Here is a 72,089-nt window from a genome sequence, read left to right on the forward strand (position 1 = left end):
GAGGATTGTTAGGTTTCGTGAATGGGAAATCGAAGAGGCATCTTTTGAATTGCATCTCTTCATCTCACCCTTTCATTGTCTATAAATTTAGAGGCTTAGCCTCATTTTTTATACATGAAAAATCTAAAAACTTCTCCCATCTTTTCTCCATTGTTGCATTATTTTTCTAAATAAACAAAGTGTCAAGTGTGATTTACTCTGTTTGTTGAGATCGCTGAAGTTCTAAAATTTCGATTGTCAGTATTACAGAATAGTTTTTCCGTTCTATTATGAGAGGAAGTAATCCATAACTTTGGGCAACAGTAAGGGAACTAAATTCTTAAGGACACACAAACAACTTGTGGACTCAAAAATTATTTTATGTTTTGTTTTATTGAACAAACATATCTTTACTTCTTTGATTTTCTGGTTTCTAGCACAGCGATAATACCACTAAATAGATCCTTAATTCTTGGATATTGAAAAGCATGCAGATCTTCTTTCCTTTGAAAGTGCACTACTTTTTTTTCTACTCCCTCCCTTTCAATTTATGTGAACCTATTTCTTTTTTAATTCGTGCCATAAATAATGACCTTTTTCCTTATTTGAAAATAATTTACTTTTATGTAATGATTTATAGCCACACAAAATATATGTGCCTCATTTCACACCACAAGTTCAAAAGCCTTCTTTCTTTTCTTAAACTACGTACATAGTCAAATGAGTTCACATAAATTGAAACGGTGGAAGTATTATTTTCCATCTTCCTTTGCTTCCTTTCACACGTCCAACTTTTTTCCTTGCTTGGAAATTCTTCTTGATTGGAGTCTTGAAATTGTTTCCTTATTCACACCTTGACCACCGTTATTTCAATGATTTCTTCCACTTCATATCAAATTCTTTGGCTGTACAGATTTAAGTTTTGCCCAAATCTTCAAAAAGATATATGTTGAATGTAGTCTCTTTGTTGATATATGCTCTTAGCTTGTACGTAACTATCCTTTTGCATTTTTGGTTTCCCGATTTATGCAGTACATCTGACTTGATTTATGAATTTTTATACATCTATTTCCTTGTGAGTAGAGATCCTCCAGTACGGTCTTCTTAATTTTGGACAAATCTTCTTTCCCTTATTGCCTTTGTATGTCTTCTTTCCTTTTTGTCTTTGCTCAATTACCAAACATGCATAGGAAAGTAAATATTTTTTGATTAAAACTTATTTTTGTTTGATATCATCAAAACAAGAGCTAAAGTTAACATAAAAATATGAGATATATAAAGAATTGAAAGTGAAAATAGAGTACTACTGTAATTGCAATTAAGATTATCAAAGAGGAAGACATACAGTGTCACTCTTTTGGGACTATAATTGAAGATTATAAGTATTTATTGGAAATTAACAAGGCCATTATCAAGCATATTTGGAGAGAAACGGACCAATATGCAGATTTTCTGGCAAATGAAGATCACAAACACAACAAAAATTGGATTATGGGAGATTGCGCTAAAAAGAATTAGATTTAAATCATGTGACTATAAGAAATCTTAAGAGTTTTATTTAATTATATTTTCAATGTACCAAAAAGTATATATAGAGAGAATATTCTCTAGAAGTTGATGACTACAAACTTTTTTTTTCCTACGTGAACTTCTAAATTCATAGAGATTCCAATTTGTTATACACCGACAGATGACACCGCAAGCAAAGACTCTTCGTATTGTTTCTTTTGTTTTAATTAATTTTGAGTCTTTTGAGAGTGGTGCCTTTAATATAAGCTTTATTTTAATTTGTATGATGCTCTTTACGTTTTAAAATAGTAAGTGATAGCATCTTAATTTATACAATTTTTAATCATTTAAACCCATTAAATTAATCAAAGTTTGAACTTGATATTAATATTCTCTCTATCAAATTACTTACTTTTCAACCACAACTTATTTTCTTTTTCAATCAATATAACATATAAGTTATGATTACATGCACCTTAAAATAGTGCAAAGAAAATAATATAAAATATACGTAGGACTACAATTTTCTTTTGAATGATATTAGCTATATATGTGAAGGACGAGCTATAGTCGCTACCACTTACTTGCATCAACGCCTTTTTAGCAAATACTCTCATAAATAACACGGCTTATTCTATTACGATTTAGAGTGTGTTTAGCTAAGAAACTGATTTATAAGCATCTTTTCGTGTTTGTTAAATAGTCAAAGTGCTTATAAGTCAAATATTTATAAGCTAAAATTAGTCATAAGTTGATCATCCACAATTTATTACTTTTCATCTTATAAATACTTTTAGTTTGATCAATGTTTTTACCAGTTTATCCTTAATAATAATTTTTAAGTCACAAAATATTTTTTCCAAAATAAATTTTCTAACTTTGTTTTCATTCCATATTCGTTGGTCATCATTTGCTTTACAAACAAACTTTTTAATTTATAATCTTTTCTAAAGTTTTTAAGGATATTGTAGTTATTAACAAAAGAACAGATTATTAACACTTTTCTACCAAACACATCAACTGTTTATTATCAGTTTCAGCATGTATATCCAAACACGTAAATGTTTATTTAAAAAATCAATTTCAACACTTAAAAATACTTTTCAACACTCAATATTATCAACTATTTACCATTAGCTAATCCAAACATGCTCTTGTTTTACAAAAAATATACGTCCGACCAAGAAAATTAAATATTGATTAAAATGAGTAAAGTGAAAAAGAAAAGAGAAATAGAGTTATTTAGGTACACATTTCTAAATTCTATATTTAACGGTGTGATTCATAAGTCAATAAAATGAATAAAAATCATTGAAAAAAAAATACTATATATCTTCCAACTTGGAAGATTCTCCCGTTTATATACATATTTTCCTCACAATATTTAAAATATCCAAATAAATTTACAGTTAAGTAAAATTTGTGATAGAAAATAGCTAGCATTTTTATTATCACTTGAGTTATACATATTATAGAAATTTACTTATAATTTTTTTGTATTAGTGACTCAATTATATAATTATTTTATAGACTTTCAATGCAATAGAATTAAAAGTCCTTTTTATAAAAGCAAGGAAAAAAAAAAAAACGGTCAAAGAAAAAAGATGCTGGTTGCTGGCATAACTGGAATTCAGATAACGGACCCTCTACTATCATAAATATGTCTTATTTATCCCGTTTAAGTTTTCTATCAAAAATATCCTACAGTTATACATTAGGTTCATATTTACCCCTTACACGTTAAAACGAGTTACATTTGCCCTTCGTTGTACTTTAAGATCATATTTATCACTCTACTCTTCAAAAAAGGGTTACATTTGCCATTCGTTATACTTTCTTGACATATTTATCCTTACAATTATACTTTAGGATAATATTTGCCCCTAACCCGTTAGATCGCCATGTCCCACCTTTGTTTTCCTACTTAGTCAAGATCAGTGGAGGACCCAGGATTTTTATCAAGCGGGTTCAAAATACGAAGAAGCAAATATATAAAGAGGTCAACAAAAAAATATATTAATAAAATATATTATTACAACTGTCCTCTACGAGTTTTCATTTCCTGAAACGTATTCATAATAGTCTCATCAGAAATGGTGTTAAATATTTTTCTTTCTACATAAGGTACCAAACAACCGCTCATGAATTCGTCATTCATTCGGTTTCGCAATTCACTCTTGATCAACTTCATCGCCGAAAAAGTTCTTTCAACGGTAGCAGTGGCAACAGGTAGAAGCAAAGCAAATTTCACAAGGCGAAACACAAATGGATAATTCAAATGCTTCTTTGTCTTAACTAGTGTTTCAGAAAGATCAACAAGTCCTTGTAGATTTGAGAACCTTTCATCAACATCACAAACATCAACAATATAAGTTTCAAGCTGATTCTTGAGTGTAACCGTTATATTCTCATCAAAATCATCAGGATATAATTCAGCCATCCTCAATATCTTGTTTATGTCAAAACTGGAAAATGAGTCAACTGGATTTAAGCAAGCTACTCCAATAAGCAAGTTCGTTGTCACCTCATTAAAACGAGCATTGAGTTCTTGAACTTGCCAATCAATAATCTTAAAAAATATATCAACACGATAGTGATGCAAAATAGTATAATCAACAACTTTACGTCGAGATCTTCCAGAGTTAACATAGAGGTCATCAAAGTTTGGTATCAAAATATTATACTTGACACAAAATGCAGATACCTTATCAATAAGTGAATCCCATTCTTCTTCTCTTAGCTTTTGCAACCGTCTCTTTGCCACTTCAACAAGTAGAATAGCATTTGCAATATCTTGCTCCGTTTTTTGTAAGGATGTATTAAGCTCATTTGTGATCCCCAAAACATCTCTCATTAGGTGCAACATGAAAGCAACCTCAAATGTTTGACAAGTGCTAAGATATCCCTTTGCCTTAGCTCTTTCTTCTAAAGTCCGGGCATCAACAACGATAGTATCAAGAACATCAATAATTGAGCCAAACATAGAAATAAAGTTCTTAAAAGATTTATAGTGCGAACCCCAACGAGTATCTGCAGCTCTAGCAAGACCAAGTTCTTGATTCAAACCCCTACCAGTTTCAAGTTCACCCATGTCTAATGCCTCTTGAACTTTTTCTGCTTGAGATTCTAGAAGATCATCCATACGTTTAAAAGAACCTCCCACTATATTCAATACATTAGAAACCAACAATACAAGTTCTCCCACTTCAAGACACTTTTTGGATACCGCAACAAGAGTCAATTGAAGTTGGTGTGCAAAACAATGAATGGAATAAGCAGATTTACTTTCTTGTTGAATCAAAGTTTTGAGGCCAGGCAAATCCCCTTGCATGTTGCTTGCTCCATCATAGCATTGTCCACGCACATAAGATAAACTCAAAGAGTGTTGAGCAAGGTAATCAACAATTGGTTTGTTCTACTAATTGGTTCAAATTTTCTTCCACGGGAGTAACAATTAAAGAGGATGAACTTGATTGCGGCAACTTGGAAGATACCGGAGGATAAAATCTCTTCATTGTAGCATAAACTGGATTACCAAATTAGAATTCGAATTAGAAGAATAATTTAATTAAACTTAAATTTAAACTAACATTTATTCATTCTTCACCAATAATTTAATTTTCTTTTATTTTACATATCATTATATTATAAAACAGTTAGATGAGATTTTAATCATCATTAAATAGCTTTGGACCACAACTTTGAAAGTTCAAAATGTCTTTACAAGAGTTATTGTTTTCATCATAATTTTTCTTGAACCAACAAAGAGAACAAATAGAATAATCAGCAATGTAAATTCTAGTGATGGGCAAGTATTTTAAAGTAGATTATTTATATCATGGAATAATTGAGTTAATTAAAAGGAATACCTATATAATGCAATTAGTCAAACACATATACATAATACACTCATACACTTAGAAAATAAAATTAATCTGAATCCAATGTGTTATAGTCAATTAGTCATCCCTAAATCACTTAATGATAATTGATAAGATAGACCTAATTTATATGTACAAGAAAAAAAAATTAGAAATAAGAGAAACCTGATGGTGATAGTTGATGGTGAGAGAGTGAGAGGCTAATGGCAGGAGACCCTTGAAATTGAACTAAAAGATTCAGTAGAGAGAGAGAGAGAAAGGGGAGAGAGAGAGAGAACATCTGCATTTTTATGAAATATGTAGAGAAATAGAGAAGGGTTTCGAAATTGGGCCTGTTAGTTTGGGAATGGGAAGGGTTTCGAAATTGGGCCTGTTAGTTTGGGAATGGGTTGGGTCACGTCGTATTTAAATAGGAAATACGTATTAAAACAAAATAATTTTGACTGGTTTCAAACTCAAGACCTTGGGGAAAATTTGAACCCACTTTGCCATCAGGCTATTCATCATCAATATTTTAAGCGGGGTCAAAATAATTTTTATACATAAAACGTTCTTAGAAATATAAAATATACTTATATATACATTGTTATTTTTCGACGAAGCGGGTTCATTTGAACCCTCTTGACCCTACGTGGGTCCGCCCCTGGCGCCTATGCAGATTTCTTTTTCTTCCAATTTAAATATGGTCACCTATTTAAGATAATTTAATCCGCCCACCCAATTTAAATAAGACTTCATTAACTCCATTATTGTGCAGCTTCTCGTAATTTACTTTGGTTACTGCAATAATTGTGAGATGTATTAGATTAGTGATTTTGAGTTCAAAGTTATTATTTGCCAATATGTTGCCGCTGCTATAACCATTGTATTTCGCATAATCTTTGTAAATGCCGTATCAGAAAATTACTTTTCGTGGATCAATAATGGTCAATTGACCCAGTTTAGACTTTACAGAGTTGTATCTCTACAAACACTTCAAAATATCATTGAGTGATTCATTTCTCTTAACTCCCAAGTATTAAAGGGAAACAAATTAACATAGACAAAGGTGAAATAATTAAATAAATCAATTAGAGATAACACTATAGTTTCGTTCACTCACTGTCCAAAATTTTCTCCCTCTCCAAAAAATATGGAGCTGACCCGAAGAATAGAGATGGACGAGTAGGAGGGGATTGGGAATTATGATTTCTATTTATTTTAGTTAGTGTGCCTTATTTAAATTGGGTGGACAGATTAAATTATCTTAAATAGGTGACCATATTTAAATTGAAAGAAAAAGAAATTCACATAAGCGTTATGTAAGAAAACAAAGGTGAGACATGACGATCTAAAAGATGAGGGGCAAATATTATCCTAAAGTATAATTGTAAGGATAAATATATTAGGAAAATATAACGAAGGCCAAATGTAACCCTTTTTGAAGAGTAAATGATAAATATGATCCTAAAGTATAACGAAAAGTAAATGTAACCCGTTTTAACGTGTAAGGGGTAAATATGAACCTAATATATAACTGTAAATAAGGCTTATTTATGATAGTAGATACCGCAAATAAAAATGGCTTATTTATCCGATTGGAATTTGCATGCATTGGAAAAGGCCAAACAAATAAGAATGATAAAAAAGAAAGCAATACGACCGTACCCCGAGAGGTTAGTGAGTGGACTACCTGTGATACAAGAACTAAAGAGCAAAGAACGACGACGACGACGAAGAAGAAGAAGAAGAAAAGGAAGAAAAAATGCCAAGGAGTCGATTTTCAGGATCATTAGCTTCTCCAAAGGTGGATTTGGTTATTGATATGGGCAACCCACTTCTCAACCAATCTGTTGATGCTTTCTTGAAGATCGGCACTGTAATTTTCTCCTCTTATATATATATATATATATATATATATCTGTTCTTAATTTTTTTTTTTGGCTTCTTTTTTTGGATTTTGTGAACTTGGGTTGTTGATTTTTACCGTTTCTTTTACTTGTTTTAGGTTGCTGTCGCCAAAACAGCTGCTGAAGAAACTTATCACATCGTCAAAAAAGGTTACTTTTAAGTTCGATTGTAGTTTTTCTTTTTAAATTCCAATTTTGTAACACCCAAATGAAAATTACTGGCTTTTATATGCTAAAATTAATTACAATAGCAGGGGATAAAGAATCTTTATTTAATCAAATGGAAGAAACTAGACTGCTATTTATTTATTTATTTATTTTTCTTTTTAAAATAATATCAATGCATTTCATCTTTAATCAATATTATGTGATTGAAGTGATTAGATTTCTCTATGTTACATTGACTTGTTAGAGGTGGTGCATATACTATTAAAAAAAAGTTACTGATTTCATAGACTGATTTAGAATTTAAACTTGAGTAATTCAACCTTCAAGTTTTTTAGCAGAACTCAGTGTACTTTTGAAATTATGGGTTCAAAAATTGGTATTTAATAAAAATTTTGTACTTTTTCACATATATATATATGTTTGTTCCAAGTCAAAAATACTGGGTTAAATTGAACCCAGTAGACAAATGCTCCATTTGCCTCTGCTGTTTTTCCCTAGTTCTTTCTTCTTTGTCATTTTGAGTGTATTTTTGACTAATTTAGATGAAGTTCCCACTCTCATATTACACTAGCTATAATGGTAGGTCAAGACAAATGAAGGATCTATGACATAGCTGATGTCTGATATCATTTCTGAAAGTAATAGTGGTAAACTTAAATTCTTTTACTGTTTTGGTCCACTAACCACAATAAGCGTCACTACTATTAACAAATGAGGTAAAATCCGATTTGTTTTTTTTTTTCCTGTTTTGCTTCCTTGATGCTTTTATGTGTGACATGTAATGTGAGGATTTCCAGATAAGAATGAATTAGCAATTGTACTTAATCTGAGGTTATGATAAAGTGTAAATTCCTGAGTTCTTTAAGTTACTAGATTTTATATATAAAAATATCCAGACTATTCAGCTTACTATTGTGCAATCAACATGGTTTTTGCAGGCAGTGTTTCAAAACACAACTTTGAGCATTCGGTGAGCATGCCTTTTACATATATATATATATATATATATATATATATATCATTTTATTAATTTGTGTGAAAATTCTAGTTCTATATTTAAAATTTGGATTAACAATGTGATCCTCTCTTCTAGATTTGCTTGGCACCTATGACTGAAAAAAAGTGTCAGTTGAAAAAAACATACTAATGAATAGTGTCTGAAGACTTTACGTTTATGGATTAAGAAGCCTTTCAGAAAGATGTCAGTTTTCTTTTGGTGCGTGAAAATACCAGTGAGTAAAATATCTGAAAAGAATTAACCAAGAACTTGAAGCAATGAGTGTTAGTTTAGCGCTCAAATATCATCGTATGCAGAGTAAGCAAAAGCAGTAGCCAAGACTTGTACCAACTAGAATGTTGCAAACCATAGGCCTAGCTTAGTAAAATCAAATGTCCTGTTTATCTCAAAGGCAGCCTACCAAACCTGAAAATGTGCTTTAGTAAAATTTCATGGTAAGAGCAGCATTACTCTAACGCTCAGCTCAAAAAAATGTTTCAATTATATCACCACAGAAATTAAGTCGCTATTCTCAAGGATTTAATTATGTTGACTGGAAAAACAGATTGATCGATATGCTTATTGTGTTTTAACTGAAATATCTTTGATTGCAGTTGAAGAAAATGTGTAAAGAAGGTGCTTATTGGGGTGAGTAATCTGCACCAAGTTCCACCCGTATATAATTCAAAATGGACGGTTAGAAAAGAGTTTCTTAGTTTCCCAATTTCTTGAAATCTTCGAGTGGATTATCTAACAATTCTTGTCTCTTTATTCAGGGACTGTTGCTGGGGTATATGCTGGAATGGAGTATGGAGCGGAGAGGATCCGTGGAACCAGAGATTGGGTAATTTGTATTGCATTTATATGAATCTGCCCAATCAATTGAATTTGAGGGCATGTACCATGTTACAATCTGTCAACACGGTACAGGCCCAATAGATGGAATTTAATCCTGCTTGCATATTCTGTTCTATCAACTCACGCATAGTAACAACATTCCCCACCATCTTTCCTTATGATAGACTCTGCGTCTCCAAACTGTGTATGGCTATATAGTCTCAGCAGGAATGCATCCACCTCGTCATCTCCGAATCCTGTTGAAGTCTTCTGACGTTATGCCCCATGACCTTTGTTTTCCATCCGTTGGTAGAACCTTAGCTATTGCGATCCTCTTATCATTAGCTTATGAGAATAAGCTAGGGATGTAATCTTCCAGGGTATCATCTCCATACCATACATTAAGCCAAAATCGGATTCTATTCTCATTTCTGTCAAAAAATGCAATGAACTTGGGAAAGTCCACTTTCTTATCATGATCCATTTTCACCAACTCGTCCTGTTGTGGGACAATACCCTCCTTTATGAACCAAGGTTAACTATTTTAACCATGTTTCACAGAGATAACCTTCATCCGGATGGTCCGATTTTTATTGCAAATTTCAAATAGACCCTTGTGGTCCGCCCTTCCCTAGAACCCGTGCATAGCGGGAGCTTAGTGCACCGGACTGCCCTTTGCCTCTATATCCATTTTCTGAGTAATGCTCGATTAAATATTTCCAACTTCTGAGATGTGCAATCCCCCAACTGCAACCCAACATTAAATGGGAGACTGAGCATTCATAGTCTCCCATTTACCAGTAGAACCCAACATTAATGAGGTTACCACACTGACTACTGGTTACTAAAGTACCCCTTGATGAAGACTAGCAATTTGTATTTGCATTTACTTTTGGATTGCTAGAATCAGGATTTTAGTTATGTTAGATCTCCCTGAATCGAACTTTATGTAGGTTAAATCATAAGGTAAAGAGAAATTACTCTGGTTTAAGGTATTTTGAATGCTCTCTTCTGTAACAAGAGTCTATCGTTTGATATTCTTCAATCTGTTTGCAGAAGAATGCGATGATTGGGGGTGCATTGACTGGGGCTCTCATATCTGCTGCAAGCAACAACAATCGCGACAAGATTGTGATGGATGCCATTACAGGAGGTGCTGTTGCAACTGCTGCAGAGTTCCTTAATTATCTCACATGAATTTCTTACCAGCTACTAAGAACATTGCAAAGCATTTGCTTTATTTCTTGAGTTGCATCCATTTAAAAGTACAAGCTTGTGACTGATGAATCTTAAGACTATTTGACTATGTTTAAGTGAATCTATAAATTAGCCATCTTTTTCAACCATTTGCTTTACATATCAAGATGAATCAATAGCAGTGCCTCCTCTGGTTTAGTTTTATTCTTTGGCTTCTTAAAATCAAGAATTTATTTCTTCGCACCTCCATGCAAGCCTTTCAATATATTTTAGAAGACTACTGTCATGACCCAAGCCCATGACATGTATTATAGGTCTGCACAAATTTGTCTTTTGGACTACGTCACATCGAGCTCTAAAAGTGCTCGTACCATGTGAATTTGTGACATGCCTTATATCTTCACTTTCATATTCCATTCCAATGTAGGATTCACGTAAGGTGACATGTGCACCCTTATTCAGAAGCTCGCCAGTCTATAAGCACGTCAGTCCTTCTTGACCCGGCCTCCGTCAAGGGCATCACACTACCCTCATTGCTTCCAATTGGGCGAGAGCTACACCTAACATGGGAAATTACTTATGTGTAATCAGTGTTTATATCATATCAAACAATTCAACCATAAAAGTTATAGATTAAAGAGCGAATACATATTATTTAACCATGGTTAAATGTTTATATAAGAAATATGTTTTATACTCATTTGCTTGTTATAAATATCAGGATCGACCTTTTTTTTTTACAATCATGAAACTGTATAATCTATGCCTTACTGGGATTGACTTATAATGGAAGCGTACGCTTGTCCACAAGGCCACTAGATTCTAGATATGGAATCTGGATTACTACTAGCATTCACATATATCTTACGTATAATTTTATGTGAAATAGAACACAGAATCTGAATGTGTGTATTAACGACTCGGGGATAAAAGTATCTAAAGAAAAAAGTGCCTTCTTGCAACTATGTTTTGTATTATATATATATTACGTGTTGTTGGCGGAGCTAAAATTTCACGTAAGAGTTTATGGACTTGCACATATATTTTGTATTAAGAATAATTGTATGTTGTTGCTATTATTAAAAGGTTGACCCAAATTAAAAGTGATCTGCTAAGATTTAAAGTTAAATGGGTCTATAAGACACTTTCTAAAGTACGAGGTCTTATGTGTAGATACCCGGATGTAACTTCTAATTTAATGATGGGCTAAATTAGAATTACATAAACATGTGCAACTATTAATCTGTTTGGAAGAACACTAACCGCAAGACAACGAGTTTCATCCATTCCTATGGATTCAGGTACGCTTCCGGATCTAGTTTTTATTCTCAATGATTTGACATGATAGGTCTTGGATAAAAGATGAAAGATTTCATCTTGAAGTATTTTGGTTTCAACAATTGATATCAGAGCCTATGTCTGTGGAATCATTGAGATATATAAAATATCTATATCTATATATCTATATCTATATATATATTAAAGCAACAAAGTTTGCCTTCTCATTTAGCCAAGCGGCAAGTTATTAGAAATCCAAGTGGCAACCTATTAAAAATACACATGGCAACTTAATTTAACAAAAATGCAAGTTGTAACAGCCAGATTTTCGGGCTAGCAACTAACTGGGGAATCCCAAATGCATAGGCCTCTATTTTGTAAAATTTCCTATATTTAATATTAAAATAATACTAAATTATCGTATTTCATATCTCTAAGCCAGATTTTTCGGGCTAGCAACTAACTGGGAAATCCCAAATTTATTGCCTTTGTTTTGTAAAATTTCCTATATTTAATATAAAAATAATACTAAAATATGGTATTTCATATCTCTAAGCCAGATTTTTCGGCCTAGCAACTAATTTTATGGGCTGATCACACATTTTACGAATCTTTTTATGGAAATTTATTTTTCATAAATTTAATGCCCCTAAACACACGTATTTTATTTCTTATTTATAGCAAGTAAATAAGATTATGCCAATATATATATATATACACACACACGACATTTGACAGACAATCCTCTTATCAAATTTTCTCTAAGAAGAAATATGACGGCATTTGACTAAATCAGCAATATATCGAGTAACAAGATGAGTTGGAATTTGAAGGTACGAGTAGTGAGATTGTGGCACGTTTTAGACCGCGACAAACCAGACAACACAGTCTCCCTTGAATTAATTGTTCAAGACAAAAAGGTGCATTCTTTTTTAGTTGCATTTATTTTTTCAACCAATTTGACTACAATCTCCATCTTCTGCTTTGTACTAAGAAATTCATTAGGTTACGCATGTATTTAATCAACTGCAATTTCAATTTTTTATGATCTAGATGGAGATACCTCGAATAATAAAAGATTTAATTTAGTAATGGGATTGCATATATAGTTCTTAACCGGCTTTTCCTTATTTGATAATGAGGTGTGAATGATGCTAACTCTTAATCTGCTATTTTAGTAGAAAAGATTTTTGGTCAACTTGAAATCATTTGTAGTTTGTTCTAAAGATTTTTTTAGTATTTTATGTGCGAGAACTTTTTTGGAGATCTTAGACAATAAAATATCTAAGATTATTGTCATATAAACAGTACTTACCATAAAATACGCAGTATGTGTTATTTTGGAAAGGCAAACATTCACATATTATGTTTTACCCATTGATGCTTGATTGTTTAATATACTCTGTGACAACACTGTATAATTGAGTATTTGCCTAACTTAATATTATTTATGAATTATTTGTTTCTAGGGCAATCGAATTCATGTGACTGTTGGTCGGTCTCTTATACGTATGTTCAAACCAAAAATAAAAAAATTGGGTTTGTACTTAATTTATGAAGAACTTTGTGGTTGGACCAAATAATATGAAACTTAAATACACGCGGTATAAATTGAAGTTGACATTTACTCATAAGAAGATTGTAGAGGAATCAAATGATCATCTTTTTGGTATGAATATCTTCGACTTAAGACCTTAGTATTTGATAAACAAAATTGATGTTGAAGAAAGTGAACTCTTCGGTAAGTATTCCATTCGCAGTTCTTTTATTTGAATGTCTTATCAACTTTGTCCTGATCATTTTTTTTTAAAATTATTATAGATGTCATTGGAGAGGTTGTAAGTTACGGTGAAGCAGAATCACATAACCAAGGTGATAAGATGTTACGACCCGAAATTTTCACTTTCGGACTGTGATGACGCTTAACATTTCACTTACTAGGCAAGCTAACGTTAGAATAATATTATCTATTTTTAAAATAATTTCTAAAATTTATAAATAATAAAGAACAAATGCGGAAGTAAAGTCTGAAATGTAGTGAATAATACATAAAAAAAAATAACGGTGTCTAAATACCATCCCAAAATTGGTGTCACAAGTGCACGACCTTCTAGAATAATACAAATAAAGGTCTGAATAAAATAAAGCTGTCTGAAAATAAACACACAGCTAAAGTAAAATAGACGGGGACTTCAGAACTGTGGACACCATGTAGTTATACCTCAAGTCTCCTCTGGGTAGCTGATATCCGAACAAGTCTACGGTACGCCGCTGGGACCAACTCCGAAATCTGTACAAGAAGTGTTGAATGTAGTATCAGTACAACCGACCTCATGTACTGGTAAGTGCTGAGCCTAACCTCGGCGAAGTAGTGACGAGGCTAAGGCGGGTCACTTACATTAACATGTACGCAATATTAGTAAAAACAACAAATAATAAAAATAAATCAGGTAACTCATTTATAATAATTGAAGCCAATTCAGCAGTTGTAACCAATTATCATTTCTATCAAATCTGTTGCAGCGTGCAACCTGCTCTCACAACATATTCACATTCAATTCTGTTGCAGCGTACAACCCGCTCTCCCAATATAATCCTTTTAATCAAATCTGTCATATATTTATTTCAATCAAGTATATATAGATTTTTAAATAAGTCTGTTGCGGCGTGCAGTCCGATCCCCCAATATTGACTTTTAATAAGTTTGTTACGGTGTGCAATCCGATCCCCCAATATTGACTTTTAATAAGTCTGTTGCGGCGTGCAACCCGATCCTCCAATACAGACTTTTTAATAAGTCTGTTGCGGCGTGCAACCCAATCCTCCAATATGGACTTTTTAATAAGTCTGTTGCGGCGTGCAACCCGATCCTCCAATATATCCATTTACCAATTCTTATAGAAGAAATTTCTCCAATAAATGCAATAATTAATATAAAATTATAAGACAACAAACATATAATAATTATGATTTAATTATGAAACAAACAATGACAAATAGCAAATTATTATGGAAATCAGGGAGAAAATAGGTAGTTTAATATTTAATATGCTAAATGTCAAATAACAATTAAAACACATAATTCAAATAGCATGTAACAATTAATGCATGAATTCAAGAATTAATATTTGACAAAGAATATGAGAGAAACAATTATTATAATAATTAATTTATGATTTAAAACAATTTATGATTTTTCAAGTAAGCAGGCAAACAATTAATTTGACGATGTATAGACACTCGTCACCTCGCCTATACGTCGTTCACATGCATTTCACATAATAAATAATTTAAGGGTTCTATTCCCTCAAGTTAAGGTTAACCACGACACTTACATCGCTTTGCAAATTCCAATCAATTACTCGACCACAACTTTTCCTTTTAAATTTGTCTCCAAAAGTTTTAAATCTATTCACACAGAATTCGATATATTCAATATGAATCATAGGAATTAATTCCATATGAATTTACTAACTTTCCGGATAAAAATCTAAATTCATTTAAATATTCTACAGTGGGAACCATGTATCAAATCCCGAAAAAACTCACGAAATCCGAACACCCATTTCGCTACGAGTTCAACCATACAAAAATTATCCAATTCCGATATCAAATGGTCCTTCAAATCTTAAATTCTCGTTTTTGGAGGATTTTATAAAAATCTGATTTTTGTTCCCTAGATTCACAGATTCATGATGTAAATGAGTATGGAATCATGAAATATAATTAATATAGGATAATGAATACTTACCCCAAGAATCATACTCTTAATCACCCATCATTACCCAAACTCGAAATTGAAGATTAGGGGTTAGAACCTTACCTCTTTGATGAAGAACTTGAGGAATTTCTTGTTGGTTTTCAAGGCTTGGACAAGAATTTGATGAACAAGACACTTTATCTACTTCCTCTCTCTAGAACACTCCCACTTCTCTCTAAAATCATCAGATAAATGCCCCCAAAAAAACCCCAAAGCCTATTTATCAAAATGGGGTCGGGTTATGAAAATAGAAAAATTACCCCTCCGCAAATAGGTATGCGGTCACATAATGGACCGCATAATTGGTGTGCGGGTCGCAAAATGATCGCATAAATCGGTGCCCAGAACTGGGCTGTTCTGGACTATTTTGCGACCAGTTTGCGGTCGCATAACCATTTTGCGATCGCATAATGTTCGCAAAATCGCATTCTGTCAGCCTTTGGTAATTTGATCATAACTTATTGTAAGAATGTCCAAATGACAAACGGTTTGAAGCATTAGAAACTAGACTCAAAGATATTTTATTTGATAGGTAATACACCATACACAACTTCGTATCATGAGAGTTATGCTCATTTGAAGTTAGCTCTTGTGTGAACTCACTTGAAACTTTAATCTTATGAAATTTCCAACTTCTACATTCGATGCCGAAATCTATCGAATCACGTCTGATTGACCTCAAATTTTGCACACAAGTCATAAATGGCATAAAAGATCTATAAAAACTTTTGGAACTGGATTCCGACTCCGACATCAAAAAGTCAACCCCGTGGTCAAACTTGGAAATCTTTAGCCTTTAAATTACTAGTTTTAGTTAAATGGTCATAACTTGAGCTAGGGACCTCCAAATTAAATTTCGGGTATACGCCCAAGTCCCAAATCACAATACGGACCTACCGGAACTATCAAAATACTGATCCGGGTTCGTTTTTTCAAAATATTGACCAAACTTAACTCAGTTGAGTTTTAAGGCTCTATTTCACATTTTAATCCATCTTTCACATAAGAACTTTCCGAAAAATTTTACGGACTACGCACACAAGTCGAGGAATGATAAATAGTGATTTTTGAGGTCTTAGAATACATAATTACTTATTAAATTTAAAGATGACATGTCCGACTCGGACTCCTAGATAGATGCCTCTACCGACTGACCTCTCCATTGCACTCGAACTGAAGGATAACTCTTAGACCTCAACTGTCGGACTTGCCGGGTTAGAATAACCACCGACCCCTCTTCGCAAGTCAAATCTTTGTCCAATTGGACTGAGCTGAAATCTAACACATGGGACGGATCACCATGATTTTTTCGGAGCATAGACACATGGAACACCGAATGAAACACTGATAAACTAGGTGGTAATGCAAGCCTGTAGGCTACTTTACCCACCCTTTCAAGAATTTCAAAGGGTCCGATATACCTGTGGCTCAACTTGCCCTTCTTTCCGAAACTCATTACACCTTTTATAGGTGAAACATAGAGCAATATTCTTTCTCCAACCAAGAATGCAATATCTCAAGCTTTACGGTCGGCATAACTCTTTTGCCTAGACTGAGCTGTGTGAAGTCGATCCTGAATAATCTTGACCTTATCCAAGGAATCCTGTACCAAATCGGTACCCAACAATCGAGCCTCTCCCAGTTCAAACCAACCAACTAGCGATCGGCATCGCCTTCCGTATAATGCCTCATATGGAGCCATCTGAATACTCGACTGGTAGCTATTATTATAAGCAAACTCCGCAAGTGGAAAGAAATGATCCTAAGAACCTCTAAAGTCTATAACACAAGCGCAGGGCATATCTTCCAATATCTGAATAGTTCGCTCTGACTGTCCGTCTGTCTATGGATGAAATGCTGTACTCAACTCCACCCGCACGCTGTATATACCTCCAGAAATATGAGGTAAACTGCGTACCTTGATATGAAATAATATACACGGGTACACCGTGAAGGTGGACAATCTCACGAATGTAAATTTTAGCTAACCTCTCTACAGAATAGGTAACTACCACTGGAATGAAATGTGCTGATTTGGTCAACCTGTCCATAATGACCCAAACTGCATCAAATTTTCTCTGAGTCCATGGGAGCCCAACAACAAAATCCATAGTGATACGCTCCCACTTCCACTCAGGAATTTTTAACTTCTGAAGCAAACCACCAGGTCTCTGATGCTCGTACTTAACTTGCTAATAATTCAGACACCGAGCTACATATGCAACTATATCCCTTTTCATTCTCCTCCACCAATAATATTGCCGCAAATCTTGATACATTTTGGCGGTACCTGGATGAATAGAATACCTGGAATTGTGTGCTTCTTCAAGAATTAATTCAGGAAGCTCATCCACATTAGGCACACAAATACGACCCTGCATTCGCAACTCCATCTTCCCCCATAGCAACCTGTTTGGTATCACCGTGACGCACCGTGTCCTTAAGGACAAGTAAATGAGGATAAACATACTGCCTCTCTCTGATGCTAATGGCCTCTCACCAACCGGAATATACGCAAGACTGCCCATACTCACAACCTTTTTACTCAAAGCATCGGCCACTACATTGGCCTTTCCGGGGTGATACAAAATGGTGATATCATAGTATTTCAACAACTCCAACCATCTTATCTGCCTCAAATTAATATCCTTTTGTTTGAACAGATATTGAAGGCTACGATGATCAGTAAATACCTCACACAAAACATCGTAGAGGTAATATGTAACGACCCGGCCGGTCGTTTCGAGAGTTATAGCCCCATTTCCCCCATTTCCACTTCTTTTTGTGTTATTCAGCTATATTATGATATATCAAGTTTGTTGGTTCGGGACCAGAGTGGTTTCAGAGTAAATTGAGACACTTAGTCTCTTAAGTAGAAACTTAAGTTGGAAAAGTCAACCAGATATTGACCTATGTGTAAACAATATCAGATTTGCATTTTGATGGCTCCTTTAGTTCCGTTAGGTGATTTTGGACTTAGGAGTTTGTCCAGAATGTGATTTGGAGGTTCATGGTAGAATTAGGCTTGAATTGGCGAAGTTGGAAATTTGGCGATTTTATTCGACAGTGGAAAATTTGATATCGGGGTCGGAATAGAATTTTGGAAGTTGGAGTAGGTTTGTAGTGTCATTTGTGACGTGTGTGCAAAATTTGAGGTCATTCGGATGTGGTTTGGTTGGTTTCGGCATCGGTTGCCGAATTTAAAAATTTAGAAGTTCTTAGACTTGAATCCGAGGGTAATTTAGTGTTTGGATGTTGTTTTGAGTGATTCGAAGGTTTGACTAAGTTGGTATGTTGATATATGACTTGTTGGTATTTTTGGTTGAGGTCCCAAGGGCCTCAGGGTGATTCCGGGTGGTTAACAGATTTGTCGAAGTTGGAAAATGCAGCTGAAGCTGCTGCTACTGCTATTTTTGCACCTGCGGAAGAAAGAGTCGCAGGTGCGAGGCCGGTGGTACGCGTGGGGAGTTCGCAGGTGAGGGAAATACTGGGCTAGGCAGGATGCGCTGGTGTGAGATGGAGGTCGCATCTGCGAGCCCGCGCATCCTGGGCAGGCTTCGCAGAAGCAGAGGAAACGCACATGTGAGCCTTCACAGGAGCGGGGTTTTGGGCTGCAGATGCGGAAGCTGGGCTCCTAAGTGAGTTCCGCACCTGTGATGGATTTTTGGCACAGAAGCGTGAAAGTTTCCGCAGGTGTGAAAAACTTGGGCAGAAACCATAAATAGAGCCCTTCGCGAATTTTGGTGCATTCTTCACCATTTCTATTCGGTTTTGGAGCTTTTGGGAGAGATTTGAAGAGGGAATCAAGGGGGTTTTCATTGAGGTAAGTTACTTGAGCCCTAATACTCGTATATATGGTGATTTCCAGTTGTTTAATCATGTAATTAGTGAAAATGAGGGGTTAGGGCTTGGAATATTTGGAGAGTAATTTAAGGATTTAAAGGACCAAACGATGTCGGATTTTGATGAATTTGGTATGGTTAGGCTCATGAGTGAATGAGCTTTCTAGTTTTGTAAATTTTGTCAGATTTTGAGACGTGGGTCCGGGGGCCGAGTTTGAGCCAATTTTGGGTTTTGGTCTAATTTTGTAGCTTTTCTTGTGGAATTCATTCCATTAGCGCGTATTGATGGTATTGTACTGATTGTGAATAGATTTGGAGCATTTTGAGGCCGAGTCTAGAGGCAAGAGCATTGCGGGGTAGAGATTTGACCGATTAGAGGTAAGTAACGATTGTAAATCTAGTCCTGAGGGTACGAAACCCCGAATTTTGTATCATTCTACTATTTTAAGAGTTAGCACATGCTAAGTGACGGCGTGTAGGCGTGCACTATTGGGAATTGTGACTTGGTCTGTCCCGTAGCAACTGTAAAGTTGCATATTTTGTGGAAATTAAATGATACTTATATGTTTTAGAAAGATTTTCTGTAAATTGGGTTGAACACCATGTTTGGGCCTTGTGCTAGTGCTGTTTGGACCCTTAGGGGCCTTTTCTTACTATCCTCTCATTGTTTTCGATTGAAAATCTATACTCAGTCATGGTTATACTTGTTTACTGCATAACTCAGTTTTATGACTCTATTTTGATGCATATAAATCTTGTTTTGGGCCGAATGCCCTATTTTTACTGAAATGCCCGAGTGACTTGAGAGGTTTATGACTGATGAGGCCGAGGGACTAATTTGTGAGGATATTTATGGGATCGGGATGCACGCCGAAGCATGTTGAATATTTATGGGATCAGGTTACATGCCGCAACATGTTTGATATCGGCCAAAGGCCTAAGTGATTTATGCCATGATTTGGCTTGATATAGCGCTTGGGCTGAAGGAGCCTCTCCGGAGTCTATACACACCCCCAGTGAGCGTAGATACCTACTGAGTGCGAGTGCCGAGTGTCGAGTGCTGAGTGACTAGGAGGCATGAGTGATTGTGAGGTATGCCCGAGTGGAAAGAGTGATTGTGAGGTATGCCCGAGTGGCAGGAGTGATTGTGAGGTTTGCCCGAGGGGATGTTTGTGATTTCTTCATTTTTGCTCACCTTTGCATTTTTCCTCTGTTTGAAAACTGTTGAAAAATATCTTTAAATGATTTTTACTGGAACTAGGTTTAAACGAGATGTTTTGATTCAAATCCTGATTTTAAAAGCATGTGGTATTTTACCGAGATTTCCTGATATGAACGTTATATGCTTTATTGCTCGTCACTACTGCTAAGTCTTTATTTATTGTTGTTACTTACTGAGTTGACGTACTCACGTTACTCCCTGCACCTTGTGTGCAGATTCAGGTGTAGCTGGACACGGTAGCGGTTATTGATTGTTCTGGTTGCAGATTCTTCTTGAAAATAGCAAGGTAGCTATTTGGCGATCCCAGCCCCTTCTCTTCTCCCTCTTATCTTCCTCTAGTTGCATTTAGCTATTTTCCAGGCTGAGTTAGCCTTGATATTGTTAGACAGATTGTAGTAGATGCTCATGACTAGTGACACCCCGATGTCGTGTTTTTCCTTCCGCACTTTTATTTTGATTGGAACTCCTTTACGAAGGTTTTTGTGTTAAATATCATTGAAATTATCTTTTAAATGAAAATATCGGTTTATTTTGTAAATGAGTCGGCTTGCCTAGTTCCATGATAGGCGCCATCACGACAGGGGTTAGTTTGGGTCGTGACAACTTGGTATCCAAGCTCTAGTTTCACTTGGGTCTCACGATTCATGATCAAGTCTAGTAGAATCTTGCGGATCGGTATAGAGACGTCTGTACTTATCTTCGAGAGGCTACAAGGCTGTTAGGAGCACTTCCCTTCTTGATTCCTCTTCGTGCGATTTGATTCCATTGAAGCTTATGCCTTTATTTTCTTCCTACTCAATCTTATGCAACATAGAATGCTTGTTATCAATTGGGCAGCCAGGGCCGCGAGAGGCCGAGGTCGCGGTAGAGGCCATGGTAGTGGCAGAGGTACAGCCTGTACAACAGCTGGGGTAGTACCTGCATATCCACCGGTTGTCCCAGATCAGGACCAGGTTCCAGTTGTTGATGCACCAACTCAGGCACCACCTGTGCCTATTGTGATTCCAGGCCTTTAGGAGGCCCTAGCTCAGATTCTGACAACGTGTACCGGCCTTGCTCAGGCGGTCTCTATCTCAATGCCCACAGCCACTCCTAGGCCAGGGGAGGCACTCAGACTCCCGTCGCTTGCCACCGGAGCAAGTTATTCAGGGACTTCAGACATCGGAGGCACCACCAGCCCAGCCGGTTGCAGTTGCTTAGGATTATATGGTTCCTGCTATGCCTGAGGATGATCAGTGTGGGTTGGAGAGGTTTGGGAGACTCCAGCCACCACCTTTCAGTGGCACAAAGAGAGAGGATGCTTAGGACGTTTTGGACATGTGTCAGAGGATACTCCGTACTACTGGTATTCTGGAGACTTGTGGGGTTTTATTCACTACCTTTCAGTTTTCTGGGGCTGCACTCAAATGGTGGGAGACTTACGAGAGGCGTAGGCCTGTTGGTGCAACACCCCTTACTTGGCAACAGTTCTCCGTGGTCTATTTGGAGAAGTTCATCCCTTGATCCCGCAGAGAGGAGCTGCGCAAACAGTTTGAGCGATTTCACCATGGTGATATGTCTGCGACACAATATGAGATGCGATTCTCTGAGTTGGCCCATTATGCTATCTGGTTGGTTCCCACAGACAGGGAGAGGATCATGAGGTTTATTAATGGTCTCACTTATTAGCTACAGTTGCTCCTCACTAGAGAGAGGGTTTCAGGTGCTACTTTTGATGATGTTGTCGACATTGCTCGGCAGATTGAGATGGTTCGCAGTTAGGAAAGGGTTGAGTGGGAGGCCAAGAGGCCTCGTGGTCAGGGTGGATTCAGCGGTGCTCCTTTTGAGGGTCAGTTCCAGCACGGTAGAGGTCGTCATTTCAGACATGCTCAGTCAGCTCGGCCATTTCATCGGGGTGCATCATCTAGCCATGGTTCTCATAGTTCTCATTAGGGCCACTCATCACTTAGTTCCCTTCCAGCTCAAAGTTTGTCCCGTGCTCCACTTGTTCAGGGCTCTTCCATGCCAGGTTCTTCTACTAGTCATCCCGGTACTAGGGGTTCCCTTCAGTTTCCGCCACCAGCACCAGGGAGTTATTTTGAGTGTGGGGAGCTTGGGCATATGTGGAGGCATTGTACTCGTCATCATGGAGGTCTATCTCAGCAGAGGAGTCAGCCTCTGACTTCAGCACCAGTTACCTCACCACCCACCTAGTCAACTCGGGGTGGAGGTCAGTCAGTTAGGGGTCGCCCTAGAGAGGGAGGCAGATTAGGGGGTGGACATGCCCATTTCTATGCCCTCCCTGCCAGACCAGACATTATTGCTTTAGATGCTGTGATTACATGTATTGTCTTAGTTTGTCACCGAGATGCCTCAGTATTATTTGACCTTGGTTCCACGTATTCATATGTTTCCTCGTATTTTGCCCATTTTCTGGATATGCCCCGTGAGTCTCTAGTTTCTTCTGTTCATGTATCTACTCCTGTGGGCGATACTATTATTGTGGACCGCATATATCGGTCATGTGTGGTGACTATTGGGGGTCTAGAGACCCAAGTGGACCTTTTGCTGCTCAGTATAGTCGACTTTGATGTGATATTGGGTATGGATTGGTTATCTCCATGTCATGCTGTTCTAGATTGTCACACTAAGACGGTGACGTTGGCTATGCCGGGAATTTCGAGGGTTGAGTGGAGCGGTTCTGTAGATTATGTACCAAGTAGGGTAATTTCATATTTGAAGGCGCAACGCATGGTTGAGAAGGCTTGCCTATTTTATTTGGCTTTTGTGAGGTGTGCAGAGACTCCTGTCATTGATTCTGTTCCGGTGGTACGTGATTTTCCGAATGTGTTTCCTGCAGACCTGCCGGGTATGCCGCCTGACAGGGATATTGACTTTGGTATTGATTTAGTGCCGGGAAATCAGCTTATTTCTATTCCACCGTATCGTATGGCACCGACGGAGTTGAAGGAATTGAAAGAACAGCCTCAGGAACTCCTTGATAAAGGGGTTTATTCGACCTAGTGTGTCACCTTTGGGTGCATCAGTTCTATTTATGAAGAAAAAGAATGGTTCCATGAGAATTTGTATTGATTACAGTTAGATAAACAAGGTCACAGTCAAGAACAAGTATCCTTTGCCTCGTATTGATGATTTATTCGACCAGCTTTAGGGAGCGAGGGTGTTCTCTAAGATTGATTTGAGGCCCGGTTATCACCGACTGAAGATTTGAGATTAAGATATTCTTAAGACAACTTTCAGGACCCGATATGGCCATTATGAGTTCTTGGTGATGTCTTTTGGGCTGACCAATGCCCCAACAGCATTCATGCATTTGATGAACAGTGTATTCCAGCCCTATTTGGACTCATTCGTTGTTGTATTCATTGATGACATCCTGGTGTACTCTCGTAGCCAAGAGAAGACTGCTCAACATTTGAGGATTCTATTACAGAGATTGAGGGAGGAGAAGCTTTATGCAAAGTTCTCCAAGTGTGAGTTTTGGCTAAGTTCAGTAGCATTCTTGGGACACGTGGTGTCCAGTGAGGGTATTCGTGTTACAACCCAAATTCGCATACCATAGATCACGCCGTAAGTTAGTCGACATAAATCCAAGAAGAGATTATCTTTGAGATGATAAGAAGTTAATCCTATTGGTCTTAAACGATACAAGGGTGTATAAGAGTGGTTAACAAGTATTTGAAGTTAAACGAATCAAGGATGTTGTAACCCGTATTTTCGGGTAATACTAGAGGTGATCAATTGTCCCCAAGAGGTCTTGTTTTAATGTATTTGAATCATATAATATCCGCATCATAAGTCTTGAAGTCAAGCGAGTTATGAAACAAAAGTCGATAAAAGTTGTCGCAACTTAGGTTTATAATTTTACTTAAACTTTAGGTCAAATGTTACTGCATTTTTCTCCCAATGTGCTTGGAATTATGGGGTGATCTACCTATAAAATTTAAGATCTATGAGTCTAGTTTCCAACGCATTAAACCGTTCATCGATACGATCTCGGAATAGAGAGATATTCGTGTTTTCGCGCGAGTGCGCCAAGCTGCTCTCTATGGGGCCCACAAAGGCGGTTTAAGACATATGGACATATATAAGATACCTCAACCCCGTTTTAAGTCATTATGTTTCAGTATATTCAGACCTTATAACCCTAAAAATAGTCTCTCAAGGTTCTCTCATGATCCAAGACCGAAACAAAGGGCAAACAACACAAATCAAATGTCGGGAATCCCGTGGCGCTAGTAAGTTTCTTGTTCTTCTTGTTGTTGCTGATTTTTGTGTTGTTCCAGCTCGTGTGGGAGGTTGTTTTAAGTTTTTTATGTCCTGTAAATACACCTTCAAGTTTTTAATATCAACCCTAGGTGATTTCAAGTCTTCTAAAGTAGTTCTAGTGCCGAAAAACCCGAATTAATTGCTAGTTTCGCTTCCTTGTTCTTGTGGCAGAATTGAAGGGATATTTCGTGGAACATTAAGGTCAAATTGGAGTTGTTCTTTCTGTTTAAAGTTAAGGAACCTCTTACTCTATATATATTTAAGATTATCCAAGTTGCAGCTAAGTCGTTGAAGCTAGAACTTGTGAAATATATATCGAAAGGCTTGGTAGTAATGTTGTTGGTTGGTGGACTGTTTTGGAGGCTCAATATGATTATTAATGATGTTGTTTGGGCTGTTTGGTGATTGTATTGACTTGTGTGAAGTCATATAAATAGGGGAGGTGCTGTCCGTTTCATCGTAAAATAGGTTGTGGTCGATACATAATAGTTACGACGCTTAAACGATAATGATAGTGTCATTTGTCTTATTGTAGACTAAGGAGTCGTGACATTTGCATAGCTTGAGGTTGGGCAGTATATACAAGGTATGTGAGGATATCCCCTTCATTCTTTTTCACGACTCCAATTGTACATAATGTAATGAACGAGCTCCCAAAGATACTCTACTCTTAGAAGCTAGCAGTACTTACATTGCTGCCCTTCTTATGAAACGATTGATATTGATGCTACTTCTCTTATTCTTATATTATCAATGTTGTTGGTAGTTCCTGATTCTTATAAGATTCTTGATGAAGAGTTAATCCTAATAACGTGTACGAAGGATACCAACCTTATGTCACTCCGAAAGGTTCAAAATATGATTCCAATGAGTCCAGCATGCATCATATATATGTATCTATTTTACTCTACCGAGCCGTGCTATAGTCGGCCGGGCACGGCACCTATTGTGCAACCACTAATCAGTTGGGTTTTACCGAGCTTCACGTGGCCGGGTACGATTCTACCAAGCCCTATGATGGCCGGGTACGTTTTACCGAGCCTATTATGGCCGGGTACGATATGATGATGGTGATGCCCACAAAGGCGTATGTTTTAAAAGTTTATGTATATATATGTATGTATCATGTATTTCATGTCAGTAGCCCTCAGAGGTACCTAGATGTCACAGGTTGTATATTCTCTATCCCTGTTTACATTACTGTTCTTACTTATGCTTTCTTGCCTCACATACTCAGTACTTTATTCGTACTGACGTCCTTTTTATTTGTGGACGCTGCATGTCGTGCTGCAGGTCCTGATAGACAGGTAGACGTAGCTCCCCCACCATAGTAGGCTTTCCAGTTCAGTGGTTATTGGCGAGATCCCTTCTCCAGACTTGCCGTGGTCTTGGTATGCATTTTTGTTATAGACATTATGGGTATGTCGGGGCCCTGTTCCAGCAATGTTGTAGCACTTATGTTCCTTTAGAGGCTCATAGACAGGTGTCGACTTATGTATGGTTTAGAATGCCTTTTCAGTTGATTGTTGTTGTATAGTCTTTCATGGCATCATGATAGCTCGTACCTTATATATAGTTTCTTGACAGTCTTGTCATCCTATGTTATGTATGTTCATGACATTATCTTTCATTGTTGGATGTTCATGATCCATGTCTACTATTTATATTGATCTTGTCGGCCCTTAAAGATAATAAGGAAGGTTAGATAAAATGTACGTTGGTGCTCGGCAAGTATGGCCCGGGTGCTAGTCATGACCCTCCAGTTGGGTCGTGACAAACTTGGTATCAGAGCAAGTCTGTCCTAGGGGATGTCTATGAGCCATGTCTAGTAGAGTTTTGATTATGGATGTGTAGCGCGCCACATTTATAATCAGGAGGCTACGTGACATCTAGGGTTGTTACCTTTTTCCTGAATCTAGATCGTGCGTAGAGTTGAGTAGTAAGTGTTCATATCTAATATTCACCTTGTTTTCTTTCAGCGATGCCTTCGACTAGGAAGCAAGCAATTAGTAAACAGCTTGACACAGCTGTGGGAGAGGGTAACATTCAGGTGCCTCCAGCCAGAGCAGGCCAAAGTGAGGCTCAGAGTGAGATGCCGTCTCATACCTCTCTGTCCCCTCCAGAGGATATTAGGAGGCACCCAGTATATCCAGTTCATCCGTCTAGCACTACAGACCACGATTTGCGCATTGCGGTGCAATTATTGACTAGCTTGGTAGCTGCTCAGGCTCAAAGGCAGAATACCGGTGCTGCTGATAAACCGGTTAGTGCGAGAGTTCGTGATTTTATTAATCTAGACCCTCAAGTGTTTACCGGATCAGACCCCAAAGAGGACCCACAAACATTTATTGATCAGATATATCGTACATTGCGGGTTATGCATGCTAGTGATACGGAGGCAGTAGAGTTGGCTTCTTATCGGTTACGGGATTTAGCAGTTTTCTGGTATGATAGTTGGGAGAGATCTAGGGGTCCGAACGCTCCTCCAGCCGTGTGGAAGGAATTTTCTAAGGCCTTTCTTCGTCACTACTTGCCAATTGAGATACGACGAGCTAGAGCTGATAAGTTCTTGAACCTTCGACAGGGTAATATGAGTGTACGAGAGTATAGTATACAGTTTGATTCTTTAGCAAGGTATGCTCCCCATATGGTGTCCGAGATGAGTGATAGGGTGCATCTGTTCGTGAATGGGTTGGGACCACATCTGATAAATGAGTGCACAACAACCTCCTTGGTAGAGGGCATGGATATTTCCCGTATTCAGGCTTATGCCCAGACCCTAGAGGATCGTAAGCGCCAGCAAAGGGCAAATAGGGAGCAGGATAGGGGCCAGCATAAGAGGGCGAGATTTGCAGGGTATTATGATGAGTTCAGAGGCAGTATCAGGCCCCAATCTTCGAGGAGTTAGGTGCCACCTGTAGCTAGTGCTCCTCCAAAGTTTTAGAGGCCTCGGTATGATCGATTTACCTATTCTGGTTCAGGTCAGAGTTTGAGGGCATCAGGCTCACAATTTCATAGAGATACTAGTCAGACGAGACCCCCAACACCTCGTTGTGATCAGTTCAGCAAGACCCACTTTGGACTGTGCCGTCGAGGTTCCGATGCGTGCTATTCTTGTAGACAGCGTGGCCATATGATGCGGGATTGTCCTAACAGAGGAGGTGGTGGTATGGCTCAACCGGCTAGATCTGTGTCTGGTTCTTCCTCATCTGTTCGACCTCCAGCACAAGGTTTTCAACAGTCGACATGTCGTGGTAGAGGTAGAGGTTCAGTGCCGAGTTCGAGTGGTGCTCAAAATCGAACCTATGCTCTAGTAGGTCGACAAGATCTCGAGTCATCTCCGGATGTTGTTACAGGTATATTGTCTGTGTTTTCTTATGATGTATATGCGCTAATTGATCCAGGATCTACCTTATCATATGTTACACCCTTTGTGGCTAATAAGTTTGGCATTGAACCTGAATTGATAAGTAAACCACTTGCGGTATCCACTCCGATAGGAGATTCTGTGATTGCTAGAAGCGTATATAAAGGTTGCACTGTGATGATTTGTAGTCGTCAAACCTCGGCAAATTTATTTGAGTTAGAAATGGTTGATTTCGATGTGATAATGGGAATGGACTGATTGGCCTCATGCTATGCAAATGTTGACTGTCGTACGAAGATGGTTAGGTTTCAGTTTCCTTGTGAACCCGCCATTGAATGGAAGGGGAACATTGCTACGCCGAAAGGTAGGTTTATTTCCTATCTTAAGGCAAGAAAGATGATCTCAAAAGGTTACATTTATCATCTTGTTCGCGTTAGGGATGCGGAGGCGAAGCCGCCTACTCTACAATTAATCCCCGTGGTCAATGAATTTCCAGATGTTTTCCCAGATGAACTCCCAGGCATTCCTCCTGAAAGGGAGATTGAGTTTAGCATTGATGCATTGCCTGACACTCAACCGATGTCTATCCCTCCATACAGGATGGCCCCGGCAGAGTTGCGAGAGTTGAAGGCACAGTTGAAGGACTTGCTGGATAAGGGTTTCATTAGGCCTAGCACTTCACCTTGGGGTGCGCCAGTGTTGTTCGTGCGGAAGAAAGATGGGTCGTTAAGGATGTGTATCGATTATCGAAAGTTGAATAAGTTTACAATAAAGAACAAGTATCCACTTCCAAGAATTGATGACCTGTTTGACCAACTCCAGGGTGCCAAGTATTTATCCAAGATTGACTTGCGTTCAGGGTATCATCAGGTGAGGGTTAAGGAGAAGGATATTCCAAAGACGGCCTTCCGGACAAGATATGGGCATTTTGAGTACTTGGTGATGTCGTTCGGGCTAACAAATGCCCCAGCAGCTTTTATGGATCTCATGAATAGTGTATTCAGGCCCTATCTTGATGTGTTCGTGATCGTATTCATTGATGACATTCTGGTGTATTCTCGTTCGGAGGCGGAACATGCGGGCCACTTGCGGATAGTATTACAGACCCTTCAGGATCATAAGTTATATGCTAAGCTCTCTAAATGTGAATTCTGGCTGAACTCAGTAGCATTCCTTGGCCATGTGATATCTGATGAGGGTATTAGTGTCGACACTCAGAAGATCGATGCAGTGAAGAATTGGCCGAGACCTACAACACCGTCAGAAGTCCGCAGCTTCTTGGGGCTAGCAGGATATTATAGGCGGTTTGTAGAAGGGTTTTCCTCTATATCAGCACCATTGACTAAGTTAACACAGAAAGCTACCAAGTTCTAGTGGTCTGATGCTTGTGAACATAGTTTTCAAGAGCTAAAGAATCGATTGACATCCGCGCCAGTGCTCACTCTCCCAGAAGGAACAGAAGGTTATGTGGTATATTGTGATGCCTCAGGTATAGGTTTGGGGTGCGTATTGATGCAACGTGGAAAGGTGATTGCTTATGCATCAAGACAATTGAAGAAGCATGAAAAGAATTACCCGACTCATGATTTGGAATTGGCTGCAGTAATATATGCTTTGAAGATATGGCGGCACTACTTATACGGCGTCCATGTTGACATCTACACAGATCACAAGAGTTTACAATACATCTTCAAGCATAAGGAGTTGAATTTGAGGCAGCGTAGGTGGCTTGAATTACTGAAAGACTACGATGTCGAGATATTGTACCATCCCGGTAAAGCTAATGTTGTGGCAGACGCTCTCAACCGTAAGTCATTGGGAAGCTTAATACATATTGAGGCAGGTAGACAAGGGTTGACCAAAGAGCTTCACCAGTTGGCCAATATGAGAATCAGATTGTTGGACTCTGATGACAGAGGTGTTACTGTACAAAATACAGCAGAATCATCTTTGGTAGCCGAGGTAAAAGCACGGCAATATGAATATCCTACCTTAGTAAGATTGAGAGAGGGAATTCAGCAGTGTAAGATTACAACTTTCAAGATCGGAGGAGATGGGACACTGAGATACCAGGGCCGATTATATGTACCTAGTGTGGCAGGGTTGCGAGAGAAGATTATGATTGAGATTCACCAGTCCCGATATTCTATCCATCCTGGCTCGACAAAGATGTATCATGACGTTAAGGAGCAGTATTGGTGGGATAACATGAAGAAGTCTATTGCAAAATTTGTAGCCCAGTGTCCTAATTGTCAACAAGTAAAGATCGAGCATCAGAAACCTAGTGGATTGATTCAGAATATAGAGATTCCGACCTGGAAATGGGAGGTGATTAATATGGACTTCATTATTGGATTACCTCGCTCTTATCATAAGTTTGACTCCATCTGGGTGATAGTTGATCGACTTACAAAATCTGCCCATTTTCTGCTAGTTAAGACAACTTACACGGCTGAAGATTATGCAAAGTTGTATATCAAGGAGATTGTTAGGCTTCATGGTGTGCCAGTATCTATTATATCAGACCGAGGAGCTCAATTTACGGCTAACTTTTGGAGGTCTTTTCAGAAGGGTTTAGGCACACAAGTAAATCTCAGCACTGCATTCCATCCGTAGACTGACGGACAGGCTGAACGTACCATCCAGACGCTTGAAGATATGATACTAGCATGTGTTCTAGATTTCAAGGGGAATTGGGATGACCATCTGGCACTTATAGAATTTTCCTACAATAATAGCTACCATTCCAGTATTAAAATGGCCCCGTATGAGGCACTGTATGTGAGGAGATGTAGATCACCAGTTGGATGGTTCGAAGTCGGTGAGACAGAATTATATGGGCCAGATTTGATTCACCAAGCCATTGAGAAGGTGAAAGTGATTCAAGAGCGACTGAGGATGGCAAAAAGCAGGCAAAAGTCTTATTCCGACGTCCGACGTCATGATCTAGAATTTGAGGTTGGTGATTGGGTTTTCCTGAAGATCTCGCCGATGAAGGGTGTTATGCGTTTTGGGAAGAAGGGTAAGTTGAGTCCGCGGTATATTGGGCCGTACAAAATTCTTCGACGAATTGGACAGGTTGCTTACGAGTTAGAATTGCCATCTAAATTGGAATTTGTCTACCCGGTATTCCATGTATCTATGTTGAGGAAATGTATTGGAGACCCTTCTCGGGTCGTCCCTATCAAATATGTACAAGTTACAAAGGATATATCATATGATGAAGTGCCAGTGGCTATATTAGATCGACAAGTCCGCAAGCTGAGAACAAAGGATATAGCTTCCGTAAAAGTGTTATGGAGGAACAATAATATAGAAGAAATGACATGGGAAGCAGAAGAGGAGATGAAGTCTAAATACCCTTACCTATTCCAGAGTGAAGATAACGAGGATGCCGGGGGAAAGAAGGACGCATTATAAGGTGAAACGGCTCTATGAGGTAAGCAATAGCTTGTGAATACTCTTTTTTTAATACAAAATGGTGATATGCAGATAATGTACATATCCATAATGCTTTGTATAGTCTTGTAAGGCCATAGGTTGGGTTTAACTGCTTGCAAGTTTGGCTAGTGTCCATTTTATAGGGGAAACTCAGCCGGAAATCTCCGTCGGAATCCACGATGAGTTAGACACCCCATAAACCCTTACATTCGAGGACGAATATTCCTAAGGGGGAGAGGGTGTTACAACCCAAATTCGCATACCATAGATTATGCCGTAAGTTAGTCGACGTAAATCCAAGAAGATATTATCTTTGAGATGATAAGAAGTTAATCCTATAGGTCTTAAACGATACAAAGGTGTATAAGAGTGGTTAACAAGTATTTGAAGTTAAACGAATCAAGGATGTTGTAACCCGTATTTTCGGGTAACACTAGAGGTGATTAATTGTCCCAATAGGTCTTGTTTTAATGTATTTTAATCATATAATATCCGCATCATAAGTCTTGAAGTCAAGCGAGTTATGAAACAAAAGTCGATAAAAGTTGTCGCAACTTAGGTTTATAATTTTACTTAAACTTTAGGTCAAATGTTACTGCATTTTTCTCCCAATGTGCTTGGATTATGGGGTGATCTACCTATAAAATTTAAGATCTATGAGTCTAGTTTCCAACGCATTAAACCTTTCATCGATACGATCTCGGAATAGAGAGATATTCGCGTTTTCGCGCGAGTGCGCCAAGCTGCTCTCTATGGGGCCCACAAAGGCGGTTTAAGACATATGGACATATATAAGATACCTCAACCCCGTTTTAAGTCATTATGTTTCAGTATATTCAGACCTTATAACCCTAAAAACAGTCTCTCAAGGTTCTCTCATGATCCAAGACCGAAACAAAGGGCAAACAACACAAATCAAATGTCGGGAATCCCGTGGCGCTAGTAAGTTTCTTGTTCTTCTTGTTGTTGCTGATTTTTGTGTTGTTCCAGCTCGTGTGGGAGGTTGTTTTAAGTTTTTTATGTCCTGTAAATACACCTTCAAGTTTTTAATATCAACCCTAGGTGATTTCAAGTCTTCTAAAGTAATTCTAGTGCCGAAAAACCCGAATTAATTGCTAGTTTCGCTTCCTTGTTCTTGTGGCAGAATTGAAGGGATATTTCGTGGAAAATTAAGGTCAAATTGGAGTTGTTCTTTCTGTTTAAAGGTAAGGAACCTCTTACTCTATATATATTTAAGATTATCCAAGTTGCAGCTAAGTCGTTGAAGCTAGAACTTGTGAAATATATATCGAAAGGCTTGGTAGTAATGTTGTTGGTTGGTGGACTGTTTTGGAGGCTCAATATGATTATTAATGATGTTGTTTGGGCTGTTTGGTTATTGTATTGACTTGTGTTAAGTCATATAAATAGGGGATGTGCTGTCCGTTTCATCGTAAAATAGGTTGTGGTCGATACATAATAGTTACGACGCTTAAACTATAATGATAGTGTCATTTGTCTTATTGTAGACAAAGGAGTCGTGACATTTGCATAGCTTGAGGTTGGGCAGTATATACAAGGTATGTGAGGCTATCCCCTTCATTCTTTTTCACGACTCCAATTGTACATAATGTAATGAACGAGCTCCCAAAGATACTCTACTCTTAGAAGCTAGCAGTACTTACATTGCTGCCCTTCTTATGAAACGATTGATATTGATGCTACTTCTCTTATTCTTATATTATAAATGTTGTTGGTAGTTCCTGATTCTTATAAGATTCTTGATGAAGAGTTAATCCTAATAACGTGTACGAAGGATACCAACCTTATGTCACTCCGAAAGGTTCAAAATGTGATTCCAATGAGTCCAGCATGCATAATATATATGTATCTATTTTACTCTATCGAGCCGCGCTATAGTCGGCCGGGTACGACACCTATTGTGCAACCACTAATCAGTTGGGTTTTACCGAGCTCCACGTGGCCGGGTATGATTCTACCGAGCCCTATGATGGCCGGGTACGTTTTACCGAGCCTATTATGGCCGGGTACGATATGATGATGGTGATGCCCACAAAGGCGTATGTTTTAAAAGTTTATGTATATATATGTATGTATCATGTATTTCATGTCAGTAGCCCTCAGAGGTACCCAGATGTCACAGGTTGTATATTCTCTATCCCTGTTTACATTACTGTTCTTACTTATGCTTTCTTGCCTCACATACTCAGTACTTTATTCGTACTGACGTCCTTTTTATTTGTGGATGCTGCATGTCGTGCTGCAGGTCCTGATAGACAGGTAGACGTAGCTCCCCCACCACAGTAGGCTGTCCAGTTCAGCGGTTATTGGCGAGATCCCTTCTCCGGACTTGCCGTGGTCTTGGTATGCATTTTTGTTATAGACATTATGGGTATGTCGGGGCCCTGTTCCGGCAATGTTGTAGCACTTATGTTCCTTTAGAGGCTCATAGACAGGTGTCGACTTATGTATGGTTTAGAATGCCTTTTCGGCTGATTTTTGTTGTATAGTCTTTCATGGCATCATGATAGCTCGTACCTTATATATAGTTTCTTGACAGTCTTGTCGTCCCATGTTATGTATGTTCATGACATTATCTTTCATTGTTGGATGTTCATGATCCATGTCTACTATTTATATTGATCTTGTCGGCCCTTAAAGATAATAAAGAAGGTTAGATAAAATGTACGTTGGTGCTCGGCAAGTATGGCCCGGGTGCTAGTCATGAACCTCCAGTTGGGTCGTGACAATTCAGGTGGACCCGAAGAAGATAGATGTGGTGCAGAGTTGGCCCAGACCGTCCTCAGCCATGGAGATTAGGAGCTTCCTTGGTTTGGCGGGGTATTACCATCGCTTTGTGGAGGGATTTTCATCTATTGCATCGCCCTTGACCAAATTGACCCAAAAGGGTGCTCCATTCAGGTGGTCGGATGAATGTGAGGAGAGCTTTCAGAAGCTCAAGACTGCTTTGACTATAGTTCCTTTGTTAGTTCTGCCATCAGCTTCAGGTTCTTACACCGTGTATTGTGATGCCTTGAGGATAGGCATTGGTTGTGTTTTGATGTAGGAGGGTAGGGTGATTGCCTATGCCTCGCACCAGTTAAAGACCCATGAGAAGAACTATCCTGTCCATGATCTTGAGTTAGCAGCCATTGTTCACGCCTTGAAGATTTGGCGTCATTATTTGTATGGGGTTCATTGTGAGATCTATACTGATCACCGGAGTCTGCATCATCTTTTCAAGCAGAAGGATCTTAATTTTCATCAGCGGAGATGGTTGGAGCTTCTTAAGGACTATGATATCACTATCCTGTACCATCTGAGGAAGGCCAATGTGATGGCCGATGCTTTGAGTCGCCGGGTTGAGAGTTTGGGGAGTTTAGCATATCTTCCAGCAGTAGAGAGACCTTTGGCATTGGATGTTCAGGCCTTAGCGGGCCAGCTTGTCAGATTGGATATTTTCGAGCCTAGTCGGATATTGTCTTGTGTGGTCTCCAGGTCTTCTCTTTATGATCGTATCAGGGAGCGTAGGTATGTTGACCCCCACTTGCTCATTCTTCAGGACAGGGTTCGGAGAGGTGATGCTAGGGATATGACTATTGGTGATGACGGCGTGCTGAAAATACAGGGCCGGATATGTGTGCCTAATGTAGATGGGCTTCGAGAATTGATTCTTGAGGAGGCCCACAACTTGCAGTATTCCATCCATCCGGGTGCCGCGAAGATGTACTAGGATTTGAGGCAGCACTATTGGTGGAGGCGAATGAAGAAGGATATAGTTGGGTTTGTGGCTCGGTGTCTCAACTGTCAGCAGGTTAAGTATGAGCATCAGAGACCGGGTGGCTTGCTTCATAGATTAGAGATCCCAGAGTGGAAGTGGGAGAGGATCACCATGGAATTTGTAGTTGGGCTCCCACAGACTTCGAGGAAGTTCGATGTTATTTGGGTTATTGTGGATCGGCTGACTAAGTCCGCGCACTTTATTCCAGTTGGTACTACTTACTCTTCAGAGCGGTTGGCTGAGATTTACATCCGAGAGATCATTTGCCTGCATGGTGTCCCAGTTTCTATCATTTCATATAGGGGTACTCAGTTCACATCGCAGTTTTGGAGGGCCGTGCAGCGAGAGTTGGGTACTCAGGTTGAGTTGAGCATATGTTTTCACCCTCAGATGGACGGGCAGCCCGAGCGCACTATTCAGATATTGGAGGATATGTTGCATGCTTGTGTCATTGACTTTGGGGGTTCATGGGACCAGTTTCTGCCACTCGTGGAATTTTCATATAGCAATAGTTATCAGTCGAGAATTCAGATGGCTCCGTACGAGGCTTTATATAGGAGGAGGTGTAGATCTCCGGTTGGATGGTTTGAGCTGGGTGAGGCTAGGCTCTTAGGTACAGACTTGGTCTAGGACGCATTAGATAAAGTGAAATTGATTCAGGAGCGGCTTCGCACGACGCAGTCTAGGCAGAGAGCTACGTGGATAGGAAGGCCCGTGATGTGTTTTGTTTGGTTGGGGAGAAGGTTTTGCTGAAGGTATCACCCATGAAGGGTGTTATGAGGTTTGTAAATAAGGGCAAGTTGAGCCTCCAGTTCATTGGGCCTTTTGAGGTGCTTCAAAGGATAGGGGAGGCGGCTTATAAGCTTGCCTTGCCACCCAGCTTGTCGCGTGTGCGTCCAGTGTTTCATGTTTTCATGCTCCGTAAGTATATTGGATATCCTTCCCATGTTTTGGATTTCAGCACGGTTCAGTTGGAGGGTGATATGACTTATGATGTGGAGCCGATGGCCATTTTGGATCGGCAGGTTCGAAGGTTGAGGTCAAAGGATATAGCTTCAGTGAAGGTGCAATGGAGAGGTCAGCCTGTGGAGGAGGCCACCTGGGAGACTGAGCGGGATATGCAGAGAAGATATCCACTCCTATTCGAGACTCCAGGTATGTTTCTAGACCCGTTCGAGGACAAACGAATGTTTAAGAGGGGGAAGATGTAACGACCCGGCCGGTCGTTTCGAGAGTTATATCCCCGTTTTCCCCATTTTCACTTCTTTTTGTGTTATTCATCTATATTATATTATATCGGGTTAGTTGGTTCGGGACTGGAGTAGAAACTTAAGTTGAAAAAGTCAACTGGATATTGACCTATGTGTAAACGATCCTAGATTTGAATTCTGATGGTTCCGTTAGCTCCGTTAGGTGATTTTGGACTTAGGAGTGCGTCCAGAATGTGATTTGGAGGTTTATGGTAGAATTAAGCTTGAATTGGCGAAGTTGGAAATTTGGCAATTTTGGTCGGCAGTGGAAAATTTGATATCAGGGTCGCAATGGAATTTCGGAAGTTGGAGTAGGTTCGTAGTGTCATTTTTGACGTGTGTACAAAATTTGAGGTTATTCGGACATGGTTTGGTTAGTTTCGGCATCAGTTGCCGAATTTGGAAATTTAGAAGTTCTTAGGCTTGAATCCGAGGGTAATTTGGTGTTTAGATGTTGTTTTGCGTGATTCAAAGATTTGACTAAGTTGGTATGTTGATATATGACTTGCTGGTATTTTTGGTTGAGGTCCCGAGGGCCTCGGGGTGATTCTGGGTGGTTAACAGATTTGTCGAAGTTGGAAAATGCAGCTGAAGCTGCTGCCACTGTTATTTTCGCACCTGCGGAAGAAAGAGTCGCAGGTGCGAGGCCGGTGGTACGCGTGTGGAGTTCGCAGGTGCGGGAAATGCTGGGATAGGCAGGATCTATAGGTGCAAGTTGGAGGTCGCATCTGCGAGCCCGAAGGTGCAAAACTTGGGGTGCAGATGCGGAAAGGGGGATGCTGGGCAGGCTTCGCAGAAGCGGAAGAAGCGTGCAGGTGCGCCTTCGCAGGCGCGGGGTTTTGGGCCGCAGATGCGGAAGATGGGCTCCTAAGTAAGTTCTGCACCTGCGATGGATTTTTCCGCAGGTGCAGTGGCGCAGAAGCATGAAAGTTTCCGCAGGTGCAAAAAATCTGGGCAAAAACCATATATAGAACCCTTCGCGAATTTTGGTGCATTCTTCACCATTTCTATTCGATTTTGGAGCTTTTGGGAGAGATTTGAAGAGGGAATCAAGGGAGTTTTCATTGAGGTAAGTTACTTGAGCCCTAATACCCGTATATATGGTGATTTTCAGTTGTTTAATCATGTAATTAGTGAAAATGAGGGGTTAGGGCTTGGAAGTTTTGGAGAGTAATTTAAGGATTTGAAGGACCAAACGATGTCGAATTTTGATGAATTTGGTATGGTTAGGCTCGTGAGTGAATGAGCTTTCTAGTTTTGTAATTTTTTTTGGATTTTTAGACGTAGGCCCGGAGGCCGGGTTTGAGCCAATTTCGGGTTTTGGTCTAATTTTGTAGCTTTTCTTGTGGAATTCATTCCATTAGCACGTATTGATGGTATTGTACTGATTGTGAATAGATTCAGAGCATTTGGAGGCCGATTCCAGAGTCAAGAGCATTGCGGGGTAGAGATTTGACACGTTCGAGGTACGCGCATGCTAGGTGACAGGCGTGTGGGCATGCACTGTTGGGGATTGTGACTTGGTCCGTCCTGTAGCATTGTAAAGTTGCATATTTTGTGGAAATTATACGATACTTAAATGTTTTAGAAAGAGTTTCTATAAATTGGGCTTAATGCCATGTTTGAGCCTTGTGCCAGTGTTGTTTGGACCCTTAGGGACCTTTTCTTACTATTCTCTCATTATTTTCGATTGAAAATCTATACTCAGTCATGGTTATACTTGTTTACTGCATAACTCAGTTTTATGACTATATTTTGATGCATATAAATGTTGTTTTGGGCCGAATGCCCTGTTTTTACTGAAATGCCCGAGTGGCTTGAGAGGTTTATGATTGAGTGAGGCCGAGGGACTGATTTGTGAGGATATTTATGGGATCGGGCTGCACACCGCAGCATGTTGCATATTTATGGGATCGGGATACACGCCGCAGCATGTTTGATATCGGACGAGGGACTGAGTGATTTATGCCATGATTTGGCTTGATATATCGCTTGAGCTGAAGGAGCCCCTCTGGAGTCTGTACACACCCTAGTGAGCGCAGGTACCTACTGAGTGCGAGTGCCGAGTGTCGAGTGCTGAGTGACTGGGAGGCATGAGTGATTGTGAGGTATGCCCGAGTAGCAAGAGTGATTGTGAGGTATGCCCGAGTGGCAAGAGTGATTGCGAGGTTTGCCCGAGGGGCTGTTTATGATTTCTTCATTTTTGCTTACCTTTGTATTTTTCCTCTGTTTGAAAACTGTTGAAAAATATCTTTAAATGATTTTTACTGGGACTGGATTTTAACGAGATGTTTTGATTCAAATCCTGATTTTAAAAGCATGTGGTATTTTACTGAAATTTCCCGATATGAACGTTATATGCTTTATTGCTCGTCACTACTGCTCAGTCTTTATTTATTGTTGTTACTTACTGAGTTTGCGTACTCATGTTACTCCCTGCACCTTGTGTGCAGATTCAGGTGTAGCTGGATACGGTAGCGGTTATTAATTGTTCTGGTTGCAGATTTTTCTTGGAAATAACAAGGTAGCTGTTTGGGGATCGCAACCCCTGCTCTTCTCCCTCTTATCTTCCTCTAGTTGTATTTAGCTATTTTCCAGGCGGAGTTAGCCTTGATATTGTTAGACAGATTGTAGTAGATGCTCATGACTAGTGACACCCCGATGTCGGGCTTTTCCTTCCGCACTTTTATTTTGATTGGAACTCCTTTACGAAGGTTTTTGTGTTAAATAACATTGAAATTATCTTTGAAATGAAAATATCGGTTTGTTTTGGAAATGAGTCGGCTTTCCTAGTTCTACGATAGGCGCCATCACGACAGGGGTTAGTTTGGGTCGTGACATAATGCCTCCAAATCTTCAGCGCATGAACAATGGCTGCCAATTCTAAGTCATGAACAAGATAGTTCTTCTTGTGAACTTTCAATTGTTGCGACGCATATGCAATCATCCTGCTATCTTGCATTAATACTGCACCAAGCCCAATGTGAGATGCATCACAATATACTGTATACGATCCTGAACCTATGTGTAATACCAACACTGCCGCCTTAGTCAAAGCAGTCTTGAGCTTCTGAAAGCTAAACTCACACTCGTCTGACCATCGGAATGGGACACCCTTCTAGGTTAGTCTGGTCAATGGGCTTGCTATAGATGAAAACCCTTCCACGAACCGACAATAGTAACCTGCCAAACCCAGGAAACTCCGGATCTCTGTAACTGAAGTAGGTCTAGGCCAATTCTGAACAGCCTCTATTTTCTTAAGATCCACCTTTATGCCTTATGCCGATACAACATGCCCCGAAAAGGCAACTGAACCTAACCAAAACTAACATTTTGAAAATTTGGCATATAACTGGTTATTCTTCAAAGTTTGAAGCACACTCCGAAGATGCTGCTCATGCTCCTCTCGACTGCTGGAGTAAATCAAGATATCATCAATTAATACAACCCACAAAAGAATCCAAATAGGGCTTGAACACCCGATTCATCAAATCCATAAATGTTGCAGGGGCATTTGTCAACCCAAATGATATCACTAGGAATTCGTAATGCCCATATCGAGTCCGAAAAGCTGTCTTAGGGACATCAAATGCCCTAATCTTTAGCTGATGGTAACCAGACCTCAAATCGATCTTCGAAAATACCTTGGCACCCTGAAGCTGATCAAATAAGTCATCAATTCTTGGCAGCGGATATTTGTTTTTGATAGTGTCCTTATTCAACTATCGATAATCTATACACATCCGCATAGAGCCATCTTTATTCTTTACAAATAGTACTGGAGCACCCCAAGGAGAGACACTAGGTCTAATGAATCCTTGATCAAGCAAGTCTTGTAACTGCTTATTTAATTCTTTCAACCCCAACGGGGCCATATGGTATGGTGGGATAGAAATGGGCTTAGTGCCCGGAGCCAAATCAATACAGAAGTCAATATCTCTCTCGGGTGGCATTCCCGACAAATCTGCAGGAAATACTTTTGGAAATTCACGAACAATTGGTACTGAGTCCATAGAAGGAACATCCGTACTGGGATCGCAAATATAAGCCAAATAGGCTAGACACCCTTTCTCGACCATATGCCGAGCTTTCATATAAGAAATAACCTTGCTGGCAGAATGACCAGGAGTTCCTTTCAACTCTAACCGAGGTAACCCTGACATGGCTAGGGTCACTGTCTTGGCATGACAATCCAATATAGCATGATAAGGTGACAACCAATACATACCCAAGATGATATCAAAATCTACCATATCAAGAAGTAGAAGATCCACACTAGTCTCAAGATTACAAATAGTAACCACACATGAACGATATACATGATCTACTACAACAGAGTCTCCCACCGGTGTAGATACACACACAAAAGCACTTAGAGAATCACAAGGCACAACCAAATATGAAGCAAAATAGGAGGACACATAGGAATAAGTAGATCCTGGATAAAATAGAACTGAAGTATCTCTATGGCAAACTGGAATAATACCTATGATCACAACATCATATGACTCGGCCTCAGGCCTAGCTGGAAAAGCATAAAATTAGGGCTGGGCCCCACCACTCTAAACCGTGTCCCTGGGACGACCTCTAACTGACTGTCATCCACCTCTAACAGCCTGACCTCCACCTCTAATGGCCTGACCTCCACTTCTCATGGCCTGACCTCCACCTCTAGCTGCTTGACCCCTACCTCTAGCTGGCTGAGCAGGCGGTGAAGCAACCGGTGCCGATATGATGGCACATGAATCCTGTCGAGATCTGTTACTCGCTAACTTAGGGCAATACCTCCTGATGGGACCAATGTTCCCACACTCATAACACCTATCCGGATGCCGTGGCTGCTAAAGCTGAAGCTGACCCAAATGGGCTGGATAACCACTGTAGTAACTCTGGAGTGGCGGTGCACTGATACGAGCTGATTGGGCACTGAATGCTGGCTGCCTAGAGTAAGGCATTATAGGACCGTGACTCCCTGAAGCACAGGGCGATGCATGAAGTGCTGAATGAAATGGTCTGGGAGGATGACCCCTACCAAATTTACCCCTGCCTCTAGACGAGGCACCACCGAAACCACCAAACTGACGAGGCCTCTTATCAGACCTCTGCCCTCTCTCTTGTGCAAGAACCATCTCGATCCTCCTCGCGACATTAGCAGCTGCCTGAAATTAAATTTCACTTCCGGTCTCTTTGGCCATTTGAAGCCTGATAGGGTGAGTGAGTCCCTCAATAAACCTCCTCACTCTCTCTCCCTCAGTAGGTAGTAAAAGGAGAGAATGACGGGCCAAATCCACAAAACGGGACTCATACTGAGTAACAGTCATACTGCCCTGCTGTAGACGCTCAAATTGCTTGTGAAATTCCTCTCTCTGTGTGATAGTGAGGAATTTCTCCAAAAATAGCTGAGAGAACTGCTCCCAGGAAAGTGCAGGCGATCCAACTGGTCAGGTCAATGTATAATCTCTCCACCACCTCTTGGCGGAACCCGTCATCTGAAATACAGCAAAATCAACCCCATTGGTCTCAACTATACCCATGTTCCGTAGCACCTCGTGACAGCGTTCAATATAATCCTGTGGGTCCTCAGAAGGTGTACCACTGAAGTGAACTGGAAAGAGCTTAGTAAACTTATACAGTCTCAATAAGGCCTCAAAAGACATGGCGGGCCTATCACCAGTCTGTGCCGCAACAATTGGCTAAACTACCCCAACTGGCGGGACTGCTGGAGCTTGATTATGGGGAGCCATATGCTCCGGAGCGGGAGTAGTGGGAGTTTGTTCCCCCCCAGCCTGTGAGACGGCTGGTGCCACTGGAAATGTACCATTATGGGCCACTCCCTCCATAAGACTTACCAAACGGACTAGAGCGTCCTGAAGTACTCGAGTGGCTATGAATCCTTCCGGGACTTGAACTGGTCCAACCGGTACATTCTGAACTGGAACCTCCTCCTGAAGGTGCACCTGAGGTTCTTCAACAGGTGCAGCTGCTCTACTAAGCTTGCTCGTGGCTCGTGAGACCTATGCAACCTAGTGCTCTGATACCAACTGTCACGACCTGAAATTCCCACCTTCGGACCGTGATGGCGCCTAACATTTCACTTGCTAGGCAAGCCAACGTTAGAATAAAATTATCATTTTTTAAAACAATTTCTAAAATTTATTAATAAAAAAGAACAAATGCGGAAGTAAAGTCTGAAATGTAGTAAATAATACAACAACAACCCAGTAAAATCCCACTAATGGGGTCTGGGGAGGGTAGTGTGTACGCAGACCTTACCCCTACCCCAAAGGAGTAGAGATGTTGTTTCCGAAAGACCCTAAGCTCAAGAAAACAAAAAGACAAAAGGACAAAAGGAGACAATATTAGTATCACCACAATAATCATAGGAAAAATAGGAACACCATGAAATATAGAAGAAAGATGCAAAGCAAAAGCGATAGCTAGTAAATAGGACATGCACTGAAAAGCGAAGTAGTAAAACACAACATTATCACTAGCTATCTTAGACAAAAATCCTACCTGGCTAGTCCCACAATGGTACGAAGTAAGTCAAGACTCAACTACATCCTAACCTACAACTCTAATACTCGACCTCCACATCTTCCTATCAAGTGTCATGTCCTCGAAAATCTGGAGCCTCGCCATATCCTGTCTGATCACCTCTCCCCAATACTTCTTAGGCCGCCCTCTACCTGGTGTCACAAGTGCACGATCTTCTAGAATAATACAAATAAAGGTCTGAATAAAATAAAACTGTCTGAAAATAAACACACAACTAAAGTAAAATAGACGGGGACTTCAAAAGTGCGGACGTCATGCAGTTATACCTCAAGTCTCCTCTAGGTAGCTGATATCCGAGCAAGTCTACGGTACGCCACTGGGACCAACTCCGAAATCTGCACAAGAAGTGCAGAGTGTAGTATCAGTACAACTGACCCCATGTACTGGTAAGGGCTGAGCCTAACCTCAACGAAGTAGTGACGAGGCTAAGGCGGGTCACTTACATTAACCTGTACGCAATATTAGTAACACCAACAAATCATAGAAATAAATCAGGTAACTCATTTATAATAATTGAAGCCAATTCAACAGTCGTAACCAATTATCATTTCCATCAAATCTGTTGCAGCGTGCAACCCGCTCTCACAACATAATCACATTCAATTCTGTTGCAGCGTGCAACCCGCTCTCCCAATATATTCCTTTTAATCAAGTCTGTCATATATTTATTTCAATTAAGTATATATAGACTTTTAAATAAGTCTGTTGCGGCGTGCAATCCGATCCCCTAATATTGACTTTTTAATAAGTCTATTGCAGCGTGCAATCCGACCCCCCAATATTGACTTTTAATAAGTCTGTTGCGGCGTGTAACCCGATCCTCCAATATGGACTTTTTAATAAGTCTGTTGCGGCGTGCAACCCGATCCTCCAATATGGACTTTTTAATAAGTCTGTTGCGGCGTGCAACCTAAACCTCCAATATGGACTTTTTAATAAGTCTGTTGCGGCGTGAAACCCGATCCTCCAATATATCCATTTCAATCAATTTTGTTGCGGCGTGCAACCCGATCCTCCAATATATCAATTTACCTATTCTTATAGAAGAAATTTTTCTAATAAATGCAACAATTAATATAAAATTATAAGACAACAAGCATACACTAATTATGATTTAATTATGAAACAAACAATGACAAATAGCAAATTATTATGAAAATCAGGGAGAAAATAGGCAGTTTAATATTTAATATGCTAAATGTCAAATAGCAATTAAAACACATAATTCAAATAGCATGTAACAATTAATGCATGAATTCAAGAATTAATATTTGACAAAGAATAGGAGAGAAACAATTATTATAATAATTAATTTATGATTTAAAATAATTTATGATTTTTCAAGTAAGCAGGAAAACAATTAATTTGACGACGTATAGACACTCGTTACCTCGCTTATACGTCGTTCACATGCATTTCACATAACAAATAATTTAAGGGTTCTATTCCCTCAAGTTAAGGTTAACCACGACACTTACCTCGCTTTGCAAATTCCAATCAATTACTCGACCACAACTTTTCCTTTTAAATTTATCTCCAAAAGCTTCAAATCTATTCACAAACAATTCGATATACTCAATATAAATCATAAGAATTAGTTCCATATGAATTTACTAATTTTTTGGATAAAAATCTAAATTCATTTAAATATTCGACAGTGGGACCCACGTCTCAAATCCTGAAAAACTCACAAAATCCGAACACCCGTTCCGCTACGAGTTCAACCATACAAAAATTATCCAATTTTGATATCAAATGGACCTTCAAATCTTAAATTCTCGTTTTTGGAAGATTTTATAAAAATCTGATTTTTGTTCTCTAGATTCACGGATTCATGATGTAAATGAGTATGGAATCATGAAATATAATCAATATAGGATAAGGAACACTTACCCCAAGAATTATACTCTTAATCACCCATCATTACCCAAACTCGAAATTGAAGATTAGGGGTTAGAACCGTACCTCTTTGATGAAGAACTTGAGGAATTTCTTGTTGGTTTTCAAGGCTTGGACAAGAATTTGATGAACAAGACACTTTATCTACTTCCTCTCTCTAGAACATTCTCACTTCTCTCTAAAATCATCAGATAAATGCCCCAAAATAAACCTCAAAGCCTATTTATCAAAATGGGGTCGGGTTATGAAAATAAAAAAATTACCCCTCCGAAAATAGGTATGCGGTCGCATAATGGACCGCACAATTGGTGTGCGGGTCGTAAAATGATCGCATAAATCGGTGCCCAGAACTGGGCTATTCTGAACCATTTTGCGACCAGTTTGTGGTCGCATAACCATTTTGCGATCGCATAATGGTCGCAGAATCGCATTTTGTTAGCCTTTGGTAATTTGGTCCTAACTTTTGGTAGGAGTATCCAAATGATGAACGGTTTGAAGAGTTAGAAACTAAACTCAAATATCTTTCATTTGATAGGTAATAGACCATACAAAATTTCGTTTCATGAGAGTTATGCTCATTTGAAGTTAGCTCTTGTGCGAACTCACTTGAAACTTTAATCTTATGAAATTACCAACTTCTATATTCGACGACGAAACCTCTCGAATCAAGTCCGATTGACCTCAAATTTTGTACACAAGTCATAAATGATATAACGGAGCTATAAAAATTTTGGAACTGGATTCCGACTCCGACATCAAAAAGTCAACCCCGTGGTCAAACTTGAAAATCTTTAGCCTTTAAATTACTAGTTTTCGTTAAATGGTCATAACTTGAGTTAGGGACCTTCAAATTAAATTACGGGCATATGCCCAAGTACCAAATCACTATACGGACCTAACGGAACTATCAAAATACTGATCCGGGTTCGTTTGCTCAAAATGTTGACTAAAATCAACTCAGTTGAATTTTAAGGCTCTATTTTACATTTTAATCCATCTTTCACATAAAAACTTTCCAAAAAATTTTACGGCCTGTGCACGCAAGTCGAGAAATAATAAAATATTACTTTTTGAAGTCTTAAAACACATAATTACTTATTAAATTTAAAAATGACATTTTGGGTCATCACATAAGACCACCACTTTTATTAATGCAGAACTTGAAGATCATGAGTAAGATTGCGTATATGAATTTACTTTGTTATATATTTTAACAAGATTACTTATCGCTATCTGATTAAGTTGTTATATAAATTATGCAGGAGGAATAATATCTCGGCAACATTTTGGGGAGAATTCGTAGACCAGATCTTGCCACATTTATCCAGCCACCCCATCAGCCAGTCATAGTTGTTATGCAGCTGATAAAAGCTCACAAATTTCAAGGTATTTCTATTGTCTTGATGACATGGGAATTTATTTTACGTTAACTTTTTGGTTCATAAACTAAAGTTATATATAGGCAAATATTCTGTGCGTAATACTTGGCATGCCTCAAAGCTCTTGATTAACCCGAATTTTTCTCAAGCTGTTGATTTTAAGTCCAGGTTAGTTATTTGATAAATTAAGTGTATGTGGATACTAAAAATATAATTGTTTATTGTTAAAACTAATACAACCTTGCGTAAATACAGATTGGCAAGTGTGAATGAAGCTAACTCTTTCAGGATTAGTCAAATACCTTCTCAGCGTAGTTATTCTGTTTCTGATGAGTTGGCTACTGGAACTGTAGAAGTTAAAATTATTAGAGAATTGGTCGACTGCGTGGAGGTGACTAATCTATTAAACTCCTTTAGTACTGAACTTATGTTAAGTTGTGTATTTATAACACTGTTACATCTAAAATACTATTTGTTTTCCTAAATGTGCACATCTATATTTTTTAGAATCCCTGTTGCATAAGTTTATGAGCACTACACAATCTGAATATAGAAATATCAAAGATAGAAAGTCAAGAATTATCCCTTCAACTCCAGAAGGAAAACATTCTGTAGTTGTTAAAAGAATTTAACCTCATACATTCAATAACTCATTTAATGTGCACCTTTTGACCAAGCAGATTAAACAAGACCTGACCTCAAGTATATCTTGCATTTTAGTCACATGGGCCAGACAAACAAGAATAGATGAATGAGATCACAACATAACTGGAAGTTGGAAAATCTCAATACACTTTTTTAAGATCTCCTGTGCCAAGCTTATTCCCCTTCTACAAATTCTCCCAAACTTATATAGCAAGCACAGAAATATTATAGAACAAAACGAGCAGCAATAATCTAGAGCCGGGGAGATAATTCAGCACCCTATATTAACTATCAGAAAAAAATAAATGAGTGCCCTATATTAAAAACTGAAACAAGAATGTGAAGGAATATAGACAGACCTGTCTGGCCATAAGCAAAACATGTTGCTTTTGTGCGCTGAAAGATGGTAGGAATAATTGGTTGCACAGTAGGTCGATAAACCTGCAAAATATTGCTTAAGGTACAACCATGATAGGAAACTGAAAACCAACACATTAAGCTGGAAATGCTTTACATATGAAAGAACAGAAGTATGAGATAGTAGAGGAAAGCGATGATAAAATACCACTCCTTGAAAAGTAAAAAGCTAAAGGTAGTTCAAATAAATTTTTGACATAATCTCTGAACAAACACATAAATCAGTTGTCTTTGTGATTAGTATTTTCATTTGTAAGATGAAACAATACCACATCATTTGTAACATGTTCATCTAGGACGACATCAAAACAGAACTCATGTTTCTCCACATCTAGGACAATCAAATTTGCTAGATACATTGCTACAACTTTACTTCTTTTCAGGAAGGACACATTTGGATTGTTGCGACTGTAGTGAATCTGCTACTTGAAAAAGAATGGTCATATTTGGGGTGCAAGAGATGCTCGAAGAAGGTTGATAAAATTGGAAGTAAATTCCACTGCAAGAAATGTGACCGCCTTGATAGTTCTGCCACTCATAGGTTTGATAAGCTTCTCTATTTACTTAAAAAATTAAATAAAACTAAATTTTCAATTTCTTATTCTAAACGTATTTTTCAGGTACAAGCTTCAAGTGCAAGTAATGGATCGCACTGGTTTTATATCTTTGTTGCTTTGGGATCGTGAAGCAACAAACCTCATTGGGAAGTCTGCTAATGAGTTAAATGAAAGTTCAATTGAGATATGTTTTTTTATTTTAATTGTTAGTATATTTTTTCAATAAACGTAAAAAGGTAAATATGGTATATTTGCAAAATTATAGTAAAAATTCTAGACATCAAAAACACCCTTAAAACATATTAGAACTGACCATTTGTTATATCACTCAAAAGGAAGAACTCTATTATTGTTTTTGATACCATTCCTACCAGAATGAAAAGCAGGCTAACGATTTAAGGGATGGTTTAGTAGTTGTACTTTTTATTTGAATTTTTTGTGTTTTAGCACTTCTAACACTAATCCGGTCTTAGACTTCTGGTGCTATTGATGAGTGTTCTTATCCAGTGGAGTTGTATGATATTCTTGACAAAAAAATCCTGTTTAAAGTGACTGTTAAGAGCTCCAACATTAAAGTGCATGCGGAAGTTTATAATGTTGTTAAGATCAGCGAGGACGATAACCTTATACAACAATATAGTCAATCTCCACAAGATGATACATTCACTGTATGTGATCGTTACTCAAATACTTCATAATATACCAATTTTTCTTTTGATTTTATATAAGGGATTATCAAGTTTAAATTAATTATGTTATTATTTTCTTAATAGGATCCTGATTTTGAGTGTGAACAACACACTGATGCAGACACAACTTTCAAGGTAACTAATTCAAACTTTGCCTGTATAGCTTCTTATATACAATATGGTTTTGATAATTTATTTTTCCTTTGTAGGATTCAATGGCTGATAATGAGATGACTTATCCTGCAAAGACCCATGCCAAAAAGATAAGTACAGACATCTCCGTACAATAAGTACAGACCCATGTGATTCTGCAAGAAAATCTTCTCCTTGCATTCAGAACGGAAGATGTACCAAGCATTTTCCGAAAAGGTTTGTTGAGTCAACAACAATTGATGAAGAGGGTTATCTTGTTTATAGGCGAAGGGATAATGGTAGAACTATCAAAAAGGATGGTATTGACTTGGATAGTAGGTATGTGGTGCCTCACAATAAGTTCTTATTACTTAAGTATGTTGCTCATATTAATGTGGAATGGTGCAATCGGTCAAGATCCATTAAGTACTTATTTAAGTATATTAACAAAGGAAATGACCGTGTTACTGTTGCTTTTTCTCAAAGTGTGCAAGAGGAAGATTCATCAAATATTGATGTAATAAATATGTATTATGATTGCCGATACATATCACCATGTGAAGCTGCGTGGAGAATAATCAAATTTCCAATTCACCATAGAGAACCTCCTGTGGAAAGATTATCATTTCATCTTCCAAATGAACAAAATTTTATATTCTCTGATGATGATCTAATTGATGATATTGTTAATAGACCAAGTGTAAGGGAATCAATGTTTTTAAGTTGGTTTGAGACAAATAAAACATTGCCAGAAGCAAGAGAATTGACTTATGCAGAATTCCCTCTTAAGTTTTGTTTGGAAGAAACAATTGAAAAGATGGGAGAAAAGAAGAACTTCAACATTTTCCATTGGAAGAATTTTCTTTGTTCTGCCTGGAACTGGCGAATTATATTATCTCAGATTGTTGTTGAATGTCATTAAAGGTCCAAAATCCTATGAGGATCTTAAAAGAATCAACAATCATAACCATCTCACTTTTAGAGATGCATGTTATGCACTTGGGTTATTGGATGATGATAAAGAATATGTGGATGCCATAAAGGAAGCAAGTAACTGAGGAATGCCATCATATCTTAGGCAATTATTTGCTATGTTATTGTTATCCAATTCGATGTCTCGGCCAGGAATATGTTTGGCAATCGACATGGCAATTATTATCGGAAGATATCCTCCATGAAGAAAGAGTATTGTTGAATAATCCAGGTACAAATATCAGCTTTCTATTTCCAAGTTATCAAATAATTTCTTTTTATATAATTTCAGTGTCTATATGAGGATATTAAGTAGTTATTTGTAGCATAATAACTAAATATAGTTATAAAGAGGATAAAAGGATAAAAATTACATGCATATATATCCTTATAGTTATTTTAGTGTACACGTGAGTATATAACCAGTCTAGCTCCAAGTATATTTAAAGGGTTAACATATTGAGTCTTTAATAACTCCACGACTAAATTTTGCACAAAATTTAAAACAAAATCTGCAAATTTTGAACGAAAATATAAACTTCTATATGAAACTCTTTGTATTTGATTTCTTTACTTAATTTTTTATAATTGATATTCTTTAATTTATGACCTTTATGTTTAAGATAATATGGAGTTTCGCGACATAGCATTCATAAGTTCTTTGTTGTGTAAATCATTATTATAAGCAAATAACCTAACTAAAAAGCTAAATTAAATATACCTTATTAGTGTAATCATGTAATATATTTTTTATATTATGGTTATTTAAATTCTATAATTCTTTTTGTTCTTTCAGAGGCAGAGCTAACAGATTGATGAATTGAAAAATCGTTGTTTACAAAAGTTGGAAAAAGTTTTGAAAAGCTGTGGAAGAAGTTTTCAGGATTTTCCAACAATGCCAAGACCTCTTTACAATGAAGAAGAAGTTGACCATAGCAATAGGTTAATCCTTGATGAATTGCGTTATAATCGTCGTTCTCTGTTAGAGGAACATCAACAATTATTAATGAATTTGACAGTTGAACAAAAGTCGGTCTATAACAAAATTATGAGGGCAGTGAATGAAGCCAAAGGTGGATTCTTCTTTTTGTATGGTTATGGAGGAACTGGAAAGACTATTATTTGGAAGACTCTGTCTTCTGGCATACGATCTAGAGGAGACATCGTGTTAATTATTGCATCAAGTGGAATTGCATCTCTTTTGTTACTGGGTGGTAGAACATCTCATTCGAGATTTGCAATCCCTCTCAATCCAACTAAAGATTCAACATGCAATATAAAACAAGGTAGTCCTCTAGCAAATTTGATTATAAAGACAAAGTTGATTATTTGGGATGAGGCACCGATGATGCATAAATATTGTTTTGAAGCTCTTGATCAAACTCTTAGAGATATTCTTAGATTTAAAGACACATCCAGTGCTGATAAACCTTTTGGAGGTAAAACAATTGTTCTTAGTGGCGACCTCAGACAAATTTTGCCTGTCATTGCTAAAGGATCTAGGCAAGATATTGTTAACGCTACTCTTAATTCTTCGTATTTGTGAACTCACTGTGAAGTCTTAAATCTAACAAAGAATATGAGGTTACAAAGAGATCAGTTAGATGCACATTTGGATGAGTTAAAAAAAATTTCTGAATGGATTTTGGCAATCGGTGATGGAAGGATTGGTAGTTCCATTGATGGCATTGAGAAAGTCCAAATCCCCGATGATTTTCTCATAAATAATTGTGATGATCCAATATCGACAATTGTTGAAAGTACATATCCAGATTTCTTTAGCCATTCCAGTGACATTGATTACCTCCAACAAAGAGCAATTCTTGCTCTGACTCTTGATATGGTTGAGTCGATCAATGAATATATGGTTTCACTCAATCATAGTCATGAGAAGACATATTTGAGTTCTGATACAGTTTGTATGTCTGATCATTCTTTTTCAGCTTTGGAGCACGTACATACACCCGAATTCCTAAACGGTATTAAATGTTCTGGAATTCCAAATCACTCTATCACTTTGAAGGTTGGTGTTCCTGTGATGTTGCTGAGAAATATAGACCAGCCATATGGATTGTGTAATGGTACGAGGTTGATCATCACAAGACTTGGAAATCGGGTTATTGAAGCCAAGGTTTTATCGGGTAATGTGGCTAGACAAAAAGTGTTTATCCCGAGAATGACGTTGACACCATCAGATGCAAGAATACCTTTTAAGTTCTAGTGAAGATAATTTCCAATTGTTGTATCTTTTGCCATGACAATTAATAAAAGTCAAGGCCAGTCATTGTCTCATGTGAGATTATTTTTGAAGAAGCCAGTATTTACTCATGGACAACTGTATGTTGCTCTTTCACGCGTGACAAGTAGAAAAGAGTTGAAGATTTTAGTTTACGATGATGAAGGCCAAATAACGAATGAAGCTAGAAACGTGGTGTATAAAGAAGTTTTCCGTAATTTAGTTTGAGATGAATCTAGACATGGTGGAATTATCAGGTATTTACAATATATTTTTCTGATTTCTATAATTGCTTTAGCCTTTGAGTAAATATTACTGTTGATTATATTTTCACCGTATAGTAGTTGTAATTGAATTTAAACGTGTAATTCTTTTTTAAACGTGTAATTCTTTTTAAAAGGAGTAGGTTTAACTGGTCTGACTCACCTGGATCTCTTTGGAGCTCATATAACAGATGCAGATACAAAGTATGTAACATGTACGTTGAAGCAGCCATTCCCTTTTCTAACTACATCTTAAATTTTCTTTCTTTTCACTTCTACCTTTCACCCCTCCCCCCATCTTTGGTGCGTATACATAGTTGACCACCCTTCGTCGAAAAATTACACTGTGTACATAGATAAAATATTACGTTTTAGAAGTATATAACACATATTGAACACCTTTTGTCGGAAAGTTTTTTTACTTCTTTTAAATTTGAACATCCTTGGAGAAATTTCTAGCTTCGCCATTGTCACGACCCTAAATTTCCCACCGACGGGACCGTGATGGCGCCTAACATTTCACTTGCCAGGCAAGCCAACGTTGGAGAATCATTAAACCAATTCCTTATTTTCATTCAGTAAATAACAATAATTAACTAAAATAAAATATAATAAGTGCGGAATATCATAAAACTGTATTAATTACTACCACCCGGATCTGGAGTCACAATTCACGAGCATTCTAGAATTTACTACAAGTAATAGTCTGAAAGAAATACAACTGTTTGAATGAAAGAAAACAGTAGGACATAAAAAGATAGACGGGGACTTCAAGGTCTGTGAACGCCGACAGATCTACCTTTAGTCTCCGGACAGCGGACCAATAGCAAATCTCGATCAACCTGAACCGATATCAAATTTTGCACAGAAAGTGTAGAGTGCAGCATCAGTACAACCGATCCCATGTATTGGAAAGTGTCGAGCCTAACCTCGATGAAGTAGTGACGAGGCTAAGGTGAGGCACCTACAATCAACCTGTACAATTTAACAGTGTATACGCAAATAACAGTAATGAAAAACTAAACAGGAAATGCGGGAGGGGAGACATATTAAGGGGAATACAGATAAAGAACTACAACAGAATGATCACCGGAGCAGTCAATATACCCTGAATCAACAGGAATAATGAATATAGTAAAGAAAAATGCACGACATCACCCTTCGTGCTTTTACTCTCAATCTCACCATAAAATTAATAGAAATGGCACGACGTCACTTTTACTCTCATATCATGGAACGACATCACCCTTCGTGCATTAACACTCACAATATGGCACGATATCACCCTTTGTGCATTAACACTCACAATATGGCACGGCATCACCTTTCGTGCATTAACACTCACAATATGGCACGACATCACCCTTCGTGCATTAACACTCTCCCTTACCATAATGCAATACGTGAATAACAATAGGGAGATAGAATAACAAGTACTAACCTTACTTCAACATTTAGTTCCATAATATCAATCTCAACTTTGAAATAAAAACTCAATTATCACCAGAAAATTCCGTAAACATGATAAGAACGATAATTTGAACAGCACTAGTATAACACGTAGCAATTTGGCATAGGAATAAGACAATATAAGAAAAACAGAGAAACATGGAAAACAAGTAAATTGGCCTCGTCACCTCACATATACGCCGCTCACATGAATTTCACTTAGCAAATAATCTAAGGTTCCTAATTCCCTCAAGTCAGGGTTAGGCACAACACTTACCTCGCTCCGAATGCCACTTAATTCTCAATCACAACTTTTCCTTTGAAATTCACCTCAAAACCACTCGTATCTATTCAAAAATGACTCAATAATATCAAATATTGCTAAGGGAATCAATTATATTGCATAAATTAAATTTTCCAAATTATCCTCCAAAAAGTCGAAAAATCGACCCCGGGCCCGCTTAATCAAAACTCGAGGTTCGGACCAAAATCCTTTTACCCATTCACCCCCGAGCTCGAATATGTAATTAGTTTTGGAATCTAACCTCAAATTGAGGTCTAAATCCCGAAATTCCTATTTTCTACCCTAACCCCTAATTCTACCGTGAAAACTCTAGATTTTAGGTTGAAAATTCAAGAAATGTAATGGGTAATTGAAAGAAAATGGTTTAGAATCACTTACCAACAATTTGGGGAATGAATAACTCTTGCAAAATCACCCCTTACCGTTTGGTTTTTGAGAAAAATGAGTTTTTTTGGCAAAAATCCCGTTTTGGATTCTGTTAAGTGCTGGGCGACAGTGTTAATCGCGTTCGCGAGAGCACTGTTGCGTTCGCGAAGTGTATGGCCTGCCAAGCCTTCGCATTCGCGTAGGCTACCCTTCCCTTGGATTCGCGTTCGCGAGACATTGCTCGCGTTCGCGATGAAGAAAAGGCTGACTCCCCCTCCCCAGTGCCTAACGCTACGCGTTCGCGATGGGCTTGTCGCGTTCGCGAAGAGTAACCCCCCTATCGCTTCGCGTTCGCGACCAAGCCTTCGTGTTCGCGAAAAAGAAATCCTCAGCTGCCCAGTTTACTCTTCGCGTTCGCGAGAGTACCTTCGCGAACGCGAAGTAGGACATGCCAGAACACAGATTCTGCAGAAAAACCAAATTTCCAAAGTCCAAAACATCCCGTGGCCTATCCGAAACTCACCCGAGCCCTCGGGGCTCCAAACCAAACATGCACACAAGTCTAAAAATATCATAAGGACCTGCTCGCGCGATCAAATCGTCAAAATAACACCTAGAACTCTAAATTTAGCACCAATTCAAGTGAAATTCTCAAAAACACTTTAAAACTTCTAATTAATCAACTGGACGTCCGAATCACGTCAAATCAACTCTATTTCTCACCAAATTTCACAGACATGTCTTAAATATCATAATGAACTTGTACCGGACTCCGGAACCAAAATACGGACCCGATACTAACAATGCCAAAAATCAATCAATTCTTAAAAACAAATAATTTTCAACTTTTAAATTTTCATCAAAATTTCATAACTCAAGCTAGGGACCTCCAAATTCGATTCCGGGCATACGCCTTGGTCCCATAATTCAATACGGATCTACCGGGACCGTCAAAGCACGAATCCGGACCAGTTTATCAAAAATGTTGACCGAAGTCAACTAAAATCAACTTTTAAGGCAAAAATTCTTATTTTCATTAGTTTTCAACATAAAAGTTTTTCAGAAACCTGCCCGGACTTACACGCAAATCGAGGAGGGTAAAAATGAGACTTTTAAGGCTTAAGAGCGCAGATTCGAGTTCTAAAACATAAGATGATCTTTTGGGTCATCACAACCATTGTTGGTGCTTATGCTAAGTTTAGTATTCTTCATTGTGAGAAATCATGATTTTTTAACTAAAGCGCCAAGTTGATTGAGGCGTAGCAGTATGGTGCCTTATGCATAATGCTAGCAGTGTGAAATTGGTCACACCTCACAATAGAGTCCAATTTAACAAATTCTAACTAGCCTGGTCATTGATTTGATGCAGAGGGCTCCATTAATGTATTGGATGTTGCTTTTACTAGCTATTTACAAATGAATAGTCGATATTGTTTGTGATTATTTTCTATCACTATTCTTTTTAATGAGTATGTTCATTCTTTGTAATCTCCTAACTGAATTAGGCATATATTTAGCAAGTGTTTTGGTACTTGGGTATCATCGATGTTCCAGCTTTAAAGGTTCTTCATTTCCAAATTCTGAATTGTGTATCAATGTCTCATCAGATTTCAGAAATCTGCAATCACTTGACCTTTGTGGTGGTGTGTTAACTGATGCTGGAGTCGAGAACATAAAGGATATTTCTTCCCTCATGTTTCTGAACCTGTCACAAAATCGGAATTTGATGGATAAGACCTTGGAACTCTTATCAGGTACTTTTGTCTATACTATAGGTTACATGTATATGCAGAGACGGATCCAAGAACAACTTTTTTTTTTTAGACGCATAAATTGAACTCATCATACAGTTTCAAAACTATTAGATTCTTGCAAACAACAGCAAATCAAATTGTTACAAGAGGGGCCTGTTCAACCTTTCCCCTTGAGTTGATTATGCATAAGAACACCATTTCTTAATACATAATAGATAATATAGAATACCACAGAAGAAAAGGAGCCCCTCGAGAGATGGTCACAGCAACTAACCCATGGCATACTTTTGAGTCCAGTACCGGGCGGTTGTTTCGTACTTGCTTCTATCAGTCTTGTACATATGAGCAATCTCCGGCACCAAAGGATGATCAGGATTAGGGTCTGTTAGCAGAAAACAGATTGACAGCAATACCTTGGAGTTTGTAAGTGCCGGGCTCCACTGTTCCTTCAAAATGTCGAGGCAAATGCTACCATTGCTGTTGATGTTTGGGTGGAAAATGAATGGTAACAAGAAACACTCCACCAGTATAAGGGCTGTTAGGTGGACCCATAATTGTTGCTTACCAATGAAACATGTCTTCAGCAACTGTGGGACTAAAATATTAATATACAGTAAGAAAAATAAGTGCATTTTAAAAGTTTAAGCTCTTTCAAGGATTAACACTTGCAATTTAAATTGCTTAATTATATTGTATCTCCATACGCCCTTACCGAAACAATTAATGGAATTCTTTTTTTGATAACTTATTTTGGTGTTTAATTGCAAGGTTTACTAATGAATTGTATACCTTTTCTGGAGTTTCGTGAAGATGAACAATAAAGTCTTGATGATAGCCTATGCACCTACAATTGATGGGTATACTGGGACAGTTAAGGCCTTAGAGCTACTTTGCTCATAGTCAGCCATTGAGGTCACTTCGTTCATCTATACATCCATTGAAGTAGAGATGTAAGAAACCACAGTCATATACAATCTTGAGAGTGTTAGCTCCATCTTTGGATACAATTGGAATAGTTCAACAATTGTGTAATAATACAGGAAAGATTTGAGTTTTCAGTTAGCTGAATAAACCATAATGAGAATGAAGCATACAAATTAGTACTAACATTACTGTTTACTTTCTGTTCATTTTGCATTCTTGCATTTGTAGTGCATATTTTCACAGGCCAGAGTACACCTATGAATATCTTTATCACTTTTAATTCTTGGAATATTTCACAATTTATCTCTCATTTCAAGAAAGCTACTACTATCATACCATACTTTCAATAGAATTCAAATGAGCAAATAATTAAGAGCAATATTATCATGCTAATATATTTTTTTTACAATTCGCGCATCGCGCGGGTACGTATACTAGTTGTTTAAAAGGGTAGTTAAGAAAAGGTTACTGGTAAACGCTGCTTTTGTTGATGATGTCTACTACCAGAAAAGATTGCCTTTTTGTGTTCCTTAGTTTAAGAACTTGGGTTTACTGGTGCTGCTATTGCGGCATATCAATTTTAATTTACAAAAGTATATTGTACGCCACCAGAAAAGGCTAGTTCTTTGTGAATCAGTATTGTTGAGCTTTTTTACGAATATATTTCTATGTAAGTTTGGTTTCAATATAGCTAATGGTTTAATACGTGGACTATTATAAATCATGAAGGAGTTATTTGAATTTCATGTTCAAATTATATTCATTGTTGTTATGCATGGTACTAAGTTAACTTGAGAAATAGATTTACAAGGATATTCGTACAACAATATAATAAAAATATAAGATACAAGTTTAGAAAGGAATAAAAAATTTAAGCTTTAATTCCATATTCCTTTTTGTTATTATGTGGCTTCAGATGAAAGTTTGGAGGTATTTTTATGTATTTTTCATTATTCATTATAAAGATTATATTCATTATTATGTATTTTTGGCATAAGGATTTTGGAGGTTTTAACCTCAATTACATATTGCTGTGAGAAAGTTTATTACTTTAGGTTATATGATTAATTTATTTGTGTGCTCGAGCAAACTTAAGGAGCCGCTTTGCGGCTTGCCAAATCCGGAGAAAAGGAAAGGGAGGTATTGTCCTCCATTAGGTTTTAGCGCTCCTTTATGAATTTTAGGTTTATTTGACCAAAAAGTACGATTTTCGGTTAAACTATTATAAATATAAAATGATGGGTTAAATTTAATTAACAATAATATCTCTAAACATGGATCCTAAAAGCGTGGATAATGTGTAGGACAGATCTAATAGGAGATTGATAATGACATGCACTAAATATTCATAAAGTATGAGCAATAATAGAGGAGTAACTAGCAATAAATGCCATTTAAGTAAATAGGAGGAGTGATTCACCCAATAAAGAATGGACTAGGTGATTGTTCCTCCTGACAACGATAAGTGACAGACAAATCTTAGAATGTTCGAACTATTCTCGGATCGGACGGGAAAGTATGGAATAACATGAACCAGAATCTTGATTAAAAAGTAATGTTTGCATATTTGCTAGAGAGAGAATCTTTCTTAGAAAAATGTTCTTATCAGATCAATATTACCTCCTTCCTGTCCTTATCTTTTGTATCCTTTATATGTGACACATCCCTAGTAAACCCTAATAGTACATGTGCAGAAAATATTCTTTAGAATATCCCCTATTATTCTATTCTAAAAACTAGCTGTTACAGTTCTTTCCGCGGACTTCGTCCTCGGCCATTATAAGCATCCCCACCACGAGCTTCGCCATTTCCTGATCGACCTCGACTGATTTTTCCTCACACTAATGTTCCATAGTAGATTTCGACCTATACAATTAGTCCCTCCGCTTATTGAGGCCGTCCTCAGACGACCTTGATGAGCGGACTTTGTTGGTTATGGTCGAGCATAGTGGACGAGTGGGTCGGGCAGTTAAGCTTGGGATGAGCCGCCAACGTGGCCTTTCGAGAGCCGCAATTTTTGGGGTTACGTCGTTTCTGTGCTAGAATGACGTCACGACATCATGCGTCATTATGGTGCGTATTCCCGATGCTTTACGTCATTTTCCGTGCGACTGTCTGTTGGAGCTGTCGTTTCGATCCTAGTGCTGGGTAATGATGGCACAATCTTTCGGTTTTGGTGCCCGAACTCTTATAAATAGAGATGTGGTGACATTCATTTGTTCTTTACGTGTTTTCCTCATCAAAACCTTGAGATTTCTTCTCCATTCTCCCTCACTGTGTGTCTTTTTTCTGGTCTTAGTGATTCTCGTTGCTTCTAATCCTTCTTTCTCATCGGAAATATGGCTAATGTATCCTCTGGTTCCGATGCGGGAACTGACCCTGTCCCTTTGGTGGTGTTTATGCCTCCTCACACTGATGGCATCTTTGTCGCCATTGAAGATGAGAACTTCCCTACGGTGGAGGAAATAATTCCTCGTAGCGAGAATGTTAGGTCTGATTTTTCGAAGGCGCCTAGGGACGAGCCTGAGGTTTCTCAGTCGGCTATGAAACGGGCCGACTTAGCAGAGCTTAGGGTAAAATTCAACGTTCATGTCCGCATCGATTTGGTCCCACCAGGGCGTGATGTGGTACAAGTCCACCGCCCTGGGTATTGCGCGTTTTATACATATCCCTTCCAGGTTGGCTACGCTCTTCCTCTTCTCCCACTGGGGGAGGAGTTCTGTCACTACTATGGCGTGTGCCCGGCTCAACTCGGCCCATATATCTACAAGCTCATCAGGATGCCTTCTAAATTTGCGGAGTTAGCCGGGGTCGATATCACACTCCGGCATCTAATGCATCTCTTCGCCCCTAGTTTCTATAGTGGGACAATATTGAACCTTCGCCATCGGGGAGGCAAATGCCTGGTAGTGAAGATGGACGACAAGGCAACTCGTCAGTTCTGGCACAACTTCTTCTTTGACAGAACCGAAGACGTGGTGGCCAACACGGACGGCTTCCCGGAGACTTGGAACCTCACTCGTAGCTGTTTATCCTTCTCTTGTTAAAACATTTGATCTGCCTGCTTTAGTCGTGGGCTATGAAACTTTATCTCTTCTTTGTGCAGCCACGACTACGCCCTTCCTTTGGTCAGGGACATTTCTGACTGGGTTGGCCGGATTCTACCTCACATCGCGGGAATTCGTGAGTGGCCGGACTTTTTCAAGAAATCCGGGCCTGCTCCTTCCTTGGCCGGTGAGTTTTCCTATGTATGTTTTTGCTGTTTTGGCCTCTTGGTCGCCTACTTCTTGTAGTTTGCTATTAGTGGTGATGATAACCTTGCTTTGTTTTTTTTTCTTTTTCAGCTAGAGGATCTTCGAGAAGGCCGATAGCTCCTTCTCCCGTGTTTCGTAAGAGGAAGGTTGCCTCCTCTTCGACGTCTATTCCCGCTGTGGCGGTGGCTAGACCTACTCGATCATCTGCCTCTATTCCTTCCTCAACCATGGCCAGGTGTGCTCAGTCATCGTCCCCATCTACTGCTGCCTCAGCATCGATTTCTTCTCCGCCCGCGGATATTTCGACAGCTGAGCTTTTGGCTTCCCCTTTTGTACCGTCTAGTAGATGAGGAGGAGGAGTCGCTGAGCGGCGGGAATTTGGTTCCCCATAAGAGGAGATCGGTGGACGTTGATGATGGGGTCGCCCAGGCTGTGGATTCAGCATAGGATGATTTTGTCATCCGTGAGATAGTGACCATAACACTCGAGGAGGACGTTGAGGTGACATCTGATGTTCCGATATCAGCGGTAGGAGCCGAAGGGCCGACCGCTGTGGCTTCTGATAATTTACGGCAGGAGGGATCCTCGACTTCGCAACCGGCTAAGAATGCTTCTTTGCTGGCCGAGGAGAGAGGCAAAAGCGTTGCCAAGGATGGCTACGGGACAGGTTTTGATCTCGATGCTGGCGAGATGAGGATGATGGAAAAGGGATTTACTCAGCTGGAGGTGATACTGGAGGGGTCCACGCGGATTATTGCGATCCCTATGGATCGGGATTTATTAAAAGATACTGAGGATGTGGTTCCTGCCCTCGGTCCCCTTTGTTCCGATCTGGAGAGTCGAACTCTCTAAGAGCTAAAAAATGCCACCTTATCGAGGAGCATAGACGACCTCGCTTTCAGGGTAAGTTTTTTGACGCTTCTGTTCGTTATGCTCAACGTTTAGGCTTTGTTCTTACTCTATTTTCTTTCTTTATTTTCTAGACCATGATCTTGGAAATTGAAAGCGCCCGAAGAGAGGAGCGGCGTAAGGCTATTTTTATGAAGTTGCAGCAACAATATCGCGAGTACCGTGGCAAGCATTGGGAAATTTGTAGGTGGTTCGGTAATGTTCTTCAAGATGAACTGAAGGAGAAGGATGACGAGCTGGTGAGGGTCATTGAAAAGTGCAGCGTCTTCGAGGGAACGTTAAGAAATAAAGAGGAAGAGCTTGAGGTTAGCAGGGGGGAGGGGGTTGAAGCCTAGTGTGGCGACCTTCAGGCCCAGGTGGTTTCTCTGCGCGCACAACTTGAGGAGTGGCAATTCAAAGCAGATGCTCTAAGAAACAAGGTTGCTGAGAAGGCAGAGGACCTCGAGAAAGCTGAGTTTGTTCGGTCAGGGGCTATAAGGAAGGCGGAAGCTTTAGAGGTCGTGATTCGTATTCTTCGCTCTGAGTGAGAAAATGACTTGGAGACGACCAGACTTAAGGAAGATCGGCTTACTGAGAGGATTGGGGAGTTGGAGAAAAACAACTCCCTCCTTCAGGACCAGGTGGCTGCCTTAGAGGCTGAAAAGGCTCAAATGCTTGCACGACTGCAGTCTTCTCGTACTTCAGATTTCCCAAACTTTCCCCGGGGCTTGTACGCGGAATAGATTCACGATGAGGCCTAGTTAGACGTGCTCCGAGATTTGCATGCGGCAGAGTTTGTTCCCGAGTACGCCTTTGAAGATGCCCATGAAGCTCGAATCACTTGCGGATATGATCTGGCTACGCCGGAGGCTAGTGACAAGAAGAGGGACGCGGATGTGGATCAGATTGAAGAGGACGCTTGGTACGAGGACGTGTACCCTGAGGGCATTTGTGATGGTGAGAGGGTAGATAGTCAAGCCGATGGCACTGATGGTCCTGGTGGCGACCAATAGTTTTTCTTTTTCTTTCATTTATTTTGCCACAAACTTGTGCGTTTTTTGTAGGCGTCTTTACAGGCCTTTGTAAAAATATTCTAAGTATTAAATGCCGACTTTGTTACTTGTACCTGATTCTTTTTCTTTGGCACTTGTATGCTTTTTGATTTTCTTGGTCGTGATCGTTTTGCTCGAATGAGGTTGAACGTATCCTATGTTTAATTATGGCCGAGGGCCGGTTAGGTGTTAACTTGAACGAGGTTGAGTATAACCTCTATTTGGTTATGGCCGAGGGCCAGTTAGGTGTTAATTCGAACGAGGTCGAATATAACCTTTTCAATTATGGCCGAGGGCCAGTTAGGTTTTAATTCGAACGAGGTCGAATGTAACGTATGTTGTTATGGCCGGGGCCCAGTTTAGGTGTTAATTCGAACGAGGTCGAATATAACCTCTTTAATCATGGTCGAGAGCCAGTTCAGGTATTAATTCAAATGAGGTCGAATATAACCTCTGTTTAGTTAGATATGTCTCTAGTTGCGGCATTTGTCGACGTTGTGAACTTTAAGGCGATGTTGCCTTGGTTGTATATCTGGAGAAATAGAAATAAACTTCATGCATTTGTGTTTTGTTCATACACTTGGAGAAATTTACATGGGCATTGGATGGCGTTCCAATCCCAGTCCCAGTTTATCTAGTCCCTTCATTGGTTGGCCTAGAGAAGTCTTGAGAGGTCGGGCAATGAACTAGCCATCCTATGCCTCCGTCCATGCGTACTTAGACCTGAAGTGTCCCTTTCGTCGCCTCGTTAAAAACCTCATTGAGAAAACCCAATTGGGATAAAACTCAAGTGAGGGAAAAAGAGTACGACCTGGGGGACACGTTATCTCTTAAAAATTGAAGTACTTGAGGTGGGTAATGTTCTAGTTGTTTTGTAGTAGTTTTCCTTCCATTGTTTATAACTGCAATGACCTTTTGTTCGTTGTTGCCGTGATTTTGTAAGGGCTGTCCCAATTTGTTCCCAGTTTACCTTCCCGTGGATCTTTGCTTCCTTGTGTTTTAGCTTTAAGCACATAGTCCTTGACTTTGAGTGGCCTGACCTTCGCCTTTTTTTATAATAGCGTTTTGCTTGTTGTTTTTGGGCGATCATTCTTATGTAGGCCATATCTCTTCGTTCTTCGGCTTCGTCGAGCTCTTGCTTTCTGCTTTCATCGTTCCCTGGTCTGCTCCCGTGGGAATATCTTAGGTTGGGCTCCCTGACTTCGACCGGTATTACTGCATCGGTCCCATAGACTAATGAGTAAGGTGTCTCTCTTGTGCTTGTCTTCGGCATTTTTCGGTAGGCCCACAATACTTTTGGTAATATTTCCAGCTACAACCCTTTGGCGGTTTCAAGTTTTTTCTTCATGATGTTTAGTATTGACTTGTTGGAGGACTCCACTGTCCGTTGCCCATGGGACGATATGGCGTTGAGAGTATTCTTTTGATATGCCTTTTCACAAAATATTCAGCGACTTTCTTTCTTGTAAATTGGGGTCCGTTGTCGCAGTTGTTCTCTTTGGGGAGGCCAAATCGGCATACAGTGTTTTTCCATATGAAAGCGATCACTTCCTGTTCACGTATTTGGGCGAACACTCCTGCTTTTACCCATTTAGAGAAATAGTCAGTCAAAACTAAAAGAAATCGTACGTTACCTTGTCGTGCCGGGAGGGGACCTACGATGTCCATTTCCTATTTGATGAACGACCAAGGGGAAATGATTGAGTGGAGGTGTTCGCCTGCTTGGTGAATCATTGGGGCATAATTTTGGCATTGCTCGCATTTTTTCACGAAGTCCGCAGCCTCTTTTTTCATGGTGGGCCAGTAATAACCTGCTAGTATGAGACATCTGGCCAAAGCCTGATTGCCGGATTGAGCTCCGCAATGGCCTACATGGACCTCTTCAAGAATGCGCCGCGTCTGATTTGGGCCCAAGCATTTCGCTAGAGGGCCACCGTACGTTCTCTTATATAGGTCGTTATGGATGATGCTATATCTGGCTGCTTGCATTCTCAGTTTCTTGGCCTATTTTTTATCACATGGGAGCACGTTGTCCTGCAAATATGTGACAGTACGGTTGCGCCAGTCCCAAGTCAGGTTTATGGTTCTTACCTCGATTAGGTCTATCGATGAGTTAAGAAGGTGGACTATACTTCTGTCTCCGGTTGCAATGTTTTTGGTGGCTGCGGCTAATTTGGTGTGGTCGTCTGCCTCGATATTCTGTGTTCGGGGGATTTGGTCGAGTGGCATTCGTCAAACTCGGGCAGCAGCTTGCAGATTTTGGTCTGGTACTTTTGCAACCTTTGTTCCTTGATTTGGAAAGTTCCTGTGACTTTGTTGACAACGAGTTGAGAATCACAGCGTAATCTTAGCCGTTTTGCCCCGTATTTGAGTGCTAGTCTCAATACTGCAATTACGGTCTCATACTCGGCCTCATTGTTAGTCATGTCCGGGTACCTTATGGACTGGCGAATAACTTTACCGGTTGGGACTTCGAGTACGAGTCCCGGTCCGTACCCTGACGCATTGGACGCGCCGTCAGTGTACATGACACAGAGGTCTTGTGTTTGGGGAGAAGCGTGGGCGTCTTCTTTTTCGACTTCGGGCATTATTTTTGTGCTGAAGTCGGTGACGAAATCTGTAAGGACTTGTGACTTTATCGCTATTTGCGGCTTATATGTGATATCGTGCTCACTTAGTTCGATGGCCCATTTGGCCAACCTACATGATAACTCAGATTTATGCAAAAGGCTTTTAGGGGGAAAGTCGAGACGACCGAGATGGGGTGGCATTGGAAATATGGTCTAAGCTTTCGTGAAGCTACGACTAAGGCCAGAGCCAGTTTTTCGAGGTGAGGGTATCTCGTCTTAGCGTCGACTAGTGTTTTGCTAATGTAATAGATGGGAGACTGCCTTCTTTTATTTTCTCGGGCCAGGACTACGCTCACAGCTACTTCGAATTCAGCGAGGTAGACGAGGAGACGCTTCCCCAGCTTTGGTTTTGAAAGTAATGGTGGCGATGACAAATAAGTTCTTATTTCCTTTAGGGCTTGGACGCACTCAAAAGTCCATTGGAGGCCGTTATCCTTCTTGAGTACGCCGAAGAATCTGTGACACATATCCGATGATCGCGAAATGAATCTTGAAAGGGCAGCGATACGACCAGTTAACCTCCGAACCTGTTTCTTGATGGTTAGGTGTTCTGATATTCCTTTGATGGCTCTAATTTGGTCGGGGTTGACTCTGATCCCTTGCTGCAACACTGGTAAACCTAGAAAGTTTCCTGAGTCCACGCCAAATGCACACTTTTCGGGATTTAGTTTCGTTCTGTACCGTCTGACTATGTCGAAGGTTTCTCTTAGATGGTCAATGTGATCCTCTTTCCTTTTGGACTTGACCAGCATGTTATCTATATAGACTTCCATCGTTTTGCCGAGTTGGTCTTTGAACATCCTCGTCACTAACCTTTGGTAAGTTGCCCCTGTATTTTTCAACCCGAAGGGCATGACCCTGCAGCAGTACGTCCCCAGATGGGTGATGAAAGTGGTTTTCTCCTAATCCTCTTCTTCCATGAGGATTTGATTATAGCCCGTGTAGGCGTCCAAGAGGCTTAGTATTCATGCCCGGCCGTTGTGTCGATGAGTTGGTCGATATGGGGTAACAAAAATGAATCTTTGGGGCATGCTTTGTTCAAATCTGTAAAGTCTATGCACATCCTCCATTTCCCATTCTTCTTCTTCACCATGACCACGTTGGCGACCTATTAGGGGTATTTCGACTCCCTGGCGGAGCGTTTTCCAATAGGTTTTCCACCTTTTCGCATACCGTATCATTAATTACGGAGTTGAACTTACGCCTAACTTGCCTCACCGAGGGATGGAATGGATCAACATTCAGCTTGTGCGTGGCGATTTCCTTCGGGATACCTGGCATATCTGCATGGCTAAAAGCAAATAAGTACGCGTTAGAAGTTAAGAATTGACAAAATTTACCTGGTTCCTGAAGCTTGCAACTGATGTAAGCTTTCTTACTGTGGTCGTTGCTATCTAATTAAACGGGGTCGAGGTCTTCTACGGTCGATCCTGCAACTTCGACCGTATCGGGGTCTCTGATTACGTTTTCGCTATCATCGCGTATCGACCCCGACCCTATTGATTGCTATGCCTTTTTTTCTCCGTCCTTCGTCTGTTGAGTGACTTTGCAGTCTAGAGCGATACGGTAGCATTCCCGGGATGTGCATTTTCCCCCTCGTATATTGCATATCCCGCATGGAGTTGGGAATTTGATGACTTGGTACAAGTTGGAGGGGATGACCCTCATGGTGTGTATCCATGGTCGCTGTATTATGGCATTGTATGTTGTGTCCTGGTCTATGATATGGAATGTGGTTTCTAGAGTGACGCTTCCAGCCAAGACGGGGAGTGTGATCTCGCTAGATGTTTGCTCCACTTCATTGTTAAAACTTGTTAGTGTGATGCAGCGCCGTACTATCTTATCCTCGAGTTTCATTTTTGCAATTACTCGAGGGTGGATAATGCACGCACCACTCCCATCGTCTACCATAATGCGTCTCACATCGGCATCTAAAATTTATAAAGTGATAACAAGGGCATCATAGTGAGGGAAAACCAAACCGTTGGTATCTGATTTATCGAAGATGATACTTTCTTCGAGTTTGTCATACCGTTCATGGGTGATCGACCATTTGAGATTGTGGGTTGTGGTGAACTTCACACTGTTGATGGAGGCATCATCACTGCCGCCGATGATCATGTGGATGGTGCAGTGAGGGTGGTTCGGCTGTCCTTGATGTTGTTTGCGACCTCTAGTAAAGTTAATCCTTCCCGGTCGCTCAGTAACTCTTTGAGGTGTCCCTTTCGTAGCATGTTTACGACCTTTTGTCTTAAGGCGATGCAATCCTCAAATTTGTGCCCTCGCTCTTGGTGGAACTCGCATAGGGCGTCCGACTTTCTGGTGTTCGGGTTCGACCTCATCTTTTACGGCCACTTCATCTTTGGTCTGAGCTTCTCCAAGGCGTAGATTATTTTTATAGAAGACACACATAAATTGTGAGCGGATAATAAATGGGGAATACCTCTTTCGTTCCGGTGAGTCCCTGTTCTTGATCGCGGTAGGCCCTCTTCATGGAGGGAGGTGGACGCAATGGCGGTTCTTACATATGGTAGATGTTGTTCCCTGTTGGGTCGTTGAGCTACGAGATCCCTTCTGACATCATTTCTTCGATCTTTTCAAGATTCAGCTTGTACCGAAGTTAGCCGATGAGTCGGTCCGTTGAGGTCGCCCTCATCTGCTCGGACCTCAGCGCAATACGCGTTGTGTATTTAATCCCAAGTGGTTGGGGGGTACTTCATAAGCCAACTCAACAACTTTCTTGTTGCCCTTGAACTGTTACTATTCATCCCCTTTAGAAAGTTGTGGCCACCATCCCTTCCGATATATTCGGCAAGGTCATTCTTACTCGGTTGAACCAGGCGAGGAAGTCTTTCAATCCCTCTCCCGGAGACTATTTAATAGCAAATATGTCGTTTACTCTTTCCTCGGCCTTCTTGGCCCCAGCATGGGCCGTTACGAACTTATCGGCCATATCTTCGAAAGTTTCAATGGAACGCACATATAGTTGTGAATACCACGTTAATGCTCCTCCCGTAAGTGTCTCGCCGAATTTGTTTAACAAAATGGAGGATACTTGTTCCTTGGCGAGATCATTGCCTTTTACGGAGGTGACGTAGTGAGTCACATGGTCTTCGAGGTCGGTCATGCCATCATATATTTTTAGATAGGGTGGCATTTTAAAGATCTTTGGTAGGGCATGTGGGGTGGCTTCATTACTATATGGCGGCTCGACGAACCGACCGGCATATCTCTTCGGCAAGAAATTAGGGGCGCCCAATATCTTATCGGCCCTTTATTGGTGCTCTTTCATTTGGTTCCGAAGTGCTTTGTTCTCATTCTCCATTTCCTCCATCCTTTTCAGAATGGTTGTGAGAGTGTCGTCACCTGCACTACTAATGACATTGTGAGAAATACTTGTCGTTGGAGGATGAGGGAATTGATCATGTTGCTCATCCGATGGTGGTATAATGCAAGCCCTCGCATTTTCTATAGCTGTGTCCCAAACGAGCTTATGAGGATGCTGATTAGCGTACTGGTTATCCTAGCTTCAAGGAGTTGTTTTACTGCTCGTGGCGTCTCTTCCACCAAGGATGTGGGGGCTCCCTTACCAAGAGATTTTGTGATGCTACAGTGAGGAGGGGTGACCTGCCTCGCCTGGGGGAGGCAATGGGTGTTGCGTCCTCGTCCCCTGCTTCAGAGCTCTCATTGATGATATTCATGAGGTTGGTTAGGGGGTTACTCATTATTCTTGTTCTTTCTTCCCCGTTACCTACCATAGTAGATCTGCGCATACAAAGAAAGGGGAGCATGCTCTTGCTTCTTTTTTTTGGTTAGCGATTCGTGTCAGTTATAGATCTAGAGAAAACTAAAAGTTTAACTAGGAAATCTCCACAGACGATGCCAAATGATGGGTTAAACCTAGTTAACAATAATATCTTTAAACACGGATCCTGAAAGCGTGGATAATGTGGGACAGATCTAATAGCAGATTGATAATGACATGCACTAAATATTCATAAAGTATGAGCAATAATGGAAGCGTAACTAGCAATAAATGATATTTAAGTAAATAGGAGGAGTGATTCACCCAATAAAGAATGGACTAGGTGATTGTTCCTCCTGACAACGATAAGTGACAGACAAATCTTAGTGTTCGAACTATTCTCGGATCGGACGGGAAAGTATGGAATAACATGAACCAGAATCTTGATTAAAAAGTAATGTTTGCATATTTGCTAGAGAGAGAATCTTTCTTAGAAAAATGTTCTTATCAGATCAATATTACCTCCTTCCTGTCCTTATCTTTTGTATCCTTTATATGTGACACATCCCTAGTAAACCCTAATAGTACATGTGCAGAAAATATTCTTTAGAATATCCCCTATTATTCTATTCTAAAAACTAGCCGTTACAGTTCTTTCCGCGGACTTCGTCCTCGGCCATTATAAGCATCCCCACCACGAACTTGGCCATTTCTTGATCGACCTCGGCTGATGTTTGCTCACCCTAAATGTTCCATAGTAGATTTCGACCTATACAAGATTTATTATAGTACTTTTCTTTGAATTGTTACTTAAATACAAAGAAAAGAAAATGGATAATAAAGGATATAAAGGAATTTAGTTTAAGAATTTGAAGGTTTGACCTTTTTTATGTGTGGTACCAACGAAAGATCTTTTCTTTAGGGCCTTAAGTTCATTAATGTTTTCAGTTATTAAGAACCCCCAAAAAAAGGATTTTTCAAAGAATTAAGGTGTTGTTTTTATGGGTGTGTTTGGTATGAAGGACAATGTTTTTTATGAAAAATATTTTTCTAGAAAATATTTTCATGAAAATGAGTGATTTTATCAGTTTTCCTTTGTTTTGTTGGTGAGTGAAACTTTTTTTATGGAAAATATTTTCTAGTGGTTTAGTTAGAGTAAAAAATATTTTTTTGAAAAATACTTTTTTATGCTACTTTCCTCATCTCCCTCCCCCTTCGCCCTCCCCAAATTCCTATATTTCATGTGCACTCCCCCCTCCCCTCAAATATTTACCTCTTTATGCAAAAACAACGTTGAAATTTGTGTTCCATAGCTAAAAAGAAAAGGATGCGGAAGATTAAAAAAAGTTTAGGAAAATATTTTTCCTTTTCTTGATAGGAAAAATATTTTCCTCCAATTTGAGGAAAATGAGTTCATAAGGAAAATGTTTTACAAAACATTTAATCCAATCAAACATGGAAAAATCGAAAAATATTTTTCGAAAAATATTTTCCTTCATACCAAACACACCCTATGTCTTAAGTATTTTCTTTTGATATAGTAATACATAGAAAAACAAATACTCCATCCGTTTCAATTTATGTGAACCTATTTCCTTTTTAGTCTGTGCCAAAAAGAATGACCTCTTTCCCTATTTGGAAACAATTTGCCTTTATGCAATGATTTATAGTCACACAAAATATATGTACCTCATTTTACACCATAAGTTTAAAAGTCTTCTCTTTTTTCTTAAACTCTGTGCCCAGTCAAATGGGTTCACATAAATTGAAACAGAGGGAGTAAGAGAGTTAGCTGGTACTATTACGGGATGGTGGCTGTCAGAAAAGTACCTTATGGATTATTTTGGTTACTTTCTATTTTTCACCAAATACAGAGAACGAATAAATACTAGCAACTCCTTTAATTTGGGATAAATTTCGGGCCCACCATAATTTATTTGAATTTGAACGAGACATATGTTGCACCATTTTTAAGATGGAATTTGATTTCTGTTTCTGTATTAGACAAGTTTGATTATTTATATTTATTTGAAAATAATAAAAAAAATTAGTCTCTTTCGTAATTCAAAATTGGTTGGTCCCGGTTCTTTATCAGGTTACAGTAATCTATACTTACTTGATATAATTGTTTCGTTTAATGGACCTTGCATGTTAACATAACTGGTAATAAGGGTAAATTAACCATTCAGTAGTAAACATTTTTTTATGGCATGAGAGATTAGGTCATATCTCTAAAGGAGAATTAAGAGGCTTCTGTCCAATAATATTTTCTATCCCCTTAATTTTTCAGAATTTTTATCCCGCTACTAACAACTTGGTTGGATGGTTGTTACACATCGTTTCATAATGTATCGTATTGTATTGTATTGTATTATATTGTATTGTACTGTATCGTTTGATGAATACAACGTTTGGATATATTGTATCGTTTGCCGTTGTTTCATGATATCATGCACCAGCAATATGAAGAATAAATTTGCAATATTATAAAGAAAAATTATGATACGTTGTAAATTTATTATATAAAAAGGAAGGGTAAATGATAAAATAAAATAATTTAATAATAGTGAAGAGTGAGATGAAAGAAAAAGACAAGATAACGACGCAACCACACCAAATCGGTCATTACATAAAGTGGCACATTTCGTCGTTACATAACAATAAATTTAACGATACGATACAATAAAATTTAAGTAACAACCAAAACAAAAATCGTATTTAAAGTAACAATACGATACAATACAATAGGTAACGACCATCCAAACAAGTTGTGAGGCTACCTTTTCAATAATGTGAGGTTCTTTGAGGATGTTGAGTTTGCGGGTGGGGGGTGGGGGGAGTTAATGTAACGACCCGACCGGTCATTTTTCTTACTAGAACCCTGTTCCCCTAAATAAGACTCCATCTATGTGCTTTTACTATTTTATGACTTGGGGGGACAGTTAGTTCGGGTTTGGAAGGGTTCGGGTTGAAATCGAAACACTTAGTTCCTTATTATTGGCTTAAAATGATTAAGTTTGACTTGGGTCAATATTTGTAGTAAACTACCCCGGAATCGGGATTTGATGGTCCCAATATATATTTATGATGATTTTGGACTTGGGCGTGTGATTGGATCGGGTTTTGGATGACCTAGGGCGTTTCAACATTTAAAGTTAGAAAGTTGGCGCATTGAAGGTTTTAAAGTTCTTTAAATTTGGTTTTAAATAGTATTTGGTATTAACAAGGCCCGTTAGGGATTCCGAGCCTGAGAATAGCTCCGTATGGTGATTTAAGACTTGCACGCAAAATTTGGTGTCATTCTGAGTA

General features: G+C 39.2%; 2 protein-coding genes and 1 pseudogene across 2 annotated transcripts; 2 read left to right on the forward strand and 1 right to left on the reverse strand.

Annotated features, from left to right (window-relative positions):
- Positions 1–3,520: 3,520 nt before the first annotated feature.
- On the reverse strand, positions 3,521–4,819 carry LOC142171708 (uncharacterized). The gene has a single exon (XM_075235399.1). It carries the CDS (start codon positions 4,817–4,819, stop codon positions 3,521–3,523), a length of 1,299 nt encoding a protein of 432 aa, XP_075091500.1.
- A 2,114-nt stretch (positions 4,820–6,933) lies between these two features.
- LOC107781040 (outer envelope pore protein 16, chloroplastic) lies at positions 6,934–10,603 on the forward strand. The gene is made up of 6 exons (XM_075234057.1): positions 6,934–7,227; positions 7,357–7,408; positions 8,365–8,396; positions 9,038–9,071; positions 9,200–9,267; positions 10,317–10,603. Exons 1-6 carry the CDS (start codon positions 7,114–7,116, stop codon positions 10,455–10,457), a joined length of 441 nt encoding a protein of 146 aa, XP_075090158.1. The 5' UTR covers positions 6,934–7,113; the 3' UTR covers positions 10,458–10,603.
- Positions 10,604–26,809: 16,206 nt separating this feature from the next.
- On the forward strand, positions 26,810–52,379 carry LOC107822475 (uncharacterized; annotated as a pseudogene).
- Positions 52,380–72,089: the final 19,710 nt, after the last annotated feature.

Source organism: Nicotiana tabacum, chromosome 17 (assembly GCF_000715075.1).
Source record: "Nicotiana tabacum cultivar K326 chromosome 17, ASM71507v2, whole genome shotgun sequence".
NCBI lineage: Eukaryota > Viridiplantae > Streptophyta > Magnoliopsida > Solanales > Solanaceae > Nicotiana > Nicotiana tabacum.

Excerpts from the sequence above, each read along its gene's own strand:
- LOC142171708 (XM_075235399.1), bottom strand. The coding sequence starts at position 4,819 with ATGCAAGGGGATTTGCCTGGCCTCAAAACTTTGATTCAACAAGAAAGT.
- LOC107781040 (XM_075234057.1), top strand. The coding sequence starts at position 7,114 with ATGCCAAGGAGTCGATTTTCAGGATCATTAGCTTCTCCAAAGGTGGAT. Across the intron at positions 7,228-7,356 it reads CTTTCTTGAAGATCGGCACT|GTTGCTGTCGCCAAAACAGC; the intron begins GTAATTTTCTCC and ends TACTTGTTTTAG. Across the intron at positions 8,397-9,037 it reads AACACAACTTTGAGCATTCG|TTGAAGAAAATGTGTAAAGA; the intron begins GTGAGCATGCCT and ends CTTTGATTGCAG.